Source organism: Gigantopelta aegis, unplaced genomic scaffold (genome assembly GCF_016097555.1).
Source record: "Gigantopelta aegis isolate Gae_Host unplaced genomic scaffold, Gae_host_genome ctg4128_pilon_pilon, whole genome shotgun sequence".
Classification (NCBI taxonomy): Eukaryota; Metazoa; Mollusca; class Gastropoda; order Neomphalida; family Peltospiridae; genus Gigantopelta; species Gigantopelta aegis.
The window spans coordinates 9,290-71,254 of NW_024533697.1; the positions used below are offsets into that span (position 1 = coordinate 9,290).

General features: G+C 30.5%; 2 protein-coding genes and 1 pseudogene across 2 annotated transcripts; 1 reads left to right on the forward strand and 2 right to left on the reverse strand.

Annotated features, from left to right (window-relative positions):
• Nucleotides 1-11,522: 11,522 nt before the first annotated feature.
• Nucleotides 11,523-13,067, forward strand: LOC121392594 (putative leucine-rich repeat-containing protein DDB_G0290503). Its single transcript, XM_041523739.1, has one exon. The coding sequence runs from the start codon at nucleotides 11,523-11,525 to the stop codon at nucleotides 13,065-13,067; it is 1,545 nt and encodes a 514-aa protein (XP_041379673.1).
• Nucleotides 13,068-14,941: 1,874 nt separating this feature from the next.
• Nucleotides 14,942-17,236, reverse strand: LOC121392592 (transcription elongation factor SPT4-like). The gene is made up of 4 exons (XM_041523738.1): nucleotides 17,165-17,236; nucleotides 16,980-17,086; nucleotides 15,770-15,825; nucleotides 14,942-15,063 (listed from the first exon to the last, which is right to left on the reverse strand). Exons 1-4 carry the CDS (start codon nucleotides 17,231-17,233, stop codon nucleotides 14,942-14,944), a joined length of 354 nt encoding a protein of 117 aa, XP_041379672.1. The 5' UTR covers nucleotides 17,234-17,236.
• A 14,538-nt stretch (nucleotides 17,237-31,774) lies between these two features.
• LOC121392595 lies at nucleotides 31,775-40,979 on the reverse strand (annotated as a pseudogene).
• Nucleotides 40,980-61,965: the final 20,986 nt, after the last annotated feature.

The window sequence follows — 61,965 nt, forward strand, 5'->3', positions numbered from 1 at the left end:
TCACAGACTGTTCATGTTTTATAACTTACTATATATCTCTATCTTTCTTCCATATTTTCTATTACAACTATGACTACATGATGTCATTCTAATATTTCAAAACTATTTATAGACCGTAAGTGTGTATTATGTCAATTTATGTGATCATGTACTATTTTATACTTCAATGGGAATGGTTTTTAGTCACAATTTTATTTAATACTCACAGACTGTTCATGTTTATAACTTACTATATATTTCTTATCTTTCTTACATACTTTTTATTACAACTATGGCTACATGATGTCATTCTAATATTTCTAAAATTATTTATAGGGAGTAAGTGTGTATTATGTCAATTTATGTGATCATGTATTATTTTATACCTCAATGGGAATGGTTTTGGCTCAATTTTATTTATTACTCGCAGACTGTTCATGTTTTATAACTTACTATTTATTTCCTATCTTTCTTCATATTTTCTATTACAACTATGGCTACATGATGTCATTCTAATATTTTTAAAACTATTTATAGGTGGTAAGTGTGTATTATGTCAGTTTATGTGATCATGTATTATTTTATACCTCAATGGAAATAGTTTTAAATCACGTATTTATTTATTATTCACAGACTGTTCATGTTTTATAACTTACTATATATCTCTATCTTTCTTCCATATTTTCTATTACAACTATGGGTGCATGATGTCATTCTAATATTTCAAAACTATTTATAGACCGTAAGTGTGTATTATGTCAGTTTATGTGATCATGTATTATTTTATACCTCAATGGAAATAGTTTTAAATCACATATTTATTTATTATTCACAGACTGTTCATGTTTTATAACTTACTATATATCTCTATCTTTCTTCCATATTTTCTATTACAACTATGGCTACATGATGCCATTCTAATATTTCAAAACTATTTATAGACCGTAAGTGTGTATTATGTCAATTTATGTGATCATGTACTATTTTATACTTCAATAGGAATGGTTTTAAGTCACAATTTTATTTAATACTTACAGACTGTTCATGTTTTATAACTTACTATATATTTCTTATCTTTCTTACATACTTTTTATTACAACTATGGCTACATGATGTCATTCTAATATTTCTAAAATTATTTATAGGGAGTAAGTGTGTATTATGTCAATTTATGTGATCATGTATTATTTTATACCTCAATGGGAATGGTTTTGGCTCAATATTATTTACTACTCGCAGACTGTTCATGTTTTATAACTTACTATTTATTTCCTATCTTTCTTTCATATTTTCTATTACAACTATGGCTACATGATGTCATTCTAATATTTCTAAAACTATTTATAGGGAGTAAGTGTGTATTATGTCAATTTATGTGATCATGTATTATTTTATACCTCAATGGGAATGGTTTTGGCTCAATTTTATTTATTATTTGCAGACTGTTCATGTTTATAACTCACTATATATATCCTATCTTTCTTTCATATTTTCTATTACAACTATGGCTACATGATGTCATTCTAATATTTTTAAAACTATTTATAGGTGGTAAGTGTGTATTATGTCAGTTTATGTGATCATGTATTATTTTATACCTCAATGGAAATAGTTTTAAATCACGTATTTATTTATTATTCACAGACTGTTCATGTTTTATAACTTACTATATATCTCTATCTTTCTTCCATATTTTCTATTACAACTATGGGTGCATGATGTCATTCTAATATTTCAAAACTATTTATAGGTGGTAAGTGTGTATTATGTCAATTTATGTGATCATGTACTATTTTATACCTCAATGGAATGGTTTTAAGTCACAATTTTATTTAATACTCACAGACTGTTCATGTTTTATAACTTACTATATATTTCTTATCTTTCTTACATACTTTTTATTACAACTATGGCTACATGATGTCATTCTAATATTTCTAAAATTATTTATAGGAAGTAAGTGTGTATTATGTCAATTTCTGTTATCATGTGCTATTTTCTTCCTCAATGAGAATGACTTTTAATTACATTTTATTTATCATTCACAGTTTTTTTATCACTTACTATATATTTCTATCTTTTTTCCATATTTTCTATTATAACTATGGCTACATGATGTCATTCTAATATTTCTAAAACTATTTATAGAAAGTGTGTATTCTGTCAATTTATGTGATCATGTATTATTTTATACCTCAATGGGAAAGATTTTAAGTCACACTTTTATTTATTATTCACAGACTACTCATTTTTATCACTTACTGTATATTTTTATCTTTTTTCCATATTTTCTATTACAACTATGGCTACATGATGTCATTCTAATATTTCTAAAACTATTTATAGTGGGTAAGTGTGTATTATGTCAATTTATGTGATCATGTATTATTTTATACCTCAATGGGAGTGATTTTGATTCACAATTTTATTTATTATTCATGTTTTATATCTTACTATATATTTCTATCTTTCTTCCATATTTTCTATTATGTCTATGGCTACATGATGCCATTCTAATATTTCTAAAACTCATTATAGTGGTAAGTGTGTATTATGTCAATTTATGTGATCATGTATTATTTTATACCTCAATGGGAATGGTTTTGAGTTGCAATTTTATTTATTACTCACAGACTGTTCATGTTTTATAACTTACTATATATTTCCTATCTTTCTTACATATTTTCTATTACAACTATGGCTACATGATGTCATTCTAATGTTTCTAAAACTATTTATAGGAAGTAAGTGTGTATTATGTCAATTTATGTGATCATGTATTATTTTATACCTCAATGGGAATGGTTTTAAATCACGTATTTATTTATTATTCACAGACTGTTCATTTTTGTCACTTACTGTATATTTTTTATCTTTTTTCCATATTTTCTATTACAACTATGGCTACATGATGTCATTCTAATGTTTCTAAAACTCTTTATAGAAAGTAAGTGTGTATTATGTCAATTTATGTGATCATGTATTATTTTATACCTCAATGGGAATGATTTTGATTCACAATTTTATTTATTATTCACAGACTGTTCATGTTTTATAACTTACTATATATTTCTTATCTTTCTTACATATTTTCTATTATAACTATGGCTACATGATGTCATTCTAATGTTTCTAAAACTATTTATAGTGGGTAAGTGTGTATTTTGTCAATTTATGTGATCATGTATTATTTTATACCTCAATGGAATGATTTTGATTCACAATTTTATTTATTATTCACAGACTGTTCATGTTTTATATCTTACTATATATTTCTATCTTCCTTCCATATTTTCTATTATGTCTATGGCTACATGATGTCATTCTAATGTTTCTAAAACTATTTATAGGAAGTAAGTGTGTATTATGTCAATTTATGTGATCATGTATTATTTTATACCTCAATGGGAATGGTTTTGGCTCAATTTTTTTTATTATTCACAGTCTGTTCATGTTTTATAACTTACTATATATTTCTTATCTTTCTTACATATTTTCTATTACAACTATGGCTACATGATGTCATTCTAATATTTCTAAAACTATTTATAGGGAGTAAGTGTGTATTATGTCAATTTATGTGATCATGTATTATTTTATACCTCAATGGGAATGGTTTTGGCTCAATTTTATTTATTATTTGCAGACTGTTCATGTTTTATAACTCACTATATATATCCTATCTTTCTTTCATATTTTCTATTACAACTATGGCTACATGATGTCATTCTAATATTTTTAAAACTATTTATAGGTGGTAAGTGTGTATTATGTCAGTTTATGTGATCATGTATTATTTTATACCTCAATGGAAATAGTTTTAAATCACATATTTATTTATTATTCACAGACTGTTCATGTTTTATAACTTACTATATATCTCTATCTTTCTTCCATATTTTCTATTACAACTATGACTACATGATGTCATTCTAATATTTCAAAACTATTTATAGACCGTAAGTGTGTATTATGTCAATTTATGTGATCATGTACTATTTTATACTTCAATGGGAATGGTTTTTAGTCACAATTTTATTTAATACTCACAGACTGTTCATGTTTTATAACTTACTATATATTTCTTATCTTTCTTACATACTTTTTATTACAACTATGGCTACATGATGTCATTCTAATATTTCTAAAATTATTTATAGGGAGTAAGTGTGTATTATGTCAATTTATGTGATCATGTATTATTTTATACCTCAATGGAATGGTTTTGGCTCAATTTTATTTATTACTCGCAGACTGTTCATGTTTTATAACTTACTATTTATTTCCTATCTTTCTTTCATATTTTCTATTACAACTATGGCTACATGATGTCATTCTAATATTTTTAAAACTATTTATAGGTGGTAAGTGTGTATTATGTCAGTTTATGTGATCATGTATTATTTTATACCTCAATGGAAATAGTTTTAAATCACGTATTTATTTATTATTCACAGACTGTTCATGTTTTATAACTTACTATATATCTCTATCTTTCTTCCATATTTTCTATTACAACTATGGGTGCATGATGTCATTCTAATATTTCAAAACTATTTATAGACCGTAAGTGTGTATTATGTCGTTTATGTGATCATGTATTATTTTATACCTCAATGGAAATAGTTTTAAATCACATATTTATTTATTATTCACAGACTGTTCATGTTTTATAACTTACTATATATCTCTATCTTTCTTCCATATTTTCTATTACAACTATGGCTACATGATGTCATTCTAATATTTCAAAACTATTTATAGACCGTAAGTGTGTATTATGTCAATTTATGTGATCATGTACTATTTTATACTTCAATAGGAATGGTTTTAAGTCACAATTTTATTTAATACTTACAGACTGTTCATGTTTTATAACTTACTATATATTTCTTATCTTTCTTACATACTTTTTATTACAACTATGGCTACATGATGTCATTCTAATATTTCTAAAATTATTTATAGGGAGTAAGTGTGTATTATGTCAATTTATGTGATCATGTATTATTTTATACCTCAATGGGAATGGTTTTGGCTCAATATTATTTACTACTCGCAGACTGTTCATGTTTTATAACTTACTATTTATTTCCTATCTTTCTTTCATATTTTCTATTACAACTATGGCTACATGATGTCATTCTAATATTTCTAAAACTATTTATAGGGAGTAAGTGTGTATTATGTCAATTTATGTGATCATGTATTATTTTATACCTCAATGGGAATGGTTTTGGCTCAATTTTATTTATTATTTGCAGACTGTTCATGTTTTATAACTCACTATATATATCCTATCTTTCTTTCATATTTTCTATTACAACTATGGCTACATGATGTCATTCTAATATTTTTAAAACTATTTATAGGTGGTAAGTGTGTATTATGTCAGTTTATGTGATCATGTATTATTTTATACCTCAATGGAAATAGTTTTAAATCACGTATTTATTTATTATTCACAGACTGTTCATGTTTTATAACTTACTATATATCTCTATCTTTCTTCCATATTTTCTATTACAACTATGGGTGCATGATGTCATTCTAATATTTCAAAACTATTTATAGGTGGTAAGTGTGTATTATGTCAATTTATGTGATCATGTACTATTTTATACCTCAATGGGAATGGTTTTAAGTCACAATTTTATTTAATACTCACAGACTGTTCATGTTTTATAACTTACTATATATTTCTTATCTTTCTTACATACTTTTTATTACAACTATGGCTACATGATGTCATTCTAATATTTCTAAAATTATTTATAGGAAGTAAGTGTGTATTATGTCAATTTCTGTTATCATGTGCTATTTTCTTCCTCAATGAGAATGACTTTTAATTACAATTTTATTTATCATTCACAGTTTTTTTATCACTTACTATATATTTCTATCTTTTTTCCATATTTTCTATTATAACTATGGCTACATGATGTCATTCTAATATTTCTAAAACTATTTATAGAAAGTGTGTATTCTGTCAATTTATGTGATCATGTATTATTTTATACCTCAATGGGAAAGATTTTAAGTCACACTTTTATTTATTATTCACAGACTACTCATTTTTATCACTTACTGTATATTTTTATCTTTTTTCCATATTTTCTATTACAACTATGGCTACATGATGTCATTCTAATATTTCTAAAACTATTTATAGTGGGTAAGTGTGTATTATGTCAATTTATGTGATCATGTATTATTTTATACCTCAATGGGAGTGATTTTGATTCACAATTTTATTTATTATTCATGTTTTATATCTTACTATATATTTCTATCTTTCTTCCATATTTTCTATTATGTCTATGGCTACATGATGCCATTCTAATATTTCTAAAACTCATTATAGGTGGTAAGTGTGTATTATGTCAATTTATGTGATCATGTATTATTTTATACCTCAATGGGAATGGTTTTGAGTTGCAATTTTATTTATTACTCACAGACTGTTCATGTTTTATAACTTACTATATATTTCCTATCTTTCTTACATATTTTCTATTACAACTATGGCTACATGATGTCATTCTAATGTTTCTAAAACTATTTATAGGAAGTAAGTGTGTATTATGTCAATTTATGTGATCATGTATTATTTTATACCTCAATGGGAATGGTTTTGGCTCAATTTTTTTTATTATTCACAGACTGTTCATGTTTTATAACTTACTATATATTTCCTATCTTTCTTTCATATTTTTTATTACAACTATGGCTACATGATGTCATTCTAATATTTCTAAAATTATTTATAGGGAGTAAGTGTGTATTATGTCAATTTATGTGATCATGTATTATTTTATACCTCAATGGGAATGGTTTTGTCTCAATTTTACTTATTACTTGCAGACTGTTCATGTTTTATAACTCACTATATATATCCTATCTTTCTTTCATATTTTCTATTACAACTATGGCTACATGATGTCATTCTAATATTTTTAAAACTATTTATAGGTGGTAAGTGTGTATTATGTCAGTTTATGTGATCATGTATTATTTTATACCTCAATGGAAATAGTTTTAAATCACGTATTTATTTATTATTTACAGACTGTTCATGTTTTATAACTTACTATATATCTCTATCTTTCTTCCATATTTTCTATTACAACTATGGGTGCATGATGTCATTCTATTATTTCTAAAATTATTTATAGGAAGTAAGTGTGTATTATGTCAATTTCTGTTATCATGTGCTATTTTCTTCCTCAATGGGAATGATTTTGATTCACAATTTTATTTATCATTCACAGTTTTTTTATCACTTACTATATATTTCTATCTTTTTTCCATATTTTCTATTACAACTATGGCTACATGATGTCATTCTAATATTTCTAAAACTATTTATAGTGGGTAAGTGTGTATTATGTCAATTTATGTGATCATGTATTATTTTATACCTCAATGGGAGTGATTCTGATTCACAATTTTATTTATTATTCACAGACTGTTCATGTTTTATATCTTACTATATATTTCTATCTTTCTTCCATATCTTCTATTATGTCTATGGCTACATGATGTCATTCTAATATTTCTAAAACTCATTATAGGTGGTAAGTGTGTATTATGTCAATTTATGTGATCATGTATTATTTTATACCTCAATGGGAATGGTTTTGAGTTGCAATTTTATTTATTACTCACAGACTGTTCATGTTTTATAACTCACTATATATATCCTATCTTTCTTTCATATTTTCTATTACAACTATGGCTACATGATGTCATTCTAATGTTTCTAAAACTATTTATAGGAAGTAAGTGTGTATTATGTCAATTTATGTGATCATGTATTATTTTATACCTCAATGGGAATGGTTTTATAAATCACGTATTTATTTATTATTCACAGACTGCTCATTTTTATCACTTACTGTATATTTTTATCTTTTTTTCATATTTTCTATTATAACTATGGCTACATGATGTCATTCTAATGTTTCTAAAACTATTTATAGGAAGTACGTGTGTATTATGTCAATTTATGTGATCATGTTTTAGTTTATATTACCTCAATGGGAATTGTTTTCTGACAATAGTATATATTTCTGACAATAGTATATTTTTTGAAAAGTTCACTTTCCACTTTTCTATATGTTCCTGTAATGATGCTAATTTATCTTCTGATACTAACTACTAAAAGCCGGTTAGTAAATACATATATTATACATTATAACTATTTGGCATGTAAATTTGTTTGTATCACCTCATTTCAACAACTACAATATTATAATTAATTAATGACTTTTTTCTTACGCTTTTCTATGTTTTTTGAAAATCTACATTTAATGTTCAAACAAACTATCAAGGACGTAAGTATTATATAAACATGCAAACATGATACACTAAAAATTATGAAAGTTGTAATCATGAAATCATGCAATTGAGATAACTTTGAACTCTAAATTGTTATTTTTTTATTCTTTAAAGTTATCAAAGTCAACAAACTATGGAAGAGGTAAAAAACCTGTATGAATAAATGTATGTGTTAATTAATAGATCTAAGTATGGTGTTAATTTGCTATATAGTCATTTTGAACATAACTATATCTTTAATACACTTATGTTATTTTTTATTGGTCATAAATAATATTGTTTAAGTTAATATCAAATTTAATGGTCTAGCTAAACTTGTTATATAGAGAAGATATAAGTCAATAGCATGCTTAATTAGTGAATACAGTATTGTAGTGATATGTATCTATCAAATATGTTTGGTGTAGCTCAAGCTTTTATACTTTTATATATTGTAGATATTCAGAAGATTCTCCCAAAAGTTCCAGAAAACAAAGATGTCTTGAGGTTACTACTTCCTGTTAAGGAGAGATGGTACATTATTGGTACTGCACTTGGAATCAATCCCAAAATGCTGAATAGCTTGGAAACACGTAGTAACCCACCAGAGATCAGTCTGTCAATGATCATAAATACATGGCTCGTGGAGAAAGATAAAAAAGCCACCTGGGAGATGCTATTAGGGGCAGTGGACAGTCCTATTACAGGGAGCCATGAGACATGCGATAAATTCGTAAATTCCTAATGAAGCCTGATGTGTACACAAAATACACTAATCAATATTAACTGGTGAGTGCATTGACCTCACTAGTATACAATAATTGGGACATTTTTACTGTTATTTTGTTGTCTTCATGCTAAATATATATCATAAATTTTTGTCAAGTTTCTTTGTTCACAGAACCAGATAGTTAGTTGCATTTATCTATGTACAGCAATCATGCAATTGTAAAAAAATTATTTTGTATAGTTAGTTAATCTACAGGAAATATTGTCACAATAACAAGTATTATTGATTGTGCTCCACTGACATCTGGGTCAGGTGAAATGTTTTATTCTTGCTAGACCCATTTTTTCTGGAAGTGTGTTAGGTTGGAGATAAAGCTAGCCATGAAGACTGCCAGTTAAGCCTGAAAATAATGCTTAAGTTAAAAACCAGCTTATTCTAGAATGGCTAATTAAAGTCTGATAAAATTAATATTGTCATAATTTTATAATTTGCATGTATTATATCTTATATCAGAGTAGTGCAGTAACCTGATAGTATTTGACAACTTGTACCTGCACACAAAAATGTATATACAACAAAAACAGTTATGCTAATTGGCTTAGTTGACTATAATGACCATTTCTTGTTGAATCTTTATCGCATAATTAGATAAATTATTGCTAATAATTAAAGTAATAACAGTAAGCTAAATGTGACAAGTCAAACAAAATAGTAGCTATATTACAAAAGTCCAATTAATAATGTTTTTATTATTTGTTTTATATAAAAAATTGATAAAAACATTATTATGCTATATATAGCCATAGAATCTCTGTTAGCTACTTTATGTGTGTGTAAGGATTCTCAGAATGCTAAATTTCCCAACAATTTTGTGTCACAAACAACATGGATAGCAAAAAACAAGTTGAGAAATATAAATGTGACGTAATTTACAATAAGGGACGACTTCTGACTAAATATTTGTGATGTGATTTTTGAATAATAATCACTGTTAAAACATCTCAAAAACAGTTTTGTATACATATAGATGATATATATACAAAAGTACTCATAGTGACTGCATATATATGTACAAAACTGCTATTTAGGTGTTTTAACAGTTATTCTTTGTTATAATCACGTCACAAATGTTTTGACACGAGTGGTCCTTTATTGCAAATTAAGTCACAAATATTCAGTTGAATTAATAATGATACACCCTCCATCCATGCTATTTTAACACACATGTGTTAAAATGGTATATCCATCTATGTTAGCACATGTGACCTGATTTGTTGCAATAAGGGACCACTTCTATCATAACATTGGTGACCTGACTTGTGAAAAGGAATTCATTGTCAAAACACCTCAAAAAAACACCTTTATATATATATCTATATCTATATCTATATATATATATATATATATATATATATATATATATATATATATATAAATACCAAAAATAGTTAAGCATATATATAGCAACTGTATGTACACAAGTTTTTTTTGAGATGTTTTAACAGTGGTCCTTTTCACAAATCAGGTCATACTGTTTTGTCAGAGGTGTTCCTTAATGAAAATCAGGTAACAAATACATGTTTTAAGTTTTAATAAATCAAAGCTAGAAAGTGTAAAAATTAGCATAACATTGTTTAAAATAGTCATAGTTTATTCTACACTTTTACTATCACGGATAACCTCAAATATTTTTTGTTACAGTGTATGTATTAATAATTATATACATTATTTGGTAGAATAGTTAGGTTTACATCATTATAGTTTAAATGTTGACCAAACAGTGAATGATTTTATGATCTTATGGTGCTATCTATTGGCATCATTAACTTCACTATACTATCTTGACGGATGTATAATATATAATAGGCAGTGTCTAGAGTACCAGTAAATCAAATTCCATATTTAATGTGAAATTAAAGCATTTAGGTTCCTATGATTAAGGTTTAGGGTCTAGGGTATATATATATAGTATTAATTTCACATTAAAGTATGGTAGTATCAATTTTCCTTAATCAAGCAGGCTTGATGTAAGTGAGAACAAGTAGAATTGTTATATAAAATAAACATGAACTTTCCTGCCTATATTGCTCTCCATGTTATATTACAAGACATGTTAATAATGATACCATAAAACTATACAAACCAAGAATTCTTAGCTCCTCCCTTTAAATTTCTAAGTTAAGGATGCCTTAAGGCTATCATCACAAAGATGGATTTGCAGTCGTCGTTAATGAACCAAATACGGCCATTATTACTAGATGAAGTAATACAGCAAGACATTGAAATAGGACGTGGTACGTACGCTACTGTGTTCGAAGTACAAGTTCATGGGCTAAGATGTGCGGGTAAGCGATTACATGTCGTATCTGTGCTACAACAAAATGACGAATTCAAAAAGAAATTCGTTGCTGAGTGTTTGCTGCACAGTTATCAACGTCATCCTAATATAGTCCAGTTAATTGGTGTGTGTATTACGCCTGAGCCCACTTTAGTAATGGAGTATCTTCCAATGAATCTAACTAGCTGTTTGGAAAGTCATCAAGGTCTTCCAGAGTGGATAAAATCAAGCATTCTTTCTGACATTTCTAAAGGCCTCAATTTTCTTCATAATCAGAAAGCTGCTATAGCTCATTTTGGTGTGACAAGTAACAATGTTCTTCTCACTGCTCACCTTCAGGCTAAAATTACAGATCTCTGTGTTTCGAGACTATTTAAGGAAATGTCAACTGACTGTCTTGGCTTGATCTCTGATGAGACAGCCTCTAACCACTTAGCATTTATGCCACCAGAATATTTCACTAATCATAAATCATGTACTACCAAATTTGATATATTCTCCTTCGGTTGTATTATGATACATGTTTTAAGTCAAGAGTATCCTAATCCATCAGAAAAGTTAGACGATAGTTTCATTGATACAGCTATGACTGAATCCAGCTTTACTCAAGTCTCTGAATGGGAACGTCGTGAACACAATCTTGCTGACGTGTCATCTCATCATCCACTGTTACCACTCATAGAGAATTGCTTGGATAATAATCCAGAAGAAAGACCTCAAATATCTGAGGTTATAAGAGTTATTGAAAATGCATCACCACCTACACCATCTCCATATAGTGATGGAATAATAGCATTAATGGAGATGCTGAACAAAAAAGACAGTCAAGTCAGGGAGGCACGCAAAGCTGTCAAGACCAAAGTTAATGACCTACAGGAGATACTAAATGCCAAAACAAGATCTGTTACTCGACTTGAAAATGCTGTAGAGAAAACAAAGAAAGAGTGCAATGGCATAGTTACAAAGAAAGAAGAAGAAATTAGTCATCTTCAAAGTGAAGTCAGTAGTAACTTAGCTACAATCAATGATCTCAATGAGAAGGCAGCAAAACAGGAGAAGCAAGTTAAATCTTTACAAACAGAAATAGGTCTACAATCTACTGTTATTGAAGAACTAGAACAAAAAATGCAAAAGAGAGATGACAAATTATTAATAATGGAAGGAGATCTTGCAGAAAAGGAATCAAAGATAGATGAACTTAAGAAGATAGCCTCAAATGTAAAATCACAAACTGATCTCAATACTGAACTTCAACAAGAAATGAAGGTAATGTTGGAAAACCAGGAGCGACTTCAGGCAATTACGTCTAATCAACAAGCTCAAATTGACAGCCTCCATCAACAATTAAATACAACCATGGCCAACAATGTCCTACTAGAGACTACCAAGAATGACTTAGTACAGTTACAAGATACTATCCTACAAGACAAGGCAGATATCATTGACCAACATCAAGCAGAAGTGACTGCTCTCAGAGCAGCCACTGACCTAACTGCTGTCAGACAACAAGCTTTAGAGTTAGAGATAAATATACTTCAAGAAGAAAACAAACAACTCACTGAGTCTACAGTCTCTCTCAAGGAAAGTCTTGATACCACAATGAGACACTTGAAAGAACAAACTGACATTATGAAGAAATTATCTCCGACACAAGACAGACTACTAGAAGCTGTAGCCAACATAAACATTAATGGTAAGTAAAAAATAGTTTTTCAATTTTATAAATATTGTGTCTTGCATTTAGGCCCACCTCTATCTCAACAAGACAAAATAATTCAGTCAATGATGAAGCAAAGACTTATAGAAGGAGACTCGTGGTATATACACCATTTGTTAAATACATTACTTTTAGTCATTTTACTCTAGGTGTATTGTCAGTGCCCTCTGGTTTGAAAAATGGAAAACATATGTCAAGAGTGCCACTAGAACTGGAGTTGTTACTGACAGTCCTGGTCCTGTTACTAATTTCATGTTGTTGGAGCGTAAAAGTCATCAACGCAGTCTTAAGGACAATTTAAGTAGAGGTACACATTACATACTGATTCCTGAGATAGCATGGGATCTGTTGATACAGTGGTATGGATTAAGTGAGCAGTCCACCCACATTGCAAGGTTAGGTTTGTTTCTGTCTGTGAAATACATCCAATTATGAAGTTTATATTACTGAGACTTACATGTTGATATAGCATTATATAATCAATACTTATATGACTGCTTAATTACTTCATGTGGTCACATGTAACATACTATGTTACATTTTACTATAATTAAATGATCTTTACCATCTGTTATAGGAAAGTTGTAAAAATTCAAAGACATGCTATCACAGAATTTATAGTGGAGGTGTATCCATTACATGTCCAAGTAACAATAAGTTCTAGTAGACATTAAGACCATATACTGTTCAACGAAGTGATAAAGTTTGTAAGTTATTTAACATGTCTCCTACTAGTCTATAATACTATATTATATGTAGCTTATGTGATGGAGAAACTCCGTAAGAAGTACAATGTAGGAGATAGCATTGAGACCAGACTATGGTTATATCATGAGAGTAATAAGACTATATTAAAACCCACAGACACTATGGGATGTAACCAATCTCATTATTCAGTAGAAACTAATGATGTAAGTACATTGTTCAATAATTGATAATACACTTTTATATTATATACAGACACTATTACTTGAGACTAAGATTGGTACTTGGTCAATACAGGAGTCAACTAGTAATGGACACACATTCAATAAACCAAAAGAAGGTACATTAATAAATTGTAAATATTAACTCAAATTAGTTAACAAGTAATTGATGGTGACCTCCCATTTATCAAGTTGTATCTAAACATTTAACCACAATGCCTAATATGGTATGTTACCATATTAATAGTTATATGACATAAAGTGGATATAGATGAAATGATAACATGATAGACACTGAGAGATCTAATGTAATTGCTACTCAGTCATATAATGGTATAAATGTTAGAGAAGATTTTTTAATATTATGTGTTGTTTATTTCTTTTTCTAGCTAAATTATCATGTATTATACCTTCTGATGGTCAACATATATTACTAAAATCAAATCCCTCCTATATGTATAAACATTTATCACCAGTGATACCATCCTTTAAAGAATCTGATGATTATGAGACTATGTTATCTTAATTTACAACAAAATACATTTACAATATACACAATTTATATCTAAGTTAGTATGGACTCCCTTTATACCAAGTAATGTATAATTAATCAGTTATATTAAGATAATTATTAGTATAATGATGTTTTATTAATTATTATTATTACACATGTTTTAATTTTATTTTCATGCAATGTCATCTAATTACTATATTTCAAACTTTACTTTATAATGTCTGAATCTTAATATTTTACCACCAAATATTGTACGTCACATGATAGTCATGTGTTACTTTGTCATCACTTTTTGGTTATATATTTAGCTGATCTTGTATCACTCACTAGCTATCATTATTCAGAATAAATCTTTCAAAAAGTTATAATTATTACAATGACAATGTTTAAGATGAAGTGATGTATTTGTCATAGAGTGTTAGGCTCTGTCTGATGTATCTCTAGATTGATAGACCACACCTCTTTCTCTTAGCTCATCTAGCACATCTTCCGGAAGTTCTCCTGATACTGATATTGCATAACATCCCTTAGTAAATTTATCTAAAGATAAAGAAATAGATAACATTATAAATAATTAGTTATTAATTTTAATTAATTATAGTTAGAAGAGGTAATTATATAGATAAATGTTTAAATTTAATATGGCAATTGAACCATCTTGAGACACACCCACAAAAGTACATACAATTAAACAAAATGTCAAAATTTTCTAAATTGTCTCAACAATAAAACAGACTTCACCAAATATATATCTATAAGACTATTATTTCTAAGAACATGATGTTTTAGTACATTCCTATCTTGTTTATGTTCTAAATGTAATTTAAAGAAATTTTATGTACTTATTAACAGTCAAAATTTTATATGATAAGCTAATGTATTTAAGATATAGCCTACAGTATCAAAAAAGAAGGACATTCAATTAAGGGCAGGTCAAGAGTTATAAATAAATGTAAAGACATAGGAGAAAAACAATTTTCAAATTTTACTATGATAACTATTATCATTTCTAAAGGATTACAATACTGATAAAAGTATGTACAGTATTTTCCTATAACAAGAACAAGATAAGTAGTTCAAATGACAACATTCTATGTAGAAGTAATTTTTAACAGCTTTTAATTTTGAGTTTACTATGGGGCACAAATGATAAAATATTCTCTAATCCCTACATAGGGTAGCACTATCATCTACTTAATGACATATACCACTGGTTACTTATGTAGTAAATACTAATAATATTTACCTATTCTCTGCCATTTAGCTACCCAGCTATCTTCATTACCCATCATAGCTATCATCCTAACAAAAGATACAATATAACATTATCATCATTAAGTACAGTAGATACACAGTAGTGGTATCTATGTAAGGATGGCACAAATATTCCTTTTCTTCAGTTGTAATATCTTATAAACTAAATAGACTTTCACTAAGTTTTAGTATAGAGATAGACAATTTCAAAGAATCCATCATCTCTTGTTATCCTTTTGTCAAGTGCTTTAAAAACAAAAGTGAAAATATTTCCAGGCCATTGAGTCAAAATTCACAATTATTATTAGAAATGAACAGATGTTATGTATGTATTTTGTATATTTGATCTTATTATTTTTTGTTATAAGTCATTGTCTAGAGTTTTAAGTTTTTGAGTATCTCTGTAATGCCTTTCTCTGTGGGCATAGACAATAACTTCAACTATATTAGTACTGCTATCAACAGATATGAGTCAAGTAGTAGGATCAGTCATGTTTATACAGTGATATAGTATCTATCAAAGGATTATGTATGTAAGTCTCAGACGTGAACAGGACTATCATGTGATTGTAGTGTAAGGAGTAAATATTTATAAGACATTAGAATCATCCCTATATTATAGCATATCTAAGTATAAAATAGCACAATAGAATTAACCCTCTATTTCTCTGCCTTTATACATACATACTATTAACAAACTATTATATAAGGATGATCCTAATGTTCTGTATTTATTTGTTTTCCTTTAGTTTCCTAAATTCCTGTTAATTAGTTGTGATAAATGGTATGAAGATATTAATATTTTCTATAAAAATATCTTATCCTTTTCATAGATTTGTAGTGACAAAGGATTTATAATGTCATTTACATCGACAATAATGGTTTTTGTCAACATAGTAGGTGAGATACAATGTACACTGTTATTAATTAATTTATTAGTACTATCTGAGGGGTCAAAAACAAGACAGAATTGTGTAAGAAATTTCAATAATTTTCAGCAATTTCAAACATGTACTGATTTCTAATCCCTGTATACAGATATAAACAGGCTATTTCTGTGCTTTCGGACTAAGATATCTTATTTAAACACTAAAAGTGTACAAGATGTCAGTCTCAATCATTACATCAGACCTCTAAGTGTATGCTGTCTCTGATATTATGTATCATATATTGGTTTTATTTGTTAAATTTGATAGACTTACCCATCAAAATTTGAACTAGTACAATCATTGACTTTTCCTCTGTTTCCTTTAAGATGAAGATATCTCTCACAATTATCACATCCAGTATAGAGAAACTGATCAAATGACTATATTCATGAGAGATATTATTATCACTAACATTGTAGAATAGACTTCTACTTTATGGTACATCACTACAAACTTACCTTTACCATAGAACATAGCTTACAAGCTCGTAGTCCTCGAAGATCCTTAGGAATAGATTCTAAAGACATGGTGGAAATTTTTAACCCGTTGAGTCAAACACACCTGAGCCACGCCTACAAAATTACGGTGCAGCAACACAGAAAATGGAGGTGCTATAATTTAGTTAAGAAAGGAGGTAAGTTGAATAATACTTTATCTGATTGTTAATATAACTTATATTATGTGCAACATTAACTAAATGACTAAGTCTGTGCAATTTTAATTCTAATTTGTCTGAGTTTATGATGATTGGAAATGGTCACATGACTCTGACAATTATTGATATGTTCTGTGTGTCTCTAAGCTTGATGAAATTCTGTACTTATAACTTGCTTGAATGGTTTAGGATTTAGAGGATAGGGATGAGTTTAACGACTAACATATTTACTAACAGAAGCTGCAAATGTACAAAAACAGTCTTAGAACCACCTTGTATGTGCAGTATGCCAGGTGGAAAACATTTTCTCTCTGTAAGTTAGTAAAAGATGTTTAGAAAACATTTAATCAACTGTTTTGAAGACATATTGGGTTCCTTATGAAGGTAGAATTTCCTAACCAAACAGAATATCTTGAACTATCTCTGTCTTTCCTATACCTACTGTAGCTACTGTAAGTGCATTTTAGCTATCTAGCTGTATAAAAAACTCATATAACTTTTTGGTTTTCAGCATGTCCCAGAAATAGGCATGACCTTAGTAAGTAACAGATTCAGTGCAATGAGAGGGATTCTACTTAATATAACCACACAATTACTATAAGTAGTAACATGTGATTGTGGGTTACTATGTTTCGAGTTTAGGAATGTTGAGTGTCTAGTGAATAGTGAACATTGTGATAATCTAAATACTGGTTATATCAAGAAACAGCCAATGAGAACAATGCTTTTATAAAACAAAAACTGTAATAGTAAAGTCATAGACTCTGGGCCCTCATTCCTAGAGACTTCATACATCAGTTATTATAGTTTTACTGTATATGTTAGAGTGTCTAACTAATCAAGTTTTATATTATTACTTGATAGTTTCTATAAATTAATACAACAAATGATCAGTACATAAAGTCTATAACATTAAAGATGAGCACAATAAAGACTGACATAAACTGTTTCTATAAAATAAAAATCACTTTTATCTTGGAAGTACATAACATTGACTTTTATAATAATCAATACAAATAATTCCTACCTATTAATGATACAAAATACACATCATATATTATAACACTTAATATGTTCAGAGTTCTTGTTGTTTAAATGTTCTTTATAACCCAATAAAGAATTATACTAACTATACATTTAATATTGATTATATAGTATAATATAATATACCTGTATTATTATATTATATATTATTACTAGTACATATTATTACTGACTATGGCTGAAAGAAATGAAAGACCAAATTTAGTAAGTCATTCTATACATGTAATTGATTAAGAAATTGGTATATCAAATAAAAGAAAACAAATAGTTTTTTTCAATAATATAACTTTAAAATATTAAATGTTATTGTTATTGACTATTAATGTTCCTATGATGACAAACCTATACTCTCATTGTCACAACTATTTATAGATGGTAAGTATGTACAATGTCAATTCATTTGATCTCTTTTTCATTTTCTCTTTGATTGTGTATTTGTTTATATTAATTAAAGTTATTAGGTTTTAATTACAGTCCTTGTTATTATGTGTCTTTCTTCTTCTTTTATTTTTCTATGATGACAAACCTATACTCTCATTGTCACAACTATTTATAGATGGTAAGTATGTACAATGTCAATTCATTTGATCTCTTTTTCATTTTCTCTTTGATTGTGTATTTGTTTATATTAATTAAAGTTATTAGGTTTTAATTACAGTCCTTGTTATTATGTGTCTTTCTTCTTTTTATTTTTCTATGATGGCAAACCTATACTCTCATTGTCACAACTATTTATAGATGGTAAGTATGTACAATGTCAATGTCATTTGATGTCTTTTTCATTTTCTCTTTGATTGTGTATGTTTATATTAATTAAAGTTATTAGGTTTTAATTACAGTCCTTGTTATTATGTGTCTTTCTTCTTTTATTTTTCTATGATGACAAACCTATACTCTTTGTCACAACTATTTATAGCTGGTAAGTATGTACAATGTCAATTCATTTGATCCTTTTTCATTTTCTCTTTGATTGTGTATGTTTTAATTAATTAAATTTGATGTCTTTTTATTATTTGTTTATATTAATTAAAGTTATTATGTTTTAATTACAGTCCTTGTTATTATGTGTCTTTCTTCTTTTTATTTTTCTATGATGACAAACCTATACTCTCATTGTCACAACTATTTATAGATGGTAAGTATGTACAATGTCAATTCATTTGATCTCTTTTTCATTTTCTCTTTGATTGTGTATATTTTATTTTATATTAATTAAAGTTATTTTTCTATGATGACAAACCTATACTCTCATTGTCACAACTATTTATAGGAGGTAAGTTTAATTACAGTCCTTGTTATTATGTGTCTTTCTTCTTTTATTTTTCTATGATGACAAACCTATACTCTCATTGTCACAACTATTTATAGAGGGTAAGTATGTACAATGTCAATTCATTTGATCTCTTTTTCATTTTCTCTTTGATTGTGTATTTGTTTATATTAATTAAAGTTATTATGTTTTAATTACAGTCCTTGTTATTATGTGTCTTTCTTCTTTTATTTTTCTATGATGACAAACCTATACTCTCATTGTCACAACTATTTATAGGGGTAAGTATGTACAATGTCAATTCATTTGATCTCTTTTTCATTTTCTCTTTGATTGTGTATTTGTTTATATTAATTAAAGTTATTATGTTTTAATTACAGTCCTTGTTATTATGTGTCTTTCTTCTTTTATTTTTCTATGATGACAAACCTATACTCTCATTGTCACAACTATTTATAGGGGGTAAGTATGTACAATGTCAATTCATTTGATCTCTTTTTCATTTTCTCTTTGATTGTGTATTTGTTTATATTAATTAAAGTTATTATGTTTTAATTACAGTCCTTGTTATTATGTGTCTTTCTTCTTTTATTTTTCTATGATGACAAACCTATACTCTCATTGTCACAACTATTTATAGCTGGTAAGTATGTACAATGTCAATTCATTTGATCTCTTTTTCATTTTCTCTTTGATTGTTTATTTGTTTATATTAATTAAAGTTATTATGTTTTAATTACAGTCCTTGTTATTATGTGTCTTTCTTCTTTTATTTTTCTATGATGACAAACCTATACTCTCATTGTCACAACTATTTATAGGAGGTAAGTATGTACAATGTCAATTCATTTGATCTCTTTTTCATTTTTATCTTTGATTGTTTATTTGTTTATATTAATTAAAGTTATTATGTTTTAATTACAGTCCTTGTTATTATATGTCTTTCTTCTTTTATTTTTCTATGATGACAAACCTATACTCTCATTGTCACAACTATTTATAGAGGGTAAGTATGTACAATGTCAATTCATTTGATCTCTTTTTCATTTTCTCTTTGATTGTGTATTTGTTTATATTAATTAAAGTTATTATGTTTTAATTACAGTCCTTGTTATTATGTGTCTTTCTTCTTTTATTTTTCTATGATGACAAACCTATACTCTCATTGTCACAACTATTTATAGGGGGTAAGTATGTACAATGTCAATTCATTTGATCTCTTTTTCATTTTCTCTTTGATTGTGTATTTGTTTATATTAATTAAAGTTATTATGTTTTAATTACAGTCCTTGTTATTATGTGTTTTTCTTCTTTTATTTTTCTATGATGACAAACCTATACTCTCATTGTCACAACTATTTATAGGGGGTAAGTATGTACAATGTCAATTCATTTGATTCTTTTTCATTTTCTCTTTGATTGTGTTTTGTTTATATTAATTAAAGATGTTTTAATTACAGTCCTTGTTATTATGTGTCTTTCTTCTTTTATTTTTCTATGATGACAAACCTATACTCTCATTGTCACAACTATTTATAGGGGTAAGTATGTACAATGTCAATTCATTTGATCTCTTTTTCATTTTCTCTTTGATTGTGTATTTGTTTATATTAATTAAAGTTATTATGTTTTAATTACAGTCCTTGTTATTATGTGTCTTTCTTCTTTTATTTTTCTATGATGACAAACCTATACTCTCATTGTCACAACTATTTATAGCTGGTAAGTATGTACAATGTCAATTCATTTGATCTCTTTTTGATTTTCTCTTTGATTGTGTATTTGTTTATATTAATTAAAGTTATTATGTTTTAATTACAGTCCTTGTTATTATGTGTCTTTCTTCTTTTATTTTTCTATGATGACAAACCTATACTCTCATTGTCACAACTATTTATAGAGGTAAGTATGTACAATGTCAATTCATTTGATCTCTTTTTCATTTTCTCTTTGATTGTGTATTTGTTTATATTAATTAAAGTTATTATGTTTTAATTACAGTCCTTGTTATTATGTGTCTTTCTTCTTTTATTTTTCTATGATGACAAACCTATACTCTCATTGTCACAACTATTTATAGCTGGTAAGTATGTACAATGTCAATTCATTTGATCTCTTTTTCATTTTCTCTTTGATTGTGTATTTGTTTATATTAATTAAAGTTATTATGTTTTAATTACAGTCCTTGTTATTATGTGTCTTTCTTCTTTTATTTTTCTATGATGACAAACCTATACTCTCATTGTCACAACTATTTATAGCTGGTAAGTATGTACAATGTCAATTCATTTGATCTCTTTTTCATTTTCTCTTTGATTGTGTATTTGTTTATATTAATTAAAGTTATTATGTTTTAATTACAGTCCTTGTTATTATGTGTCTTTCTTCTTTTATTTTTCTATGATGACAAACCTATACTCTCATTGTCACAACTATTTATAGAGGGTAAGTATGTACAATGTCAATTCATTTGATCTCTTTTTCATTTTCTCTTTGATTGTGTATTTGTTTATATTAATTAAAGTTATTATGTTTTAATTACAGTCCTTGTTATTATGTGTCTTTCTTCTTTTATTTTTCTATGATGACAAACCTATACTCTCATTGTCACAACTATTTATAGAGGGTAAGTATGTACAATGTCAATTCATTTGATCTCTTTTTCATTTTCTCTTTGATTGTGTATTTGTTTATATTAATTAAAGTTATTATGTTTTAATTACAGTCCTTGTTATTATGTGTCTTTCTTCTTTTATTTTTCTATGATGACAAACCTATACTCTCATTGTCACAACTATTTATAGCTGGTAAGTATGTACAATGTCAATTCATTTGATCTCTTTTTCATTTTCTCTTTGATTGTGTATTTGTTTATATTAATTAAAGTTATTATGTTTTAATTACAGTCCTTGTTATTATGTGTCTTTCTTCTTTTATTTTTCTATGATGACAAACCTATACTCTCATTGTCACAACTATTTATAGTACAATGGTAAGTATGTACAATGTTTCAATTCATTTGATCTCTTTTATTTTTCTATGATGACAAACCTATACTTTCTATTTATAGCTGGTAAGTATGTACAATGTCTTTGATTTTCTCTTTGATTGTTTATTTGTTTATATTAATTAAAGTTATTATGTTTTAATTACAGTCCTTGTTATTATGTGTCTTTCTTCTTTTATTTTTCTATGATGACAAACCTATACTCTCATTGTCACAACTATTATAGAGGGTAAGTATGTACAATGTCAATTCATTTGATCTCTTTTTCATTTTCTCTTTGATTGTGTATTTGTTTATATTAATTAAAGTTATTATGTTTTAATTACAGTCCTTGTTATTATGTGTCTTTCTTCTTTTATTTTTCTATGATGACAAACCTATACTCTCATTGTCACAACTATTTATAGAGGGTAAGTATGTACAATGTCAATTCATTTGATCTCTTTTTCATTTTCTCTTTGATTGTGTATTTGTTTATATTAATTAAAGTTATTATGTTTTAATTACAGTCCTTGTTATTATGTGTCTTTCTTCTTTTATTTTTCTATGATGACAAACCTATACTCTCATTGTCACAACTATTTATAGAGGGTAAGTATGTACAATGTCAATTCATTTGATCTCTTTTTCATTTTCTCTTTGAATGTGTATTTGTTTATATTAATTAAAGTTAATATGTTTTAATTACAGTCCTTGTTATTATGTGTCTTTCTTCTTTTATTTTTCTATGATGACAAACCTTACTCTCATTGTCACAACTATATACATGTAATGTCCTATATGTCTCATTTTCTCATGAATGTGTATTTGTTTAAATATGTTTTATAGACTTTTATTTTTCTATGATGGTAAGTATGTATAATGTTAATTTTTGTGTGATCTTGTTACATTTAACCTTAATCATATAGTTGTTTATATAATTCGATGTGAATGTAATCAACCTCAATAAAGTAACCAGTGACACATATAGCAATATTAGCCTCGTACCCAGGCTTTCACGATAGTTTGGGTATGAGACTAATAGCAATATATAAATATTATTACCCTGAGCACTTTAGATTATGCGTGACTGTTGGAAGGATCTGTTTCGTTAACCCAAAGAAAGATGTTTAAGCATTTCCATAGCTTGTGTTAACTCTCAAATCTTTTTACTTAGCAATCCATTCCCTTATATCAACAACAGTATCATATAGCATTGATGCTTAGAAATGTTTTTCCTTGATAATGTAGTTGTTTGTATTAATTCAAGTTATTGTGTTTTAATTACAATCCTTGTTATTATGTGTCTTTCTTTTTATTTTCATGTAATGACAAACTTCTATTGTCATTATCATATTCTTTCTTTTAACTTGCTAATACTTTATTTGGTGTCTTAGAACATTTGCATATTGTAAATTACCTTATTGGGAATATTGTTATTTGTTGCTGCTCTCAGTGTAGGCATGGTGTAGAGTACTTGCTTTGTGTGTCTGTCTTTTAACAGACAGTGTATTCTGTATTGCTTTAACTCAGTAAAGATAGTGTCTACAGCTGCAAATGTTAGCATTGAGATGAAAAATGTTAGCAATAAATTCTTTCTAGCTAACTGGCTGCTAAAAAAGCTTGAAAGTTAGAATGACCATTCAAAAAAGCAAGGTAAGATGGAAGAGTTGATGACTACAATAAAACTACAATCATTTACTAATAAGATGCGAAAAGTTTCATAGAAATGGTTCATTTTGAAGTTATTGAGTTAACAGAACAGTCACTTGCAACATATGACTGTTAGTGACACATCATATACCACAATCATTAATATTTTATTTAGTAAGTTCTCATGTAGTGGTAGTATGGCCAACTAACATCAGTCAGTATAATTCAGCCATAAGTGCAGCAAGGGTTTTGCACTTTAGTGCTTTTAGTTTGTCAATTATTGAACTAAGCTTTGCTTATGTCTTTTATATTTTTCTTCAAAGTATATCTTTCTGACAATTTAATGATAATATCTTCTTATTACTTATTTACAAATTTACAGAGTACTTATATTAACTTAGTGTTTATTTTTTATATAAATTATTTACCTGCTGATATCAAATGGAACATATACATGTATAGATGGAAGAAGAAAGAGGTAAGTATTTATGTATTACTTATTATCAGATTATAGTGCTAACAATATAAGACACGATGTTGCTTCAGGTATACCTCTATGGAATTACTATTGTTTACCTGCTATTGAATTTTACTATTTAGTTGTATACTATCATTATCAGTGACATTGTTTATATCATCATTCTTGTATATCATATTTATGTAACTAGTCATAATACCCTCTGTTAACTGGGTCTCAACCTTTCAATATTCAGTTGAGACATACCACAAATTACATTTGATGTCATTTGTAATGTTAAATGTTGATAATAATATTGTATAGCCAAATTATCTGAAATTCCTATTGCACATTATATAAGTTATTGTAATCACTTCCTGTCGCAGTATTTAATACCAAACCTTCATTTTTTGTGAATTGATGCTTCATAAATTTTGAATACCAGCTATTGATATTAACTAATAAATCTGTAGATAATAAAACAATTTTGACAATAATTAAATCTCTTTAAAATGATCACAGTCCCTAGTCAAGTTTAAACTCTTGCAAATTTTACCATTTTATTAACTCTCTAGGTAGATGCTTTGAAGCACAATTGATGACAGTCATATTATAGTTGGTTAATACCATATTAATTGGAACAACTGTCATGACTTGTAACATTAAGTGAAGTGTAATTAATATTGTAGTTTTTGTCAGAAACACAATGGTCTAGTGAATTTATATTTAATTAACAATGGTATTTAATATTTATCTGATAGATGCCTATAAGAGAGCTCTAGCAGAAGGAGAAATGGATGTTGCATATGGACGTGTTATGTTACTTGGTTCAGCAGGGGTAGGGAAAAGTAGCTTAAAGCGATCATTGATGAAGTTACCATGGCAACCTCACACTACCAGTACAATTATATCTGATGTCAGCTGTGTTCGACCATTTGGACATGAGTGGTATGCTACGAGCCTGGAAGATACTGACGACAAATGGAGAGAAGTAACCTTTGAAGACGAGATAGAAGAAATGGCACAATTACTTGCTAGAGTATATAAGATTGTTCCAGTCGCAGATCTGTGTTCAATACAGTGGCAGCCTCAGCACTCTACCCTATAGCTGCTATGATGAGGATTCTTCATCCTTATCTTCACAGCTAGTTCAAGATATAGAGACCACTAAAGTCAATGAAATTCTTTCAAAGGCTATAGCTCGTTCCAAACGTATATCCACAGATGATGTTAGCAGTATTAAACCTCAGCCATTTTTGCACATCTGGGATTGTGGTGGTCAGCCTGTTTTTCTAGAAATTCTCCCTGCCTTCCTGACTCCTCGTACGTTATTCCTCCTCCTGTTTGATGCTTCTAAGGATTTGAATGAAATGTGGCAGTCGGTGCAGAATATTGAGGAAGGCATATTCTTGGTGAGAAGGAAAACATCAGCACACTTGACCTGATGCTCAACTGGATGGCTAACATTCATGGTCACCTCATTCGTCGTGAGAGAGAAGGTAGTCTTTGTGAATACCCTCGTATGTACTGCATTGGTAGTCATGGTGATATTTTAAAGACAGATGAGAAGAAGAAAGCAGTTGTAGATGAGCTGGAGTCCAACTACAAAGGTAAAGCATTTATGGAACTTGTTAAAGAAACTTTGATTATTGACAACACCACTTCTGGTAAAGGAAAACATGAAGATCCTAATCTCATTAAACTACGTAGAGCTATTTGTCAGTTTACATATGAAAAGCTCATTGTCAAGACTCCAGTTAGTTGGGTTCTCTTTCGCAAAATAATCCAATTGTTTGATAAAAATGTAATTGATCTTAAAGAAGCTCATGCTATTGGAGTAGCTTGTAAAATACCTCATGATGATGTTCCAAAGGTTCTCCTGTTTTACCATGATCTAGGAGTAGTGCTGTTCTATCCCCATATTACTGGTTTAAGAAATAAAGTTATAATTAATCCAAAATGGTTTGTGGAAACACTTGGAAAAGTGTTCACACTAGATGGACAAGCTGATGGACAAACCAGACTAATGTGGACATTACTACAGGAAAAAGGCATTCTAGTACAACCATTTTATGTGTCCCTTTGGAAAGAATGTAGAGCAGACCTTAGTCCAGAAGCAATAATTGAACTTTTAGTTCATTTTCGTCTTGCTGCTAAAGTTATTACTAAAGAATATTATGATCGAACAGTCAAGCAATATTTTTTTGCCAGCCACACTTCCGACCTTCAAAGGTGATCCCAACGAAGCTCTACAAGTTATCGTCTTCAAGCTACCCCACTACATATCACTTTTAGCACAAAGTTTGTACCTCCTGGTTTCTTCACACGTTTCATCACCTCCCTTGCCAGTAATCCATCTTGTGAGCTTATGTTTAAATGTGGTATATATCGTAATCGTGTCACCTTTATATATCACAAATCAGATGATCACATCACACTCACTGATCTCCACTATGCTATACAAGTTGATGTATTACGATATGCTCCATCTAACTTCGACATTCCATCATTTGATACAATATGCCAAGAGCTATTGAGTGATCTTAAAAGTTATGGAGATCTTGTTGAACAAACTCTTACAGGTCATTGGGGAATGATGAATGAATCTACTCAATCTGTCTCTATGGAGAGGGAATTTCGATATGTATGTAGATCAAAAGAATGTGATCAATCTGAGGTTCATTACTTCAATATATCAGTAGATAATTCTTCATTCACTGTGAAAAGAGTATGTATAGATCATATCGTAGACCTACTACTGAGGAAAGAGTCTGGTTTAAAGATGGAACATACAGAAGAGGTACACTTCATGAGAGTACATTATAATGTCTCAATATATTCTTTATAGGCAGTGTCTCTTGAATCATCATCACCTTCCTGTAAGCCATGGTATCAAGTGCTACTGGTCAAATTTGTCAGCAAGAGTCTCTTGAAAGTGAAATAGGTAAGTCAGATCATCATGTATATGAATTTGTTATGTAACTTGTGATAATTACATGTACATAATGTTTTGTGATCTTTATTAGTTTGAATATTTATATAGTCGTCATCTTACATAGTTAATACATATTATATTTATTATAGATATTTCTAGTATTCTATCAAAAGTTCCTACTGGTAAAGATGCCCTCTCATTGCTCATTCCTATTATGAATCAGTGGTATATTATTGGTGGTGCTTTAGACGTTAGTCCTGGTAAGCTTAATAGTTTAGATCAAAGCCAGGATCCAGTCAAGACAAAGCTTTTCAAAGTCATTACATATTGGCTGGATGAAAAAGCTAGTGCAGCTACTTGGGGAGAGCTGCTTGAAGCAGTTGAAGGTGACATTGTGGAAAGTCGTCAAACTGGTGAGAGTATTCATCAATTTCTGAGAAAACCAGATATATATGCTAAATATTCTAACAAATGAGTTGATTGCTTTTGTTACAACACAAACACACTTATTTTTAGAACTTGTATTCATTCTTCAAATTGTTCTACATAACATTATATTTTGATAATAACTTAGTTTCTGTCTTCTTAGTTTTAATTTTAACTTTAATATGTCTTGAGTTTGTATTAAAATGTTAATATATCTACATGAAGTTTTATTAATGATTTCTACTTTCTAGTCAACATACATGATACATTATTTGGTCTTATAGTTACATAAATTGTGTCATATATTATATACTTGTCCAGCTTTGTCATAATACTACAGTTGTTTATATCACATGTTGGACCAGACAAGTCATAATCTACACCCACACTTTGTGTTAGTTTAAAAGTATAGCAATCTCTAGTCTCAGTTTACTAGTATTTAGCTTGTGCATCAAGTAACAATGAAGTTAAACTACTTTACTGTTCTAGTCCTTACAATATTATTGATAAAGACTAGTAATGCATTCAGTAGTGGAGCTCCTTCAGATGCATGCAGTACTATGCAACCAAGTCATGGAACTAATGTACCTAGTGATTGTGGACCTAATTGTCCATTTAATGTGGCAGTAACTAATATTGGTGGACAACCAGTTCAAGGCAATGTTGATTATCGATGTGGACAAGTACATACAAGTAAGTAAAATGACTATATTGTGTTTTGTACAAGTACATTAGAGGAAGTGATTGACTAATATAGTTACTAACAGTGTTAATATATTATTAATTGATTATTGTACTCTGTTGATATAGTGGAAGATATCTACTAACATCATTAAGAGATATTGAATTAAATTATTTTAATATCTTGACATCTTTCTCTTTTAGTTGTAGTATCTACTGATGATCCATCAGTTCAATTTCGTGGCTCCATGTTAGAAATACGAGAGACCACTAATACTTTTGATAACCAGTCACCATTTGCTGGTCAATTCATGGACTTTGGAGTATCACAAGCTGGTACATGTCCTGGTGTTGGACCTGTAAGTAGTTTATAGAATATATGGTTTGTAATATATAGTATGTACACATTGTTGTATTACAACATGATATCTTTCTAAGTAGTATATTATAAAGATACAATAATTATATTGATATTCTGTGTTTTTGGACCATGTTACTTGTTGAAGATTTGTCAGGTCAAAGCAACAATTTTAGCCTCAATAATAAACTTGATTGATCTCTACAGCAAAATAATGTCTATCTTAAATGTATGATGTATTTACAGTAACAAATATACTTTGTTTAATATTCATAATTATATAACATATAGTTATGTTAGGCCATCATAATAGTTTAGTTATAATATAACATTATGTTTTAGGGTGCTTATGGTACACATACTGAGAACAGTGATAAGACTTCTCTTGCTTTTCAATGGTTAGCACCTTCTAATGGTAATGCTCCTTCATCAGTGACTATATGGTAAGGTCTTCATAATACATCATTACTGTGCTCTAATCTTGTTAAGTTCACTGTGTGTAGAATGTTTACTTTATATCATGTTACACTGAGAGGTCCTGATCTTGTAAGTAAAATATCTCGTCATTTTATGTCATATATATGTAATATGTATACAGACACCAGACCCAGTGTTTTGTGATACTGCTACTACATCACTACCCTACCAACAACTACTGCACCCACTACTCCACCACTACCCACCACTACCCCACCCACTACCCCGCTAACTCCACCACACCCGCCAACTACTCCACCAACTACTCCACCAACTACTACCCACCCACTACCACCCGCCCCCTACCCACTATATCCACCCCACACACCCCGCCAACTACTCCACCAACTACTCCACCACTACCCGCCAACTACTCCACCCACTACTCCACCAACTACCCCACCAACTACTCCACCCCACTCCACCAACTACCCCCCACTACTCCACCAACTACTCCACCAACTACTCACCAACTACCCACACCACCACTACTCCACCCCCCACCCCGCCAACTACTCCACCCTACTACCTCCACCAACTACTCCACCAAGTACTCCACCCACTACCATACTACACAACCTACATTACCATCAAGTAAAAATACATTAAATGTAAAATTATCAGTTTTTTTATTATTATTTATGTTAACAGAACGACCTAAGAAATTCAAAATTTCTTTAGTCAGGGATTCTCCAATAATTAGAGGTAACAGTGTACTTGTTTATATCAAGACATCACATAGGAGTATTAAACTGTCCTGTAAAATAACTAGTAGAAAATGGAGAGATTGTAAGTTATATATATTACATGTAACATACAATATCAATGAATATGTACAGGTAGTTCTGGAGTTGTTATATTTTATGATCTTCCTTCACACAATACACCTTATATTTGAATATACGTGGTTATTCTTATTATGGATATGATGAATTTGACAGGATTTTTTGGATTGGTAAGTCATATTATATGTTATTAATAGCTATCATATTGTTGTGTCATATTTTTATTATCTTAGTTACATTAACTACATGAAGTGTCTGACATATGTTTAATATCTCTGTTATCACATTACAGTTGAGACTGACCCTATAATTATATAGTTATTATAGCTAATTATTACATGTGATATTATGATAATATGATATTTCTTTCATAGGTAAACGACTGTTCTGTGCTGTTGGCTTTATCAATAATGGTCTTACAATTAATGACTCTAATGCTATTGCTGAGTTTAGAGCTGTTGGAAAAGCTGTAGAGTCCTACTGTGTCAACTAGATAATGAAGACTATTATCACTGTAAGTCACTCTTGATATATAAAAAATATCATATACATGTTTTGACATTTTACAAATACCATGATCTACTAGATTTAGATATATATCCTCATGTACTGATAATCTATATTGTATACTGGTATATTGTGTACTGGTATATTGTGTACTGGTATATTGTGTACTGGTATATTGTATACTGGTATATTGTATTACTGGTATATTGTGTACTGGTATATTGTGTACTTGTATATTGTATACTGGTATATTGTGTACTGATATATTGTGTACTGGTATATTTATTATACTGGGTATATGATGTACTGGTATATTGTATACTGGTATATTGTGTACTGGTATATTGTATACTGGTATATTGTGTACTGGTATCTATGATAAAGGAAGTATCTATTTAAAGTACCAAGACCCTTTACTAATTACCATAAATGATGATAAGTGAGGATTTATTAGGTTTATGGGTTCTAAACCATAAAACTAAATGTATTATTACATGTAATGTTCCTTGTTCATATTTTATCTCTCATGTATAAGGTACCAGTCCTGTTACTATTGAGAATTTAAGTTCTGGTAAACACACATTTATCATAAAACCACAAGGAATGAGCTGTACCAGGAAAAGAGCTGTAGCCATCCGTTTCTATATCTGAAGAACATCATGTTCATCTATTTATATGTACAATTTGTTGTTAGTTAAGTTATAAAGAAGACATAGTTTATTTAAATAGCAAGGCCTTTACAAAATTTATTTATTTAATTATATTCAATACAATATATAGTGTAACAAAGATTAAAATGTCAGTTTAAAAAGTTCTATTATTACTAAAAATATTCTAATTATTAGGTAGGGCTAGTTCAGGTATGTTGTAGTAGGAGATCAAGAGAACTAGGATTAGCTAGAGCTCCACGTTGTTTGATGTCACCTCCTGAAATGATCTTCTTGACAGCTACCTCAACCTTCTTAGATTAATAGTATACTGAAGAAAGAGAGAAAAAAGACTTAACATAATGTAAAATAGTCAGTATATAACAAAAGTTTTGTCTGCTATTAACACTAGCTATATTTATATCCATAGTTACCTGTAACAATGACTACAGTATTTTAACTATTACCAGTATATATTACTAAAGACAATACTTACTGGAATATCTTGAATCTTAGTATGACAGCTGGAACATGTCGTGCTGACAGTTCACGTCTAATGACAGTCTTAACTTTACTAACTAGCTCTGGAGTAAATCTAATCACAGTAATATAACAAGATGCTTTTTAAGTGTAGAGTGATACCTGTATCCATCTGCCATTTTCAAAAAGAGGATGACCCTTTCATCAGAGCCAGTAGACTGTCCTACACACACACTATCAGCAACTTCGTCAAATTTCTCCACTAGAAATAATACAAATGTAATATAACATGTCATATATCATAATATGTATGTAAGTTATTGAGTACTAACAACAAGTTGTGCTAGTAATACTTACCAATATTGTAAATTTCAGCACTTCCAAATCGAAACACCATTAGGATTTAAAGTACCATCACTAAAAGACAATATACAGTGTATATTTACAATATATTCATTTTAGTGATTTTTCATTTGATGGTTAATTGTCTCTCTATTCTATTTATAGTCCATCCATCAATCCATTTACTCATATACCTTCTTCCTAACATAAACAATTCCTCCAGTTTTAGAGCTAATAGTACAATAGTCACCATGTGCCCATACATCTATAATATACAGATATTGTAACTAGACAATATATTAGTCTAATATACAAGACACAACAAACAATTAATACATACATGACAAAATTAAACAAATAACATATTAACTGTAGATCAATATCTAGTATAGTCTTTAAATAATACAACAATATCATACATAATATATAACTTCTTATTCAAACATGACAATACTTGTGTAATATAGTATTATCACATGTACATTAACCTCACAATAACTATAGTCAATATACTTTATCAGGAGTGCATGTATAAAATAAAATAGAGAAGGAGTGTGAATCACCCACAAACATTAATGAAATAATTCAGTTGTGTTCCACAATACTGAATATACTATGTTTAGACACAACATAAAGATCTTAAAAGCAAGACACACTCCTTGTATTAGCTTCATATGTCACATGTACATCATAGCTATGCTTTCCAGAAACGTTTCTAGGTTAGTGACACAAGTTCTGTCATATACTACACCAGATCAGTACATGGTCATCAAGACTTATAATTATAAACACAGACAAGGTTATATCAAAGTTTAGCATCATCTTATGTCCTTTCTTTTGTACTAGTCCTAATTTCATGTTTATTCCAATAATATATGTAATGTTAATATTTAACAAAACACATTTGTTTTTGTCTAAATTAACAAAATATTGTCTATTGATAAGACTAAAATAATAAAATAGCAACTATACAATGACAACACATGTACATACTACATACATACATACATATTACACACACACACACACACACACCACACACACACACACACACACACACACAAACACACACACACACACACCACACACACACACACACACACACACACACACCACACAACACACACACACACACACACACAAATATATATAGTACAAATCAAATTATCTCATTAATGTGTGGGCAATACACAATTCTTCCCTCTTTCTTTTCATCATATAACTTCTGATATTATATTAAATATAATTTACTGTACAAACTCAAGGTAGTACATGGAGGTTGTGATCTAGAAATTCTATACCTTTGAACATGGCAAAGTATGCTTTTTGATATTTAATGCCATCTCATCATTCCAGAAATGTGTGTTGGCATTGAAGGAAATGGTTTAGTACACACTAACTCACCACTCTCATAAATATATGGGATCACCTATTGAAGGATATAACATATAATATCACAATATACACAATTAAAAAAAGTCAAAACTACTACAAGACAGACTAATTGTCTACAGAGACAAAAGATTAGTCTATTCTATCACAAATGTGACTACATTGTTGTACAGTGGTCACCCACAATAATATCAATATAATATCATACTATACAATAGTAACTGTGGTCTGTATAGTACAGTAGTATAGAGTGACCTTACTAGTAACTGTGGTCTGTATAGTATAGAGTGACCTTACTAGTTACCAATAGTAAGGTGACCTCGGTAATAACTAGCAGTTTAATATCAGTATAAACTACCATCCACTATACGTCAATACTAAACTGCCATTAATAACTATGTTATATATTACTATTTGTTATATTCATACCATCAAGATTCCAGCATTCAACTGCCATGCCTAAGTTCCTAGCTTGAAGTTTCCTTTATAAACTGGTAGAGTAGGATTTTGTCCAGCGAAACATGAGATAATATCAGTACACCTGATAACAAGAACAACAGAGACAATTATTTGCTAAAACTTATGTCACATCAAATATGTTATTGATATACTAATATTAATATATCATTGATGTCCTATTGGTATATTGTGTACTGCTTCAGTAACGAGGAATTCATAATAACCTCATCAAAATTATCAGTTATTACAAAAAATGACATCATCATTAGCAGACACATGTACACAAGTGATTGGGTACAAATTAACAATCCTTATCCCTTTGCCAATGGAAATTAATCTTAATTGAAACATGTCTTCCTGGGTACAGGTGCTTGTTGTAAAACTACTAATTGCTACCAAATACTTTAGAACAATAAAAAATCATAGCAGAGGACATCAAATAGTCTCTCTGTCAGATCTTTCTTTAGGACACAAAATATTTTGCTTCAACAGAAAATTTATCTTTCTAGTTTCTTACTTTTGGCTGATGCTAATTAAGCAACTCTTAAACATCTTGAAAGTTGTAGTTTATAATAATACTGTTTGTTTTCAGACTATTTAACTGAAAATACAAATGTTCAAGAACCTTAGCTTTCACCAAATTCTATTGTTCTTACTATGAACTCTCAAAAGTTATCTCAAGTATTATTTCTTATAGAGGCAATTCAAGATACTCATGATATGTCATTGATGACATACTTCATACAATTACAATGAAAATTAAAGGTATTGGCTAACATGCTGTATGTCAATCAAATCTTGATCATCAATTTATTATATGATATGATTCAAAGGAATCATATCATTATTTTATAATATGTCTATATTTAGAGTAAAAAACATTTTAGAAATGATGTATAACTGACAATGTCAAAAAAGAAGAAACAAGGTATGATGACCCAGAGATATCAAAATCATAACATAAGTAGTTCAATCTTAAAACTTGAAGAAACTGTTAGATACAACTGTAATATTAAATATTGCTATATCATTGTATACAGCATTTGATAGTATTAGTGGGTCCAAATTTGGATAAAGCCTATAAATTTAATACTAATATTGATAGTGAAATGTTTGAGTGTTTATTATGATGTTTACTGTTATATTATATTGCAATACCCAGGAGAAGTATAATTAAGAAACAAACATTTATCTATTTAGCTAATTCTTTAACAACACTTCATAACTAACAGCAAGTCTTATTAGCTGTAAAAAAAACTCAGTGATGCCAAGTAGGTACTTAAATAAGCCTACAAGTCATTTTAATAGTTATTTAAAAGCATCATAGTGGTTGAATGTAGTGGCCATTTTTCGGGCCCATTCCTACATACAGTATTAATATGTATATATCCATAAACAATATGGTTACATAAAGATTAATACATGTAGATTATACCAGTAAGACTGGACTTACCAGATATTGAACCTAACAGAAACATCTTCCTTTATTTTAGAGTAGACATATTCATAACTCTGTGGTTTAAGAGGTGATCCAGTAGATAATATAGTATGAAGTGTGTCCAACTTATGAGTTAACATATAAACAATAAGGAAAACATACACACTAATAAAACACATCATTAAAAGTACATTAGCAGAGATACACATGTAGTATATTAATAATACATGTAATATTATAATGTAGAGCTGTATGGATCAATTAAAATATCACATATTTATTTTGTAATCATTACTATGTTTGTTAAAAATGAAAGAGTACAATTATAAAAAATTTCACTACATGATATCACAATAGAGCATTGTACTATAATGATTATAGAAACTATAAAACAAAATACAAAATGGAGAACTAAATGTTTATATGTGATCACTATCAGCTCACAACAAATGTTAATTGATTCATTAGTTAATAAATATATTAGTAGTTAGACTTATTGTCCTTTTTCTTGCCACGTGTTATAATCTAATAGGATTACTGTCTCTACATTATATCTTGTTATATACAACTGTTATACTTATAGGTGTGATGTCTCTCTCTTCTAAAGCAGCCAGCCATCTTGCTCCAGTCCAAGTATTGTAATGCTATATAATAAAGATTATGTACTTAGAATTGAAAGATACCAACTTTGTATAGAAAGTCAGAAACTCTTAAGAAATGATTGTTATCATAAAATAAATTTCCATTCAAAAGCACTTTATGTGACAAGCTAATTATTAAAGCTCCACCCACTACGCTATGAATATTAATAACTTACCCAAAATTATCCACACAGTCCCACATACATTAGGTGAGGGTATAAATGGAGAGCAGCATCATAATACTATAGTAGCTCCTACTGCTAGAGCTGATACTAACCAATTCCACATCATCCAACCAGTTATGTGTGTGAGAATGAGAGAGGAGAGAATGAGAGAGAGAGAGAGAGAGATTAATATTTTTTATAATATTAATATCAATTATTAGTATACTCACTGTTGTATAATAAAACAGTACATCATTACTGGTCATATTGCCATGCAGCATGTGCTCCTTCAGATGTTGTATAAGAGTCCCCTATAGAAGATATATATATATATAGTACTAGTAATATACAATATATACATATAATATATATAGTACTAGTAATATACAATATATACTAAAGTGAACTACTAGGTACTATAAGGCCTGTGTGTGAAAAGTGGGTAAGAAAAATTCAACTATATTTTCAATTGTGTATTTATATGAGTTTGGCCTAATAGACTTCCATTTAAATAGAATGTTATTATATGTGTGATATAGCTGATATCACACATCAAACAGTGTGATACAGCTGATATCATAGATCATCAGTGTGATACAGCTGATATTAAGATCAAACAGTGTGATACAGCTGATATCACAGATCAAACCAGTGTGATACAGCTGATATCATAGATCAAACAAGTGCTTTAAGTGACTAACAAGGACAATCTAAGAGACTTGAAACAAAATTCAATTATCCTTAGTCATACTGGTAAAAAGGAAGTTAGTCACTCAAGTTATAAACAAGACAGTTCTAAGTGCAAGGACTATAGATCATGAAAGCAAAAAATAAGTTACTATGTTGTATACAAGTGAGCAGATTGTTGTGTAAAAGAATTAAGATAACATTACAAACTATGTTAGTCAAAGGGTTAAAATAGTGTGTGTTGATGACAGTCTACACATACAATCATGTTTCTATAGACTCACCCCCAACAGAGTGTACCATACATTACATGTACATGGACATACTCACTCCAACAGAGTGTACCATACATACATGTACATGGACATACTCACCCCAACAGAGTGTACCAACATTACATGTACATGGACATACTCACCCCAACAGAGTGTACCAATACATTACATGTACATGGACATACTCACCCCAACAGAGTGTACCATACATTACATGTACATGGACATACTCACCCCACAGAGTGTACCATACATTTTGGTGTTCCAGTAGTACCAGAAGAGTACATTTAAATAGAGGATGATTAAAAGGAACCTGTTCAAATGTCAGATCAGAGTTTTCATAGCCATCCACAAAATCATCCAATAAAACACTACAAACAAAAACAATAAGGAATGTGTACATATATACAATAAACAAGTACACAATAACAACAACATAAATAATACAGTAAGTAAGTATTAATACTATGTAACTATTAAATAGTATATTTATTACATTAACTACTACTTACTATTAAGACTAGTCAGGTAGTAATATTCTATAGCTACAACAATATGTCACATGACCTTCCTTACCAGTTTGGTATCATTGATGTATTAATATACTACTTCTCTTTACAAAATGGATGAAGTACAACTTTCTCTAAATCTGTAGTCCTTCAACAACACTTTTCAATTTCTCTAAATGATCATGAATTTTGCCATGGGTATTCTAACAGCATTCACTGAGAATATAATCTTAGGTTGGATCTGTGTAAATCGATCTAGAACACCCTAGTATGTGTGTGTGTGTATGTATGTATGTGGTGTGTGTGTAAGAAAGATATAAAGTTTGTGAATCAAATGAACATTGACAACAACATGATTTCTCATATAATACTAATTAAAAACAATACAATTATGTACTATAATACTAACATGTACTACATAATATTAACATGTATTATAATACTAACATGTACTACATAATATTAAAATGTATTATAATACTAACATGTACATTATATATTAACATGTATTATAATACTAACATGTACATTATAATATTAACATGTCTTATAATACTAACATGTACTACATAATATTAACATGTCTTATAATACTAACATGTAAATTATAATATTAATATGTATTATAATAATCGATCTAGAACACCCTATGTATGTGTGTGTGTGTGTGTATGTGTGTGTGGTGTGTGTGTGTATGTATGTGTATGTATGTATGTGTGTGTATGTATGTATGTGTGTGTGTGTAAGAAAGATATAAAGTTTGTGAATCAAATGAACATTGACAACAATATACTTTATCATTACTAATGGTCTCCAACACTAAGTACTACTTACAATATATCCCTTAAATTACTAATATATTTACAATACTATAATGTACTATATATGCATTTTAACAATAGACTTGTATCTTAGTTGGTAAACTGTCTTGTAATTACAAGTGTCATGTCAAAGGTCAATGACAGTGATTTCTCATTAATACTAATTAAACACAATACAATTATGTACTATAATACTAACATGTTATACATAATACTAGCATGTATTATAATACTAACATGTACTACATAATACTAGCATGTACTATAATACTAACATGTACTACATAATATTAATATGTATTATAATACTAACATGTACATTATAATATTAATATGTATTATAATAACTGGTCTTACTCATGCACGTAAAAAGTTGTCGCCAAAATTTACATATTTGTGATTATCCTGACCAACATGTTTAATTAAGTGTGGTTGATTTGTATGTGGGGTGTGACTTATTTTAAATGAATTGTAGGATCACAAAAATTAAAATCCAATAGAAAATACCAACTATATAGTAGTTCCTAATATGAGTATATCTCAAGTATAGGTAACATCTGGTCAGTTCCCAATTTTTATTTGCTCTAATATTAAATAAACTTTGGTTTTGTAAATTAAAATTTTGTTGGTGCCTATTCATTACAAGGTAGTAATCTACCTTGTAAGATTATACAGAACAATATTAGCTATAATATATTATATAGTATAATAAATGTCTTCTTTTAGTGTAGTCATAATATTATTTGGTATACTAGTTACTTACAGTGACTCCAAAATCAGGTGATGTGGAGCTCCAAGTCGCCCCAATACTTGATGTAGCTAACATTGCTTCAACAGCCAGATTGGAATTAGGGAGATACCCTGTAATAAATGAGATTATTAGCAGCATCATATTCATTAACAGTATTACTAATATAGTGAAGACTTCAACCACTACTGTATTAATGTAACAATAGAGTATAATATCTTAGGTAATTGACATAGTTAATTTTACAGAACTCGGAACTTTAAAAAAAATATAAAAATATAATTTGTAATTTTTTAGAGTGTCAACTGTTACTTTCACAAAAAAAAAAAATAACTTTCACATAAATTTATAAACAACATAGTTCTTGTACACAACTTAACACAATGTACGATATACTAATAACTTACCAACTACTCTATCTCCTGTTTTAACACCAGCAGAACGCAAAGCAGCTGCCAAGGTAGCCACTCTTTGTTGAGGTCAGAGAATGTAATGTAACCAAGGATCTTGACCTTCACCTAGTAGATATATGAGATCATATTAACAGAGTTAACACAGGATTAAGTAATGTAACTATATAATATTAGCAATAAAACTTACCATATGTTATCAATGCCACTTTGTCCTGTTGAGGACATTGTAACACATTCTCTGCATAGTTCAACTGACAGCCATGAAAACCACTCTGGTATCTCTGTAATATTCTTATAGTGTCTACACCTACAAGAGAGAAGGACAAGAGTAACTTTACAGTTATGTAATGTACAAAGTCAAAAGAAGTGACACAAATTAAATTTAATGATATTCATAGCTCATGATATTATCTGTACATATCATGTCATTATAGGGTCACCTCTTCATAAGGTTGAGAGAACTTAATACCAGAAAAATGAAAAAAAAAAACTCTTCCCAAAAGATGTCGTACTTCTGAACTGACCACTCCCAACAATCATTATAACTCACTAGAAATAAATGTGATATATTAACTACTGTATAGTAGATAATGTAAAATTCAAAGATATTATTTTATTAAAACAGCAATTAGGATATAATAATATAACCACTATAATACTAACAAGATACAAAGTGTGAATTTAAGGATATCCTGGAGTATATGACACTTCATTATAATTATGAATGAAACGATCTGCCCAGATATGATACGCAGTCAGGTGAATCACTAAATCCCTCCAAATTATATAACATTATTTATTTGTGACTTAGAACATCATATTATAACAAAAAAATTAGTTTTTCCTCCATGATGTCCCTGTTAGATGTGATAATATAAGATATATATACTATAACAGTCACATACATGGCTTCTGTCAAAACTTACCTAAACGGAGATTATGTTTATGGTTGATCGTCTCTCTAAAGGTATCAATACGTGTGTTGTATTCTGAAGGACTCCACATACACTTTGGACAATCCATGATGCCTACTAAAGTCTTCTAATTTCAAATCTTCAAATCGGATGTTTTTAACCGCCAACGCTTGTTTACCACTGGGGTCTGATAGGGATTCCAGGACTACCGGAGATATCCGAAAAAAGACTCGCTCGAAATGACTTCTCGTATGATTCGTACGATAACTAAGCAGTCACTGCAGTGCTCGCTTTATATAGAGTTTTGACATCCGGTAATGATGTAACATAAAGGAAATAATTATCAAAGAGGGTGGGCAATACAAGTGTAATATAATACATAACTATATTATAAAGTATTACAATATTTTGCGTTGTGCATATGCACTGCCACATAAGTTATCATGACAGATAAGTCAGTTGTCTTTAACACGGTCCATTTCAATGTTACCTTGGCTTAGCCTTATACCAAGTTTCTGGTCTCATCCAAGTTTCTTTTACTTGTATGCATTTCAATAGTTCCTACAGACAAAAATTTTAAAAAGCATTATAAATACTAGAATTAACATAATATAAAATAATTATTATGAACAACAGTTGAAATTTGATATACAAAGAATGAATCATTACTTCTCTTGTATCGTCGCTTATAGCAACACACAATGATACAAATGATCAATCCTATATGAAACAACAAGAACAAGACCACCAACAACAGCTGAAACAATGATTATAAACAATGGTAAATCTGTAAAATAAAACGAATAGGGCAGTAAAAATTTTGATAATAATAGAAGACACCAATCTATAGATAGGTATATGTGTCATAGCTCATACATCTTTGGCAGTAGCGGCCGTATGAGATGCAAGTAGGTGTCTGAGATGGAGAGGCTTGAGGCATGAATGGTCCAACAGTGACATCTTCAGAATTTCCATATTTGTTTCCAGCAATAATTGTAATATAATATTGTCCACTAGGTACTGAATGATAACAGTAAGATTGGTTATTACTTAGATAGTCTGTGTAGACATAGCTCTGATTGTGGACTATATTACCACTATTGTCAGTAACAGTAACTTGAATTGAAATGTCTCTCCAATTTGAACCCCAGAATTCATTGAAACGAACTATAATAGTTAATACTCCACTACCAGGCTGAACAGTGATAATAGGCATTGAAGGAGTACCTGTAAATTTATAGAAAAAAGTAGTTAAGATAAAATGTTCATGTATCACTTAACTTCTAAAAACAAGCATAAACAAAACTTAGATGATTTATATATCAATTATATATTAAGTAATATATCCTATTCTATCATATCTGAATATATTTCTTCTTCTTACCAGTAATTGGTATAATGTTTACTAAAGTCTTGAGGAGTCCCTTCCAAATTCATTTTCAACTATAAGTGTGCAGTAATACTTTGTCCCAGCAACAACTGTACCAACTAGTCTTGTAGATCCCACATAATTAGATGAATCAAACACATTGGGAACTACACTTATACAGAGAGTATATCGAGACCCTCTTCACTGCCATAGTCACTACCACTACCACTGCCCAGTGAAAAGTCCTATCAGTTGAACAATATGATATCACTGATAAATGCTGAGTACTTACTCCTCCAGGTGGTTGTAGTTCCCACATAACATCAATGCTTCCATTGACAGGAGTAAAGTTGATTGCTTTAATACTTGGAGCTACAGAGAAAGAGGAGCAGTGAAGTTGCTTAAAGTTTCAAAACACACAAAGCTATTAATTTAGCTACGTCTGTAGAAGTAATGAATGTGATCCAATCACTGGGAGTTCCTCCATTGGGAAAAATGTTGATACACCAACCACTGAGACATTGTATATAATGTTTGGAAGCAATTCTGCTAACATAATATACGTAGTATTGGTTGTGTACATATATTGGGAACTGAAGGCTGGATTCTGACCATAGATATGAGACAGTGGAGGATATCCCAAAAAGCTAGGTGCATCCCAAGACAGATCTGCTGTACTTATGCTTACAGTACCCACACTCAAATGGTAGGAGCTCCAGGAGGTACTAAATGGGATTATGAATACCATAACATCTGTTACACTATTATAGCTAACTCACAAGCTTCAACCAAATTGATTTCAGTAGATAAGTTTCCTAAGATATTTTGAGCATTAAATCGATATGTACCAAAATCTCCACTTATGACATTAGTAATAATTAGCTGTGTTGGAGGGAAGCACTTGGAACCGCCACCAGATAAAATGATATCATCATCACTCTCATTGAACCATGAAGTATTGGAGTAGGATTACCACTAAATTTATAAAGGCAGTAAGAGTGACATTGTCACCAAGATGTGTGTACACAGTCGTGATTACATGAACACCTTCAGGTGCATCTAATACAAATAGATAATATTAACATTAATTATTGCAGTAATGGTCATACATAAATAGAATAGACCAAAAACTATGACTTACATTGAACATTAAGAGTAAAACTTGCTGAGTCATTGCCAGCACTATTAGATACAGTCACTTATAAACACCAGATTGACTTCTTTTCACATCAGTGAATGTTATGTCATAGTTATTGAGCGTAACACTGTTATCTTGTATGCTTGTCCATTATATGTCCACACTGAACTAACATAAGGAGAAAAGGGATGTTGCTAGCACTTTCAAGATTCACTGTAAAATTGGCACCCTCTGTTTGGTTCATTACATTGTTTGATACAGTCAAAGTGGGTGTTTCTAAATGTGATACACAATCCATGAATAATAAAAATTATTATATAATGGGACAATAATAATATTTATTGTTAGAAAACAATACCTGGAATAACCAAAGAGAAATGATTCGGATATTGTATTGCTTGCTTCTGAACACACTAGCTCCATTCGAATTCATTTGAGCAGTAAATTGGGTAACAGTGATGCTATTGGGATTGGTGACATTAGGCATACCAGACACAAGAAATGGAAACTCATTTGATATGACATTAGTAAAGGTCACATTAGTATCATTCCATTACTAATATATTAACTAATTTCCATTGATGAGACCTCGTTTTGAACTCCACCTGACTGGAATATATGAAGCAGGATACAGTTATATTTTCCTGCCAATTGTGATGGTATGATCACTTGTCTTGACCAGGAACTTTAGTGGTATTGTGACGACCCCGAATAGTTCAGCTGACCATAGTAGCCTTGGATAAGAGTGCTTAGAAATAGGGACAATCAATCCAAACTGCCTTTTTTAGATGGAAAGTTCAAGTCGCTTTTTTTTAACTAGGGTGTGGCTGCGTTACTGCTAGCTAGCTAGAAGCAGCCACACCTTCTATCCTACTACAGCCACACCCTTTCAATGATATGATTATTGGGCTCACAACATAATATAAAACAAAAGGAAAAAAAATCATTTTGAAATGTCAAATACTACTTATTGGGTCCGTTAACTAAGAGTTTTATCAGTCAGTACTAGTATTATTTCCTTCTATTGTAGAAGTAACTGATTTGACATTACCAGGTCCTTCTTAAATATTCACTATAGTACATGATGTATCATTTTCTCTCTCTGTCACGTTAGTGATGTTTCTGTTGTATCCTCAAATACACTAGACAATGGAGTGTTCTCTCTAGGGGTCTCAATGATGTTGTGTTTTGAACTTGGTTGGAATGGCTGTCTGGTTTCTGACTCTTTGGATCAGAGCACACTTCTGCTTCAAAATGTTGTAATAGAACTTCTTTTCGATCATGAGCTACACATTACTTTAAGAACTGCTGGTTCAAAGTAAAATTCACTATTTTTTTCAGTGTCTTTTGTTTCTATTGCAAAAGAAAACAATCCATATTAAGTTAAGTTAAAGCATATTTTGTATTTTAAAATAAATTTGCTGTGTCCAAGATTATACATTTCGTTAACTCACTTTTGTCTTCTGAGATGGTGTTTGATGCACACACAAAACCCAATAAGTATGATAACTATTATAATAAATGCAAGTATGCATCCAATGGCAAAGTCCACTACTACACTTGTTGTTGTCCCTGAGTATCGCAAAAATTATTATTATTATTATTATTATCAATTTAACAACCTTCTGTGTTATTGTTGGGAATGCTGGTTGAAGAGAGACTGTTGGACTTGGTATAGAAGTCATGGTGACTTGATTGGATACAATTTGACTTAAGACAGAAGTCATGGTGAATGGACTGGGTATAGTAGTTATTGTGACAGAAGATACAATGTCTGTTGTAGGGTAATGTTCTCATAGTTGAGGTTGAAGTGAGTGATGATGACACAAATGCTACTTGTACAGAGATTCTATGTTTGCTTTTCCTGATGTTCAATATAAATTTGTAGCTCTGACTTCAATAGAATACATTCCTTCATTTAGCTCAACTGCAATTGTCTGGTTTAAGCTGCTGTTATTACTGAGGATACGAGTGAGCTCATATTATAAATGATATCACTTCCTTTCTGACTAGAACAAAGGAATGCAAAACTACTGTTATCAGTGCTGGAAAACCAGGCATTACTTTGATCGGACTATGAGGGTAACAGCTCCAGAGTAGGACTTCATAAGATACTTGTGGAGTTGAAGGGATGCCTATTTAGAACATTGAGATTAGACTAAAGTTATAAGTGTAATACAATCATTACCTTCAGTGGACAGTAAATCTATGGAATTATTCAGGACATTTCCATCTCCATTAGTAACATTAACTAAACATTGGTATCTATCCCCGCATATGATAGGACCTAGTCATGTTGAATTGTAAAGGCTAACATCATTAATATGGATAATATTGTGAATGGTCATGTTATGGTTGCTGTCAGTACAAGTTACTAGTATTAAAGCACTTTCATAGCCTCCAATATGCTTTAGAAACACAGTTACTTCAATGTAGCCATCTACAGGTATACCAGTAATCTGTCGAATAGCTGAAACTGCAAAGAATGTATTTGACTTTTATTGTAACAATGTGTTATTTAATGTAATTTTCAAAATATACTTCCTTTATTAATCAAATAATATACAAACTGACAAACTTACGTCCATAATGAGTTGTAAAATTTAGCCATGCTAAGTCACTACCTTCCTCAAAAAAAAGGTGCTGTTGCCACAATTGATACATTGTAATAGGTATTTGGGTAAAGATCACGAACAAACATAGGACTGTTTCACTTGTTGTGATTATTGTATGATTTGTGGAATCAGACAGATCTGCTATTGTAAGTTGATAATATGTGAATGAAGGTACTCCTGTCATATTAGGAGCTGACCAGGATAAAACAGCTGTTGTATCAGATATGTTAATAGCAACAAAATTAAGTGGAGAGCTTGGCAGTGCTAGAAAAACTACTCTATAGTGTTAGATCTATACTAATGAAGGGACATTACTTATAGATATCATAAGTATGATGTTTGTAAAGATGTGATCTATGTATTAGTACAGCCAAAAGTATATTCAGCATCATCATTTGATGTAACATTGATGATCACTAACTGTCCAGTAGTGTGAATAAGATAGTTGTTCAGTACTTGTAGTGATATTATAGTAATATTTTCCCTAGTAACCGACCAAATACAAAAAAAGGGTGATGATGGATTTCCATAACTTATATTAGTGAAAGCGGTAATAGTGAGGTTTTCCCCAATTGAGGCAAAAAACTTCTGTATCTTCTTTATCCCACTCGGTCCATCTACACACAAAAAACGTTATTTGTAAAACCTATTTAATAGCACTTACATTGAACATTTAGTATAAATTCTCCAACAGCAAATCCAGCAATATTAGACACATTGAGCCTATATAGTCCTGATTGTGTCCTCTGAACAAAGTTGAATGTAACATTATAATCAGCAACATAAGTCATGGTTATTGTTCTCTAATTACTTGCCCACAAAGCTATTATCACTTTCATAAAAACTTAAAACAGATGTTATAATTGGAGGAAATGGATCATTAGTAGTGTTAGCAAGATTGATAGTGAAATTATCTCCCTCAGTATAATTAATATACCCAGATAGTTCAATGAAGGTAGATCTATTTAGTATGAACAACAAAATGTGACAATACTGAAAACAATATATTGAGTTATGATATTTTGGTTTGTGTGGTTGATAAACATCTATTTAAAATTACTAAGTGTTACTTTCAATATAGTGTAGTTATTATAACAAAAATAATTAAGAGTGTTTTCATGTATTTGTGAAAAGTAGAGATATTGATGATGCAAACATTTATCAATAAGACTATTCTAGGATGTTTGATGAACTTATTGGTAAGCCCAATTGAAATGTAATGTTTTGTTGCTAACATTGCACCTCAGTTTTATTCTATCCAATGTCTTTAATGAAACTGATAATAGTTAAGTTACTACCTGGAGCTTCACCATCACTGATATGGAAGTTCATTTGAGTATTATTTAGTGTGAAGTCACTGCATTAAAAAGTAATTCCCAGGAAGTATTCATCCCTGACATTAAAAACAATAGAGTGATATGTTATCATTTTCCATGACTGGAACATAGATTATATCCATGGATTCTCCATTTCCAGGAGGATCAGTTATCACAGTGCCCTGGACCAAAGACAACAATAAAACAGCCCCAGCAAACAATTTTAATGAGCAAACAAGACAACATCTTTCCTTCGTGGCAAAACACAAGACATGGAATGTATGGTTTACATTCCACAGTGAGATTTATTTATGAAACATATCCTGTTGTGTATTTGTGTCATACAAAACTGAAAACAATAGCTATTGCAAGTATTTAATTGCTTTTATGAGATGCAACAACTATTTATTTATATATTTGTGTATAAATAATTATAATATAATCAAAAATTTATAATCTAATATTATTAGACTATTAATAATTATTATATTATATTTATACATAAATATATAAATATATAGGTTGTTGCAATCTCATAAAAACAATTAAATATTAACAATAGCTATTGTTAATTCTAAACACAGAAAAATTTATTATATACATGGCAGGAAAACTTATGTAAAATTAACTTGTGTGAGATATAATCATTGTGAAATCAACATTTTTATAAATCTCCAATTACATGTATGCATTTATTATTAACCAATTAAAACGTCTGTTCATCATAAGCATACATAGATAATATGAGTATAATAATGCTATGAATTAAACTATTAATAAGAAACAAAACAACATAATGAACAGTATCATTGATATACACTCCTCATAGCTAATAAAGTGATGTATATGTATTATATATAGCAATTTACTGAACTTTATGTAAATGTAAGAAATAACATCATACACTATAATAAACAGGTGGCATATATAAAGGATTGTACATATGTCACAGCTGTACTTTGCTTGCTTTTGTCGTAATTTCACTCATAGCAGCTATGACAGAAATCTATTGGAATTATAGAACATTATTGGTTTAAAACTATCAAAGCAATTATATAGGTTTTAGACCATTCAATTTGAAAATTTCCCTATGTTTAAAGGGAATGATTTTATAATGACATATGTCTTGTCACTGATATATTTCCTTTTCAATAGTCATTTGTGATTGTCCAGTGGATCACTCTCTTCACACCTGTTGAAATACAGTATGTATTATTACAATGTGTATATACATACATTAATGTACTGTGGAGTGATAATTGTAAGTCTATTACTTACTGTAATGGAACTTTGATAACAGATATAAAAACAATATTAATAATACCAATATGTAAGAAGAAATAGTGCTCCTACTGTACAACCCACAATGAGAGTGACTACAGAAAGAAACAGATCTATCAAGTCACTGTTTTTGCTTTATATTCACCTTGTTTTATTTGTGATGTTAGGTGTTGATAGTGATGGTGATAGTGATTGTGATGGTGACAGTGATTGTGATGGTGACAGTGATGGTGATGGTGACAGTGATGGTGTTACTGATGTCGATGACGATATCAATGACATTAATGAAGATCGACTTGATGGTAACAAGGAATTAGAATAATCTGTTGGAATAATGGCAGGTAGTACTATTGAATTGATAGTAATGATCTTAGAAGAGCCATATGTATTCTTGTTATCAATGACATATTGTATACCATTCCCGCAAGCAATTCATCAATGATTGCTATATAATTCATTACCACTGGTGTAATTAGAGGCTTGGAAAATTTCTTCAAGTACTTTTCTCCATCCATAAGCATCATACAATTACTATGAAATAAAAATTCACTCTCGTTAATCAATATACCAGTGTATTGACATTGTAATGTGAAGGTTATTGAAGTAGTTGTTGTGAAATTGACAACAGTTGGAGGTGATGGGGTGCCTGTTGTAAACTCATAACATTATATATATGAAAATAACTTAGACTACCTTGTTTTGAAATGACACCATAGACACTTTCAAAGTCCATTCCCAGTGAGTTTGTTAACTCTTATTATACAGTCATATGATATCCCTGCATATACTGGACCAACTGATATAATCCTGTTCAAAAGTGTCTACAGTAAAACATGAATCATTGCCTTGGCAGGAAAACTGTAGCTGTGTATTAGAGCTACTATTTTCATTATCACCACTACCACTGATATCATAAATATCGTTAAAAGTGACAGATGTGAGAACAGAGTCCATTAAATGTAATAGAATTGGTAAGAAATCCTACAGTATGCTCTAAATGTCCATGACAATATAATAGTGCCATTATCTGTCTTTGAAGAAATTGTTTTGAAAGAGGAGCTATAAATAACAAACCAATTGTATTCAAATCTCAACTATAATTTAAGCACTTACGTCCATTATCTGTAGTAAAAGTCACCCAAGCAATTTGCTTCTTCACTATTAACAAATGAAGACATAGCTTTCACTGAAGCATTATATATCATGTTAGGTATTAGTCCTTTAATGATAATGTATGTGGTAGTTGTATTCAGCCTATTACCATCAATGTTAATAATATATTGATTATAGGGTGGGTCTCCTGATTGGATAGGAGAAGACCAGGTTAGAGAGACTTTTGTATCAGTGACATTAATTAAAGGTAAGATTCTGAGGTGGTCCTGGAGAAACTAAACAAATAGATAATTCAATAGAGGTGACATAAATATATATATGCCTACCTATTTTAGTAAGTAATACATAAACGTTCCAGAGAGTCACCAACAAAATTACTTATACTGATCATGTACATACAAAATCATTTTCAATTATGTTAGTAATCCTTAATTTTCCTAAGACAGACTTATTAAAACAGTCCTCCATTGTTAATATTGCCACCACCCATGAGGATCAGTCCAAAATATAAATTGAGGATATGGATTAGCATTCACATTAGTAAAAGCAATACGAGAGTTGATTACCCCAAGATAAGCATATGTTTTGTTATCACCAATGTCACCCTCAGGAGGATCTGAAAAAAGGAAAAATACCAAATATTGTTAGTTATCACATTTTAAAATTTAAGTAGTCAAATATAATGGTCTGTTTACCTTCTTTTAGTTATTACAATATCATTCTTAAAAAGATAACATATTATTAAAATATTTTGACTTACATTGTACAAATCTAGTGTGAAAGCATTTTTTGACGAATAAAATCATTTGGTGACTATTAAACAATATGATCCAGTATGATCTCTCTTATTGAGTTAATAATAATGCTATACTGTGTTAATACAATTGAACTATCAGTATTATTGATCAGTTTTTCATTATAAATCCATTGAAGTAACATAGGGAGGAAAAGAATCATTCATGTTTATGATAATACTGAAGGTGTCTCCTTCCTCTCTTACATGATTAGTTACAGCTAAAATAAGACAGGAGCAACGTTGAATAGAAATATAGTAAACAATGAGTATATATGCATCAAAATATAAAACTATAAAGTATATTATGTTAACTAAACAATATCTTGTAGTGGAATTTACTTTTAAGTAAATGTACAGTGTGTGGAATACATTCGGTATTGACAAGCCGGGGGAAGAAAATTATACACACTTTCAATGTCTGCCTGCCTATGTGTAATTAAGCATACGTGCAGGATAGTTATGATTTACCATTAATTAAAAATATATTGTATTGTTTATAATATTAACATAAATTATAATACATGCACGTACAATTATAATAATGATTTCAGGATCTATATTGTATGCAGAAAAATTAAGGAGAACCATTTGAATCAGAATACAATTCATATAACATAACACAAACAGTGAGCTGTTACTAGCAACATATACTATTTATCTCACCTGGTATCCCCAAACAAGAATGACTTGATACATTGATTGCTTCACAAGTTAACCTCATTCGATCCATGTACTCACTAAACCTATCAATAGTGAGATTACTGACAGTAGTATTCCCATCTCCAGTGACAGAAATAAACGGAAAATCTGTTGACTATTACTTCATTGTTAAACGTTAATAGTTCACCTTGTATCTGTAGTTGAATTATACAGTGTCCAGTTAAAGTTAAACTACAGTATTATTTTCAGTGATTAGACAATATATAGTGAGTTGTAAGCTCCATTTACTGTAGAGATGATGACCTTGGTCTTGTCCAGCCTGTCTAATTGGTTTTAGTAGTTTCATTAATAGAGTGGTTGAGCCCAATCTAATGGAGTCAGTAAACAGTAATACCAGTCTAGAGTGAAACAAAGGCCGAGTAACTGAGCAATGCTACATAAGGGCGTGGCTCAAATCTGTTCAAAGGAAATGTTTGTATTTATTATTTAGAAAACACGGTCTCTAAAATGGTTATATAAAAAAGACTAATAAAAATAACGTTTAAATAATCTCTCTTAACAATGAAAAATATATACTATGTAGTACATCAAGTTGGCTAGGACTTTGTCTTTTCAGACAGCTGTGGAGTCACCTTAACATTCCTATAAATCAAGTTAAGCGTTGTATTAATATATAGACTGACTTACTATTCTTTTTCTTATTATTAACAATGATAAAAACAGCAATAACAACAACTACCACAACTACAAGAACTACAAACAATGACTCCTCCAATACACACCACCAGCAATAGCAGCTATAGGTAGGCTATATAATAGAAAACATTAGTGTGTGACATAATACATAATTTATGACATACATGTTGATGATGTTGGACTTGTGGTAGGGGAAGGTGAAGTTAAGGTTGGTGAAGGAGAATAAGACATAGTGACACTAACTGGCCCAACCCTCCAAACCTCAGAAGAACCATATTTATTGAAGGCGTTAACAGTAATGTTGTATTCTCCTATGGGCAATGACAGCATTCGTTCGACTATTTGGTTATTAACATAGTTAGGATAAGGGTATGAAAAGTTAATTTTTTGTCTTGTTTCTACATTTATCGCAACAATTTGGAACTCAAAGCTGTCATCACTAGAAGGTACTCCAGCATATTGGGACTGGAGTGTTATTTTTTATCCCACAGGTTGAGCCACAGCACTCACAATTGGTCTAGATGGTTTTACCTATTATGGAAATTAAGTATGAATATATCACCTTCTAGAGTTACAGAAAATAATAAAATTCATTATTAAGCATCAAAATTTCCAGATATGAATATATGTAAATCATGACCACCCACTACATCAGTAACATATCTTACCTATTTGAGATATGAACTTTAGATACATTTTGAAAATCACTTCCTGCCATAGTGCTTACATCCACACCACATCGATACATTTCTCTCAGCATATACAATTCCCACTTTCAACTTACCCATTAATGTATCATTACTAAGACAAGTGTCATATTTCCTTCACATGTTCCAGATAGTTTTCATCAGTACTTCCTGGTGCACGTGGCATACCACTACCACTGCCACTACTCATCATATTATAGGTCATGAGATCACCTAGACGTCTGCAGAAAATATTGATTGTCACTAAGTCTGTGTCAACACCACCAGTATGACGAAGGGTCCATTTAACTTCAATGTTGCCATCATTGTCTGGTTGTGCTGATACGTTTTTTAATGTCAGGTGCTGGAAAGAGATATACATTGCATGTATTGTTTCTATTGGTCCATGAATATTAAACTTACGTCCAGGATTTGTTGTGAAGTTAGCAGAGACACTAGGGTATTCTCCATTTGGATACCAAACTGATACACCAGTTACAGTGACAATGTAGAGTGTGCTTGGAACCAATCCTGACAATGTAAATGAAGTGCTGTTATCAACAGTGGTCAGGACTACATCGGAGGGAGGAGCTGGTGTTAGATTGATTTTATAGTGAGTAAGTGGGGGATCTCCTTTATCAATTGGACCAGTCCATGCCAAAATTGCAGTAGTACTTGTAATATCAGAGACCATTACAGCACTTGGAGCTCCAGGGGGTGCTAAAACAAAAAAAACTTTATGATCCCTAATACTATATTTACATCTCTATATTGTCAACATATTGAGTATTGTTTAAATAGAGTTTTGTGTTATATTTAGACATACTTGCAAGAGCTAAGTTGACAGAACATGGTTTACTTCCATTGTTTATTTGCAACTCCAAATACCCATTCACCAATATCAGAGTCAATAACATTAGTAATTTTAAGTTGGCCTAGTTGTAACTGTTCATATCGACCTTTACTAGAAAGGTTTTTAAATAGCTGTTGTTCATTGGATCACCCCAATATATAATATTAAAAGGCTCTCCAGTAATGTTTAGTCATTGCAATTATTGTGATATTATTTTCCAGTTGTGTGTATACTTTATCAGGACCACATATTCCATCAGGTGGTGCTGTGAAAAGAATGACAAATCATTTATAATTGAATGATCTTTACCTGGGATATACAACCAATAATTAGAAGACACAAAAAAGAGAAATTTACTGCCAAAACAGACATCTTCTCCTTTAACGGGCGTGGCTCGTTAATCCAAAAAAAAGGTGGGTACAGCTAATTTTAATATTATGCATAAATGCAACAACAAAAGTCTTTTCTAAAAAAACAAAAGCAACATTATATGTAATAACTATTGTCAGTCGCTACTATTGTCTGATCAATCATTTATGTCCAAATGGAACTTAATCAAGTCAATGATAGGCTTTGATATCTATGTAAACTATGAATGACTTCAATTTAGTCAGGAGTGATCTTTAAACTTTCCTATAAAATGGTTTGAAAATTAAGATTTATTGAGCCAAGTACTTACCTTTCCTTTTTTCTTAATGATAATCAATGCAATAAATAATAGCTACTACAATTACAATTACAATTACAATAACAATCACAATGCCTGCTACACCACCAGCAATACAAGCTACACAAGATGAGCCTATGATGGTATTATATGGTAAGTACAACTAATAGTACAAATATTATGTATGTACTTGTTGTGGTAGGTGATTAGTAAGAGTTGGTGATAAAAGAAGGATGTCAGGAGGAAATAATACAGTTACTAGGTTCGATGATTCTGATGAGCCATATTTATTATAGCAATAACATTTATGGTCATAAGTTCCTTTAGGTGATTCTAGACTTAGATTTATAGTTACATTTTGGTCATTGAGGTATCTGGATAGGAGTGTGTTTTATTATAAACCACTTTGAAATCGATTGTCTCTGATCACAATATGGAATTTAAAAGTAATGTCATCAGATGGTAGAGGCGTGGCTCGATGATCGGACACTCTGGTGTTTTTACTGTTTTTTAAATAAACGGAGCGTTCGAAGCTGACTTTCGACACCAGCTTCGAGTGCCCCAATCCGTCATATAGTTATTGCAAAAAATATACTGAAAAAGAAATCTCTTTGCACAATTTACAAGCATATATCCTGTACACTTGTGATAATTATAATACGGACATTCTTATGTAGATTCGAACGATGACCATATCTTGGTAAACAATTATAGCTTGAACGTTTTTCTCTGCTTTTGAACACTATATAAGATGTAAAGAATTAACCGTCAAAATTTGGAGAAATTTCTACATACAGTTCTGAATATACATTTCTTTGAAAACATGAACTCATGGACGAATAAACGGACATTTAAGAGAAGTGCTTTTCTAAAGTAGGTGATAAGTTTCTTGTTATTTATTAACTCAAATTTGACAATCACAAATACTGTTTATTAATTATACAATTCACTGTGCATGAAGAAATAATTTTACAACAAAAAAGTCTAGTAGTTTAATTATATATGTCACACATAAAACAAACAAAATTTAGTGATTTTTCTTTCTTGATCCCAACACATATCATGTGGTACCACTGGAAACATTTTTCACATTCCACCCAATTAGTTGCTTAGTATGAAACATAAATTATTAGAACATGCTGATAGTTTTTTCTGTAATAAAATACATGAATTGTATTATTATATTGTGAAATATTTTCATACTGGTTGTCAGATTATTCTTTGACTGTTCTAGTGTAGTTTCTAAAATGGCAAACCATTAGTCAAGGGTTAATTATAATATAATGTCACATACCATTATCACTGAGTCCATTCTTGTCATATTCACTGAGTCCTATCTCTTCTTCACCTCTCTTGCTAGTACTTCTGGTACATCTCTTCCTCCCTGTAACAAGGATAATTAACTCATAAATACTTCAGTATATATACATTACACATACTAGAAATTTGAGAATTTTTAGGTAATGTCTTTGACTGTTCTAGTGTAGTTTCTAAAATGGCAAGCCACTAGTCAAGGGTTAATTATAATATAATGTCACATACCATTATCACTGAGTCCATTCTTGTCATATTCACTGAGTCCTATCTCTTCTTCACCTCTCTTGCTAGTACTTCTGGTACATCTCTTCTCCCTGTAACAAGGATTATTAAGTCATAAACACTTCAATTTATATACATTACACATACTGGAAATTTGAGAATTTTTAGGTAATGTCTTTGACTGCTCTAGTGTAGTTTCTAAAATGGCAAGCCACTATTAAAGGTTTAATTATAATATAATGTCACATACCATTATCACTGAGTCCACTCTTGTCATATTCACTGAGTCCTATGACTCCTATCTCTTCTTCACCTCTCTTGCTAGTACTTCTGGTACATCTCTTCCTCCCTGTAACAAGGATAATTAACTCATAAAATACTTCAATATATATACATTACACATACTGGAAATTTGAGAATTTTTAGGTAATGTCTTTGATTGTTCTAGTGTAGTTTCTAAAATGGCAAGCCACTAGTCAAGGTTAATTATAATCAAATGTCACATACCATTATCACTGGTCCATTCTTGTCATATTCCACTGAGTTCTATCTCTTTCACTTCTCTTGCTAGTACTTCTGGTACATCTCTTCCTCCCTGTAACAAGGATTATTAACTCATAAATACTTCAATATATATATACATTACACATACTGGAAATTTGAGAACTTTTGGGTGACTGTTCTAGTAGCACTTTTCTAAAATAGCAAGCCATAAATTCCAAGTATAATTAACCTCAGGCTGTATCATTTACTATTCTCATCTACATTACTGAGACTGATGTCTTCATCACTGGATTTACATGCTGTAGCGTCTAAAGATAATTCTTCAGGATGGAATATTTTTTCCATTTTTTCATATCTGATGTCAGGTAGATCATAACCATTCTCGTACCCTAGAAAACCGACTGTGCTCTCTTCTATGTAAAATCAAATTTTGATTACTCTGTTCACTTTTTTTTTTTCTTTGGTTTTGTCTCTCTTTCCTCTCTTTTTTTCAACTGCTCTTTATTTTTTTCTCTCCTCTACTTCCTTCTTTTTCTGTTCTTGTTCCATTGCCTTCTTTTCTCACTGTTGCTTTCTAAGATCTTTAGCTTTTAAATTCATCTGCTTTCTTCATTTTTTTCTCTTATCAACTGAAGATTTTCAGAACTTGTTAAAACACGAGCACTGTGGTTTTTTTCTCATTACTTGGTAGCTGAGGTAAAGTAAGAAATCATGAAGAGTAGATGGCTGAACTTTTTGTAATGCAATCTTCGTTGCAGAAAAGTTACCATAGTAACCACAGGTACACTGTCTTCACTACAAGGTGTGTTCCTCATAATAATCAATGCTCTCACTATCGGAAGTAATACAGGTACGAGGATAGACTTAGCTGGGCTATAAAGAGGAAGAAACAGTCCCATCTTGGAGGCTATCATATCTATTTTCCCATCCTCCTCAGTTGCAAGTACGTAATACTGCATACCTGTGAAGGGGTATATACCAGTGGATCTAAACCCAGCAACAATATTGGCTGGTGTCATTGCCTTTGTCCAGGCTCGACTAAAAATTTCGGTGAAATTAAATCTATTAACGGCTTTCCCAGGATTATAGGACATGTATAGATGACACTCATTATTGATGCCTTTTTTAAGGGCTAAAACATGACCTGTCCAGTGGGTTGACAAAATGAGTTGTATGAGGTGGCAAGCAAAATAAGATGATCTGATTTGCAGCAGCTGTCCTGATCAATTGAGGTTGGTAATGTGAAGAATGTCCATCCAGGAGTAACAAGATGGGTCGTTGTGAGGGATGTGAAGTAAGAAGTGATTAGTAAACCATTCCTTCCTAAACAATTCGGAATCTATCCATCATTTTTAGACAAACCCATATGCAGTACCTGGATTTCTCCTCTGTTGTGAAATTGGGCTTGAGTTTTTTTCCGATCAAAATTATCATCGGAGGCAAAAGGTAACCAGAAGCACTGCATGCTGACAAAACAGTAATTTGGGGCTTTATCACCACTAGTAATACAGGAAATATCTCTCTGACCTTGTACTCCAATTATTTTGCCAGGTTTATGTTGCAATGGGAACCCGCTCTCATCACAGTTAAAAATCAGCATTGTGATTCAAGCAAATTATTAGACTTCAATGTTTCTTCAAGCAAGTCAAAATATCGATTTATGACATCTGGGTTAGCTACAATAGCTCTACGATATGCTAATTTTGGATCCATATCTTAATCGTAGTTTGGATGCCGCTTCACAAATGAGCCCCACCAACCAGTAGTGACATTGACATCTTCAACTTCACATTGACATTTCTTTTCTTGCTAGTGCTGCTCTAAACATACAAAGAACTTGTTCCTTTGTCCGAGCGAAGCCAATTTTAGCTGACCTACCAAAATGTTACTAGTTCTTCTTCTTCATGTCATTTAGGTATCTAGGGGTCCACTGTGAGCACCAAAGAGACATTACCAGACACTCTATCCCATAATGTTGACTTTGGCACATTATACATTTCAGCAGCTTTTCTAAGAGTAATCGTCCTTTAGGAGTACCACATCCTTTGCTGCTATAACGTAACTGGGTCTCACTCCACCGCTTGTAGTGCCTATCCTTGGCTTTTTTTCCTCCAGAGGATAACCCGGCTATTAAAGAAGATGTAACTATAACATAATAATCATATATAAACAAAGAAAATAGACTCATGTCAGGGGCACTTAAAAAAGGACTTCATGTTTTTCAAACAATTAATTGTCTCAGCACCCACTTAAAGCACATAAACTTTATGGTTTGCACATAAGTCATTTGTACAAGGTTTTTCACAACTAATTGTCATAGCTTTTGTATAGAGACTCTAGTTTATGTTATAAAAGATAGAAAGATTTTAGCTCATGTAGTGGACTACTGCAATTCTGAAGATTCAATAAGACCAGATGAAAACAAATAAGTAAGGCAGATATGTCTACTACTAGTATTTTTGAAGGTATACATCTCTTTCTACTACATAACGAAGACTATACATTGCACCAATGACTACATGTGATATAACTATATACTGCAAAATATGTAGAGCCTTTGATCATATCATGAATTTTGAATAAGCAACTCATTAGAACTCATCTCTCTATCAAATAATGACTAGTGACTTTAACATGTTTATCTACCTAGCCTTCCTCCTATTCTTGTGACTATAACATCATACCTACAGTATCATACATGGTCTATGACATATTTTAGTTTACGGGATGACTTTATCTTTTTTTCTCAAAGGTACTTAAAAACAAATAATATTGTCATATAATTAATTGATTATCATTTAAAAGTTTATTTCACTCAGATTATTATAATTCAAATATCTATCACATGTTTACCTACTTATAGTAAAGTTAGTCATAAAGTCAAGCAGCTATTAAGCCTTAGTACAACACTCTTATTATTAAAAAAGTGAACTGACTCTGTTATTACAGACATATTTATAATCACTAAAATGGCCAGGGTGGACTAAGGTATTGCTAACACATAGCTCCAGCCATCAAGGTCTTCCACATGGATATCTATACATTATCACAAATTACTATGTTTTGATTCTTTCCACAATAGTTAATACGAGAGAGTCCTGGATAAGGTTTAACTTGAGGTAGATTTAGTTGATAGAAAAGAGAAAGACTGCAGAAACTGACAGAAAACTCCTAGCTAACGTTTAAACTTGAGGTTGTGTTGTCCGCCAAAACATACACGTGTCCGCAAATACATTTAAGTCCGTACAAGCACCAAAAACGGAGCTCATTCACAACACGGAGTTTAGTTAGGAAACTGTGCAAGTAAAGTGTATTCATTGGCATAACCAAGAGCCACATTGTACGGAAGCAATAAGCTGTCTTCAAATTTTTAGAAGACAAAAAGTGTCCGAGAAATAGATTTGTCCGTCCATTGATCTTCGACTCTACTCCAGCATGTGATGTGCGAACAACTAATACAAAATTACCAGGATAGCTCTCTGTTGCTACAATTGGAGCTGATGGTATACCTATATGAATCAAATCAAACAATGTATGATAAAAAATACTCTACATTGTTAACTCATATGTAACTATTTTCTTGTACCTGTATCAGAAATATTCCAGGAAATTCTTTAATATCTGAGCCTTCATCTGTGATACTTGTACACACAGTCATGTATTTCTCCAGCATGAATTGGACCAATAGTAGCAGCCACCATTAGTGTAGTATTTAAACAAGTACTTGTATTTCCAACAAGAAGCAATTGACTTTACATATGTCATGCCATTGCCACTACCACTGCAATACCGCCGGTTTGGGGTGGTGAGTGAGGCTCATTATGTCGTCTGCACTGTGCAATTATTTCTACCATTTCTTTATCTAAACCACCAGTATGACGAAGAGTCCACTTGAAGACAATGGTACCATCTGTAGATTCGTCACTTGCTGTCTCAAACTTAGGAGCTACAGAAATAGGGCGTTTAATTTTACTATAATGTGATTTGTCTTACGTCAGTGGCTGACGGCATTAACTTGCTTCTCCTCCATCAGGATCTAGTGTTGATACACCTACAACTTTATATATATATTCAGTGCCTGGAATAAGACCTCTAAGAGTAATAGAAGTGCTAGTGGTAAGTAGGACAACGTTAGATGATGGAGGAGGTTTTATGTTGATCTTGTAATGTGTCAGTGGAGTGTCTTCAATTACACTAGGAGTAGTCCAGCTTAAAGTAGCATCAGTGTCTGTAATACTAACATTAGTCCAACCAGTAGGAGCTCCAGGTGGTACTGTAAGAAAGAAGATGATGGATACCAGAGCAGTTTGCTATGAAAATTATTGAACCTCCCATTTTTCAGTATCCACTTCCATTGAACATCTCCAATAACATTGATAGCACCAAACACCAAGTACCATTATCATCTGAATGTTTAACAGATGAAACACTGGAAGAAATTATTGAAAATTACAAAAAGTCAAGAAAAGAAAATAGCATTGTAATTAATCATTATTATTTATTCTCTTTAGTTATTTGCAACATGTTATTCAATAAAGCTAAAAATGCATTGGAAGTCAACTTTTCTCCTCCCCCCCCCCAAAAAAAAAAATTCTAGATGAACACTGGTATATGAGTCATATTTAACAATAACTTTGCAGTATATTTATACAGTTTCTCCATCTGCTGCATTTGACTACAATCTTGTCTCTATTTGGGGTTCTTTGCAGGCTCTGTAATAAAGACATAATTGACCAGAGATAGACCGCTTAAAGGTAAAAGAAAAAAGACAATTGCAGTTAGTTCATAACCATTTTGAAAAAAGACGCAAAGAAAGAGGTGTGGCTCATTAAAAAATTAATATATTAAATATTCAATTAGATGTGAATACTTCAAGTATGGCTGAAGTCGAAAGTTTTGAAACTCTTCTGGAGAAGGCGTCTACTGCTCTAGATCAGAGGAGAAGCATCTGAAATGAAGAGGATTCTCTATGGAACACATTCTAAGTCTGTTATCTATAAAAAAACTCTATATTAATAATACATCATTATACTATATTGTCAATAACACAATTGAAAAGAATATTAAGTAGTAATGTCATTAATACTTCATTTATGATATGTCTCATAAAACGGCTTCTTAATTTAATATGTTTTTCTCATTTATAGAGTACTAGATTTACCAACTAATGCAGTAGAAGAAGCAGGAGCTGGTAACTTTGAACTTAAAGGATAATCAATTTACAGCTGCTGAAGGAGGAGGGACAGTGCTCCTCGTATTGTACGTTTGCTGTTGTACAAAATGATGATAGTTAAAACCTACTACAGCAGCTACTATTATAGAACAGGTTAGAATTGGCATATATTTGTTATTGTAATTATATCTTTAGTCTCTGGAGAGTATCTCCTATTGTATTGTTGTTTGGTGGATCTAGTTATGGTTGCCACACCCCCTCAAATTAATGTATATATCAACTTTAATTAAAGATTTAGTTAAATAGGTTTGACCATTTTCTAAGCATAGCCAGGGACATGGGCACTTGCTAGTGATATCATCTGACAACAGTAAGTACATAGTATAATTGAGTATGAAAACTCTTCCTATTCATCCTAACTGGTAGGACAGGTTTCTCCTCAGTGTTGGCTATCAGCCATTAACAAACCATATTGACTTATTTTAAAATGTGACAATATTGTTTTTTAGTGTCCAAAATTTGTTAGTTTTTTTAAAAAATGATATTAGTGATTCCAAACTGCACAAATATATGGAATATTGTTACTATAGAAAACAGCTCTTTATGATCGTATCAAACAAATAACACACACTGCTTGGCTGTGTGGAGTAAATATGATATGTTATCAAGAGGCAGGGAGTAAGATTTAT

Coding starts and splice junctions, on each gene's coding strand:
- LOC121392594 (XM_041523739.1), top strand. CDS start 11,523: ATGGAGTATCTTCCAATGAATCTAACTAGCTGTTTGGAAAGTCATCAA.
- LOC121392592 (XM_041523738.1), bottom strand. CDS start 17,233: ATGTCTTTAGAATCTATTCCTAAGGATCTTCGAGGACTACGAGCTTGT. Junction 15,826..16,979: donor ACTAGTTCAAATTTTGATGG/GTAAGTCTATCA, acceptor ATCTTTTGTTAG/GATGATAGCTATGATGGGTA. Junction 15,064..15,769: donor AGCTAAATGGCAGAGAATAG/GTAAATATTATT, acceptor CTTTATCTTTAG/ATAAATTTACTAAGGGATGT.